General features: G+C 33.8%; 1 protein-coding gene, 1 long non-coding RNA gene and 2 pseudogenes across 4 annotated transcripts; 2 read left to right on the plus strand and 2 right to left on the minus strand.

Moving 5' to 3' along the window:
• Positions 1-6,971: 6,971 nt before the first annotated feature.
• LOC128159640 (uncharacterized) lies at positions 6,972-12,817 on the plus strand. Its single transcript, XR_008240166.1, has 2 exons — positions 6,972-7,466; positions 11,385-12,817. It is a non-coding gene; the product is annotated as an uncharacterized LOC128159640 (long non-coding RNA).
• A 3,513-nt stretch (positions 12,818-16,330) lies between these two features.
• Positions 16,331-33,441, minus strand: LOC128159638 (uncharacterized). 3 transcript variants are annotated; one of them, XM_052822789.1, is made up of 4 exons: positions 33,318-33,441; positions 17,964-18,155; positions 17,554-17,673; positions 16,331-16,508 (listed from the first exon to the last, which is right to left on the minus strand). In XM_052822789.1, the coding sequence occupies exons 2-4, from the start codon at positions 18,136-18,138 to the stop codon at positions 16,468-16,470; spliced, it is 336 nt and encodes a 111-aa protein (XP_052678749.1). In that variant the 5' UTR covers positions 18,139-18,155; positions 33,318-33,441; the 3' UTR covers positions 16,331-16,467. The 3 variants fall into 3 exon arrangements, with proteins under 3 accessions (XP_052678749.1, XP_052678747.1, XP_052678748.1); XM_052822787.1 differs by lacking the exon at positions 33,318-33,441 and adding an exon at positions 19,598-19,653; XM_052822788.1 differs by lacking the exon at positions 33,318-33,441 and adding an exon at positions 18,909-19,486 and having other exon boundaries at positions 17,964-18,456.
• A 316-nt stretch (positions 33,442-33,757) lies between these two features.
• LOC128159639 (uncharacterized) lies at positions 33,758-38,480 on the plus strand (annotated as a pseudogene).
• Positions 38,481-38,750: 270 nt separating this feature from the next.
• Positions 38,751-57,238, minus strand: LOC128158218 (uncharacterized; annotated as a pseudogene).
• Between the last annotated feature and the right edge of the window lie 3,710 nt (positions 57,239-60,948).

The following is a 60,948-nucleotide window of genomic DNA, read 5'->3' on the forward strand; positions in this document are numbered from 1 at the left end:
ATCCTGTTCTTTATGTAAAACCAAATCAAATGAAACTGAGATTTCCAGCGATTTCCTGAAATCCTTTTGACATGTATGCCAGATTTAAAAGCAATTGTAAAGAAGTTTCGAGAAACAATCGTGATCCTGATAATGAAAATCTTTCACTTTAATTGATTCCCATCGACAGTTTTTTGTAAAGGACAGTATCCACAATCAGAACCTATTAAAAAGGTTAATGTTTTCCACACCAGCAAAGAGTACTGAGGATATGATTCTCAGCAGTTTAAAATAGAGAAGAGAACTAACAGAAACGTAGCATCGTTTTTGAAAGTGGGGGGGGGGGGGGGGGGGGCAGACTCATCCAAAAAATCTTGACATCCCGTTTTTTTTTCTTTGGGGGGTTGGGGATGGGGGGCATCCCCATCCCCCACCCCCCAAAGAAAAAAAAAACGGGAGGAAAAAAGAATAAGACACCTTTCCATAATCATGAAAATCCTAATCCGTGGATTTTACTGTTCATCTCCTAATTTTCAATTCTATTCTTTGTCCAAATATTTTATTTTTTATATGTAAATTTAGGAAAAATCATTGATTCGACACCCCCCCCCCCCCCCGATAATACGTCCCTGCAATAAAACTAGATGATATCCCGTTTAAGCTCGGAGATAACATGTATCACTTACACATGTATATGATGAAATGCTTAATATCTTAATTTCTTGAGTATTTAGTTAATTTTGTTCATATCGAGTCCAATTTTTTAAAAATAACTTTCTTAACATATTCCTTAAAATTAAAATAGAATTAACACAACTGCAAAATGAAAAGTTATAGGAGAGGATAGGGTTGAAAAATCTAAACTGACGATTTATGTAATGTACGTGGCCATAATTCTTTTTATGCTGCTGACTGAAAAACATATTTTTTTTTTAAATATCAAACCAATAAGTGGGTATATTTTGTGCTTTGTATCTCTAAATTTTGTGATTTAGGTCCCTTTGATTTTTATCATGCATCCAAATAAGAATTTCAGATAAATAACTGTTTTGAAAAAAAAATTAGGGTATGGGGTCACCCCCTCCCCTTCATCTTTTATGTTTTATGCATAAATAATTTATACATATGCATAAAGACGTATCACACCATTTGTTTATTGTTTACAAATTATGCATAAGGTGGACAACCAATCTGTCGCGGTACATACTTTTTTACAAAGGGGAGGGGGGGGGGTACAGTCCCTGAAACGTTCTATTTTCCCACTTGAACGGTGAGCGCACTCTGAGCGTACGGTGAGCGCACTCTGATCGAACAGTAAGCGCACGCTGAACGGAATTTGGTGACCGCTAATGAACGCAGAGCGCAAAGTGAACGGTGGACGCACGGTGAACGATATGTGAACGCCTTGTGAACGCAAGGGGAACGATTTATTTGGAGTGCCTCGGAGATTATCTTTACATTGTATTTCGTCGGTAATCAGGACAAAATAGCTGATTAAGTAAATGTACAGTGCTGCTATCGTGAAAAAAAATTAGGGTATGGGGTCACCCCCTCCCCTTCATCTTTTATGTTTTATGCATAAATAATTTATACATATGCATAAAGACGTATCACACCATTTGTTTATTGTTTACAAATTATGCATAAGGTGGACAACCAATCTGTCGCGGTACATACTTTTTTACAAAGGGGAGGGGGGGGGTACAGTCCCTGAAACGTTCTATTTTCCCACTTGAACGGTGAGCGCACTCTGAGCGTACGGTGAGCGCACTCTGATCGAACAGTAAGCGCACGCTGAACGGAATTTGGTGACCGCTAATGAACGCAGAGCGCAAAGTGAACGGTGGACGCACGGTGAACGATATGTGAACGCCTTGTGAACGCAAGGGGAACGATTTATTTGGAGTGCCTCGGAGATTATCTTTACATTGTATTTCGTCGGTAATCAGGACAAAATAGCTGATTAAGTAAATGTACAGTGCTGCTATCGTGAATATTGACAAAACATGGCTATCCTATCCAATAATCTGCAAATAAAATTTATTCTATTCCATCTTATACCATACCATTCATAATTAGGAATAACATTTAAATTAAACCAAATTTAAGACTATAATGATTTTAACAACGAATAATCCAGTAATGTACTAACTGTCTAATTGTGGTAATTTATCGCTGTATGAAGTCATACAAAAACAACCAAAGTCGGACCTGCTTAAGAATGTGTATTTTAGATTCTGCGGATTAAAGTCTTATTTAAAGTGATGTTTTGTGTGTAATGTACATGTAAGTTTTCTTCCACCTTTACGCACGGGTTCTTTTCTCATTTTGCTGTGTCCCGCAAAGACCGATTCTTTCATTTTGGAGTTCCGAATAAAAACTGACTGAACGATAAGTGAACGCTGAACGAACAGTGAACGCTTTGTGAATGCACAATGAGCGCACGGTGAGAGCTTTGTGAACGATGAGCGCGAACGGAGCGGAGCGGAGAGCGCAAGTGAACCCACAGTGAGCGCACGGTGAGCGCTCGAAAAAATAAAAAATAGAACGTTTCAGGGTTTGTAACAAGGACAATTTTTTTATCTTATCTATATCTGCATGTCGGCAAAGGTGGGTGGGGGTTCCGAGCGCTAGTTTCAGTAACTTTACTATGTGATTTTATTCAGAATAAATTCATTCTCCCAAATCCACGCATGACTTGTGTTACATACATTGAGTACAAAATCCGTTTTCTAAATTTTAAGAAGATTACCCGTCTATTATTTTCAAGTAGATCTAAGTGAGCTTTTTGCAATTTCCATTTTATGAGAAAAAAAAACTAATGTGCGGCAAATCATATCTCACTTGAAAATAACATTTTTAGATCCAAATAATTTTATGGTGTGAGAAAACAATACACGCAATTTAAATTTGATGAAAACTTGATAAGTATTATGACATGTATTCATATATACATGTATATGCATGCACACACCATTGTCTACATTAACCTGGGTAAGAAATGCAAGAAACAAGTAGGATTTTAAAATATCAGATTCACTTGAAGAATTCAAAGTTTCCACTATGCAGAGACCATTCCTATTTTTCTGCTTTGAAAACCCCTGTCCCCTCCCATCCTCACGCTAGAGTTACATGAGATCGATTTTGTACCATTACCTTTTAGGGTGTTTGAATTTGATTCTAAGGAAGTTGAATATGGCTCACTGATATTTAAAATTGGCGATGATAAAAATATTTACTAAAAGTATATATATATACGGTGTAAACGTAATGTATGATCAAAAACCAAGCTGAACAAGTAAATAAAACCATTTCATTTTATCAAGGTCTTGGACTTTCAGTAGGACAAAACTATCTATTTCTTGCGTTAAAACAAGTTAAATCAAAGTACTGAAGTACTGACGGGAGTTGATTTTATCGATTATTATTAATTTTTAAATCAACGATATGTTATTTTGCATGGCAAGTAGTTTCTAATCTGGATTTGTATTTTTGAAATATGAATTCTCGAACTTTTCCGACAAGAATCATGTTTCGAAATATTTCTAAAAATTGTACACGTCTGGATCCAATTAATATTGAATATTTATTAGATAATATTATGAATATTAGATATTGATAATTATATAATATTGTCTCGTTCAATCAGACACTCGGCTGTCTCCGTTACTCTCCGACTACCAAGAGAGACTCTCTGTCGGAAATTTACGGATACAGCCGGTTGAACGAGACTAAATTGAACTCTGGCGTAGGAATGCATTCGACTACAAAAATATCTAAATTGTTTGTATTATTTAAAATCAGACTATTTTCAAGGTATTTATTAATATGTTTACTTGAACTTGAATATTAATGGTTCAGCATACAGTACACCGAATTTATCTGTTATTTTCAAGATGTAAGTCTTGTCAGCGGTGATGATTTGTGCTTAGGTCCAAACACTGTTTCACTTTCGGTTTGCCAGATCTAGAGTAACTGCATAGGATAGTTGATTAAAATCAACTCCCAAAAATGACACTGGTTTCAAGCAAAATACACACCGATCGCGTAGTCTAAGCTGAAAAGCCAGACAAATCTTGTCGATTTCAAAGAGCCCTACAATGAAATAAACAGGCCTACGTCACATTATCGTTTGACACAACTACCCAAAGTCCAAGCTGTTGTTAAAATGGTTCTAATAGTCATTGGTGAATAAAATAACACATAAGAAATCTTTGAAAATAAAATTTCTTAATATTCACTTAATAGGAAATTCGGTCAATCTAAGAATAATTAATTTAGTATACGTAAGACAGCTTCGGTTTACTTCTTATGATTCGTCTTAGAGTGGTCATAAGATATGTTTCAAGACATATCCAACATCTAGGCCATGTCGCAAGATAAGTTTTTGGGCTATTGGCAAAATGTCTTAATAAGTATAGATAAATGACCAGCACGTCATACAGTAGTTAACTAGCAGCGAAATTAACAAAATTATGTGAACTCTCTCTCTCTCTCTCTCTCTCTCTCTCTCTCTCTCTCTCTCTCTCTCTCTCTCAATATTCAGGCTCGAATGCAGGATTTTTTTGTTTTAAAAAGGGAAATACACATATACATGTATGTGAAAAATGTGCACGTATATAGATCTAAACATTTGGGGTGGCAACGGTATGAAAATGCGTTGTATATCATCCTGGTATATTCCTATATTCTCGAGGAGAGGGGGGGGGGGGGGTCTAATTCAATATTACATACTGTTCATGTATGTACTCCTTATATCTCTGCAAACTCGGATGAATTGGGAGGGGGAAGGGGACATACCACTATAACACCACTCTATATCAACCTATAAGACTATCTTTTGGAGGCAGACTACACTTTTAAATGCAATGTATTCTGTCTTATAAACGTATCAGTTGCATATTTCTTATTAGACATGAGGTGGGTCAGTCACGTTTTGTCCGCCGTCACATTATGTTCGTCGTTACAAAATGCCCGCCTTTTTTTCTAAAAAAACAAATCGATACGTTATGTCCACCGGCAGACATACATGTAACCCTGAAAAATACAGTGGCGGCGGACAGAATGTTCATGTGTGCGATTTTTTATTAAAAGCATCAGACAATTCTGGTTTTTCGCGCGGGAAACGGAGATTATGTATCTGCTTAATACATATCTTAAATAAACATCAATTTCATTAAATGAATAAAAATTTATCCAATGATTTATTCTCAAATTTGACATTTTACTTATCGCAGCGTGAATAAACTGTTGGATTTGATGCGACAGAGAATAAATTAAAAGGAAACAAGTACATCATTCATGTACATATGTATGAGAAGTTGTCCTAAGAATACACAAATATTCAGCAGCACATGGACCTTCATGTAAGATGCGTCATACCCGCCTCTCGAAAGTTTCTTATCTATAAGGTATATAGCTTCATTAACATTCATGTGGGTGCTCATTCTGTTCATCTCAATCGTATTATTGTAAGGTACATACTTTTTTCCGTAAAGCCTTTTTAATAATTGCTTCTAATTTTTGACAATTACATGTATTCAACTAAAAAGATATATATAAATATTCATTGAGTTATAAGTTACTTTCCAGGAGCATGTTTCATTAGAACATCAATCATTCAACGTATGAATTACGTAAAATTCAGCAATATCTGAGAATTTCAAAATAATTCCGTGCTAGAAGCTCAGCAAAGAGGGAGGTCTTTGATCAAATAATTACAAACACTTGTAAGAACACTTTCTTGGTCGGCACAGCGGGAGGCTACATTCTGTTGAATTCGCCGGGTCTTCACACCAGCGGGAGGATAAACGTTGCTGGACAAGCGGAACCGCGTTTTGTGTCTCCTTATCACGATTCAAAATATCCTCTATATCCTAGCGACCTTATCTTGTGTGTTTATATTATATGACCTAAATCCACCTTACAGTTTTTTTAATGATATTTGAAGAAAGTGCTAAGAATACTAAGTATACATGTATATTTTGGTTATATACATGCTTATGTTTTCTTAAGCGGCATTTTTCAGCAATGTGATATGAATGTCTCAACAAAAAGCAAATGAACGCTTAAATATTGCTAACTGATTACATTGTAATTCAAATACATACAAAAAAAATGTTGATTTAAACAATGCCCTTCTAGACATGTCTCTTTCTCATGATATTTTGTACTCAAAATAGATGAACAATCCGATTAATATGAAAGAACCCATTCCAGTTACCAGACACGTAATTCATGATAAGCTTTCAAAGCAACTTATGTACGCTATGATGACTTGTTCCCCAACCTCCTCATCATCAAACAATATACGCCATCCTCAGTTTTTTTTCTTTTTGATGCATTCACCACTTTCTATTTCACAAGTTTTCATTTGGACGGTAACGAAATGTATTTTAACAAAACGAAAACTATTCTAAAAATCGGGCCCGCCAGTGTGAAGCGGAGAAATCGAACTTTATTCGATGAAATTCTCCGCTTCAAAATCAGCACTCGGTGTCATAATCGGGGCGGTCGAACATTAGACAGAGTCTGTATGTAGGTCATGGTAAAAGTTAACCCTCCCCAGAGAGAGAGAGAGAGAGAGAGAGAGAGAGAGAGAGAGAGAGAGAGAGAGAGAGAGAGAGAGAGAGAGAGAGAATTCTTCACTGCTCTCGGATGTCCTAAAATTCCCACATTGACTCATGTCAAAGTCAGCAAGATCGGAGAGAGAGCTGAAGAAAGAAAAAGGTGTAAAGATACTTTGCACAGAGAGAGAGAGAGAGAGAGAGAGAGAGAGAGAGAGAGAGAGAGAGAGAGAGAGAGAGAGAGAGAGAGAGAGAGAGAGAGTATTGATCATATAAATTTTTCTGTTTATTCTAGGAGTAGAGTGTATATAAAATTTTATGACAATTAATTGCTTGTATCGATTTAATCTTAGATTAGGATTAACAAATTTACCTTTAAGGTTACATGTACATGTACTTTATGAATATAGATGTATTATGGACTAACGTGGTTGAAAAAAGTGGGTCGGAAAAACTTGTAAAACAGGAACAAAGTGATCGCATAATTGAAAAACATTGCGCTTAATTTTAGCACTATTCAACAAATAAATACAGTTAAATGTACCTAGATATAGTATTTTATTTATTTTGAATTTAAAATGGACGGCAGTCAACAAATAACGGTAACGGTTGTATAAAGACTTCCTGCTGTGCCTTCCTCTGAAACATTATACGATCAACCAATGGAAGGCTGGGTGAATGGGGCATGCACAGAACAGCTGTTTACAGTACGAATGATCAACATTCTAAAATAGGACATACGGATTAACAACAACGGAATTTTGAATTATCACGAAACATAATAATTCATCTGTTTGAATAATGACCGAAATATTGGATATTGTGTGTGAAAGAGAAGAAAAGAATTATATGGATGCCGATGGTTGAATAATTGAAGAAAGAAAAAAGAAATGAAGCCAACAAATGAAGTCGGCCTATATGGTAAGTCATACATTATACATCAACATGAATACTCGGAATTATTGTGAATATGTTACTTAACCGTGTTCACAATTAGCTGCAGAAAAAATGCGCAAAGTTATGACGATTGCTAAAGTTATGGTTATAAACATTACAAATGCAACAGATATATCAGCATCATTGACCTGTCCTTTCCTTTTTTTCTGTTTTCAAGCATAACTTGGCATTATATGCATACTAGTACATTGTACATGTTTCTAAGGAACGTAGCATCGGGCGTGGGATGGGGTAAGGGTGAGGGGGCAGCATCCCCCTGCTTTTTTGCGCATTAAATATTTTTTAAAAAATCTACATATAAAGAGGAAAATTGAAATTAAGCCCCCCTCCCCTTTTTTTGGAGAATGTAAATTATTGAGTTGAAAGGAAGTTGATGTTATATGAAGTTACAAATAGATATGCAATATTCGGACCCCCCCCCCCCCTTCCCACGGATTAGGATTTTTATGATTTTGAAAGTTCTTATTTTTCGCTTGTCAATTTTTTTTTGGATGAGTTTGCCCCCACACACTTTCTAAAACGATGCTACGTGCCTGTAACTGCTGTCATAATGGTTTTTAAATATTCAGTGTTTTTGGTTTAATTTGTTTATAATGTAAGTCTTTAACACGCGCGAAATAAATACTAGACCTATAGATGACATAATCATGTCTCAAAACCACCTTATTTCAAAAAGAAAGGAACGAGAAGGTGCAAATTCTTCAGAGACTGTGTAAAGGAAGGTGCACTAATCTATTCCTTCGCCTGACGTAATTAGTGGGTTGGGTTAGATATTTATGATATCAAAAAATAGATTCAGCGATATACTTTCCTTGATATATACCATTCTTACCTGGCTACCTAATTTCTTCAAACATAATTGAATAATTTCAGCATCTGGATGTCACTTGCGGGATCTAACACGTTATCAAAAAGGAGATAAAAGTTTTAATGAATATGAAGTTTAATTCTAAAAATAAGATTTATGTGCAATTTAAATTCAATCAGCATATGCAAAGAGGTGACCAATGAAAAAAATTTCATTGGAAACAATTGGTGATCACGAGTGTAAGTAGACATAGCTACATGTATTTTTTCTATAGTTTCAGTGCACTAAAATTTAAATATAAAATGCCTAAAAACATTTTCTCATTTACTATACTTTGAAACAAAAATAATCAGAAAAATGATGGGAAAATACTAAAGGAGACAGGAATCATTCAAACTAAATCATTATATTTTAACCACTATTTTCGATTAGCCAATATAACTTACATGTAAGTGAAGTATTGTAGTTTGTTAACAAGTATAAATGACGACACTTGATCAGCACGTGAATTAAGCTTACTTTTTTCAGAGGTCAGTTGACGGTTTTTAGAGATATTACGAGGCTTTTAAGGCAAAAACTTGTCTGGAGATATCGAAGGTACTAATCATATCCACAGACCTTGTGAAAGTAAGATTAATCAGTTCAAAAATTAGCTTTAGCTATTAAGACACGTAGATTGCAACGTTTTAGCACGTAAACAACTATAACTATTATAACTAATAAAGAAGACCCAGAGACGACAAAATAATTCAAAGACAACAATAAATAAGTAGGATTTTGCATGAATTGCATTGTGTTACTATATTTATACTCTCTCCCGAGTTTTTGCTTCCACCACTTTTCGCTTGATATTTCGATAATCATAAATACCTCTGATTCCAAACTACGTTCATCCACAAATATAAATAATGTCCAGATTATTTGTTTTGAAACGCCCCCTTTAAAGCTTCAAATTTCAATACACATCCCAAATTAGAAAGTCTACGGGGATTATACATTGCATCAACAAGCCCGGATGATAACGTTGAAAAATTGTGCGAGGTATCCCGAGTACTTCCGAATGGAGGAAAGATGTAAACATGTCCCATTATAAATCTCCGTAAGAAATTTGTTTTCGTTCGTGTGAACTTTTATGAGTGAAAAATGATAATTTGTCAATGAAGATATCTTGATATTTTTCCTTTTATCGATTTCAACAGCATTTCTTTCACAGATATGTGTTGTTGTTTTTTTTTAAATCATCAAAAAGTGATGGATGCAATAACTTGGGACAGACTATAGACCCATATTTTGATACAATCTTTGCATTACAAACATTTTCTACCCATTTCACGTTCAACAAAAACCAAATTACCGTTATAATTCGGAAAATGTGCAAAATTGATCGATGGAATTTTCATTCTCCGTGTGCGCCTAGATTCCCGCCGAATGTATATCTTAAGCGCCCACTTTCTTTAACAGATTTAAAATTAACATACGCGCAAATATGATTTTGTTTTGTCACCCGATACACTCAGTAGGCCAATATGGTCAATGACATACACTATTAATATACACGTAAAATTGAAACTCTTCTTATTTATCTCTACTGAAACTGAAAGAATTTTAAGAAAGACTGTAAAGTCGAAAATTATTAATTCAACAACAACAGGGTAGGGTTTCTTATTACAGGGTGTGGCCAGAATCCGCGTTTTCGGGTTATGTGAATTTTCTGCAATTTTCGCTACCTTCATTATCTGTATGAATCATCAAATAAAGCATACCCCCGTTTATGTTTACTATGTCTTTTAACAAATTGATAAAATGATTGTTAAAAATTATCTAAATTGCAATGCATATAAATCAGCAAGATGTATATGTCCATGATTATTTCGTGCAGTTTGTGATTTTTTATAGATCACTGTAGGTCTACATAGCTACATTGCATTAACGGATGACTGCACTTAGCGGCAGGATTTGGGCCCTTTTTGGTCGCTTCTCCTGCGTTTATTTCAATTTTTAAGAAGTCTAGTCAATTTCCAACATGAATTCTGATTTTAGACTGTGATACATTAAGCTCTAACTATGTTTTTTCCTTACAACTTTTGAAAAAAAGAGATTTGTTGCTTATCTGCCCTTGATCAAACATAGATCACTCTTTCACCATAATCCTATCTATTCTATAAAGTACAAGTATACTATTTAATATGGTTTCAACAATTAGACTACACCCATGTAAGTACAGAATACTTTAAAGGGACTTAGAGACGATTTCAGATGAAAGTTTTATTGTATGTATAAATTATTTTTGTTGTCTACTTTAAACGATTTAACCAGATTTGAATGTTAGAAGTCACGTTACAAGCGAGATACAGAGGAAAGAAATCGTTGTTATGTAAACAAAGTTCGAGTCTTATATTTGCTTACAAATAATGTAATTTTTGTAAAGTAAAGAAAGTACATTTTCTTTGACAAAATAACCTGTGGAAACAAGATAAACTCATGCAATGTGCTCATAAATAATTTTATCAACAACAAAAAGTAACGTTAAATTGAAGCTTATATCAATATAACAAACATGTAAACAATAACAAGGCTCGAGTTTTGTTTACAAATTTTTATTTCTATTTTTCATTTAATCCGGTATTATTGCTCTCCGGCCCCTGGATAATTGAGGGGTTGTTTAGTTAAAACATGTATTCTATAGCCATCTTCATGAAACAATACATATGAAAAACTATCTTGGCAACAAACAAATTAGGAAATATTATTTACAATCATGAGAGACTTGTACTTTTTCAACATTTATTGACAACATATTGATTATTGCGTCATTATTTAGATACTAAACTGAAACTGAGTACTTGGTTTTCTTTTTGCAACTTTGTTCGTGTTAACAACATTATATTGATTATTCTAAACTTCAACGCATGACCTCAACATGGACTTAATGTGACAATATTTTCTGTCATTTACTCTGTACTTGAACTGACAAAATCAAGTAAAATCATCTTTGTGAAAGTTTATCATATAAAAAAAAAGTTGATGATTTCTTTTCATTTTCATAATTATCCAGTTTTGCACTTCTTTTACAGATCGCTGTGTTGGTTTACACATAAAATCCCTGTGGCACCACCTCCATCTAGAAGCCTGAGGAGGATAGACAAATTATGCGTATGTCGATAATTCGTAAACTCTTTAAAATATGACCAGAGAGTAGTGTCGGTGATTTTCTACGAGAATATTCAACAAAATTATTGAAATGATAGTAGTGACGGTGACTAGTTTATTTACAACACATACCATCGGTGGAAATCCATATAAGTTGCTCCTAGGAGTTAGTGATGATAATTTTTGCTTTTATCTTTTATAATATCGTTCTGTTCTGCCATTGATAATCCCGTTAAAAAGGAAAACTTTTGACTCACAGGAAGAGCAGACTCCGACAAATCTATATTTTTATTTGACAGTGAAAAAAGTGCTTTTGGGGGATTTTATTTTTGTGTGTGTGTGCATGCAACAGGTTTGTAATCTATTTTGGTCAACAAGTCTTCGTAGATCCACAAAGTATATGTAAATTTAAAGTGAAAGTGCTTGTTTTTAGTGAGTCTAACAAGGTAAATTTATTCCATTAGTCTTCATCAGCGAAAACGAAAAATACGTTAATGTGATCTCTCTGGTGGATTCACCAACTTTCCTGTCTTGTATAAAAGCTAAAATTTTCCTGTTTGTGGGTTGCCCAGCCAATGCTATATTTAACACAGCGATTTATAAACCTTTTAAAATTCTTGGTGAGTCCACCAATTTGGAACTTTAGTTTCATTTCACATTTCGCACAATTTTATAATGGTGGATCCACCAAGTATTGAAATAGTGACAGCATTTTTCATTTTGGATAAGTTCTTAAAATTTGTTCAGTGTAGTAGTTATTGATATACTAGAAAATTTAACCTCTTTGACTATTGGTGGAACCACCAAACATTGTTTGCAGAATTGTTGATTTTAGGCATTCGAAAAGGTTTTGTTTTTGTCATCTGTTCTATTATTGCTTTGGTGGTGGGTTCACCAATTCTTTGAATGAAGTACAAAACTGTATACAGACAATTTCACACTTGATTTTTGGTGGAGCCACCATGGTCCTCTGTGCATGAAATATTTTATGCTGTTCAAAATAATAGAATCGCCAATATCTTATTATTGGTAGACCCACCAAGTTTATTCGTAAGTGAGATATTTGATGAATAAAATTGGTGGAACCACCAGGGTCCTCTGTGAGTGAGATATTTTATGCTGTTCAAAATAATAGAATCGCCAATATATTATTATTGGTAGACCAACCAAGTTTGTTCGTAAGTGAAATAATCGATGAATGAAATTGGTGGAATCACCAATATTTTGACTGTAATTGTGGAATATGAAGGTTTAAAGATACTGTAAAATGTGCTTTTGTGTAAAAAAGATGGTGGGTTCACCAATTTATGTTGTATTCATCGACCAAAATGAATAAAATTCATGTTCATTTCTGTTATTGCATTGCGTTCATTTTTCATTTTGCACTGAAAAAAAGAGGACACGAATAGAAAATCCTCTTTCTTAATAGAAACAGTTATACATGTTCATGTAATGTGAGTAAGTGAATGTCTGCGTACATGTGTACACCGCATGTTTTATGTGTCTAGCTTCACACATGTATAACTATATGTGTGCTGACTTCACAAAAAGGCATACATGTAATGTGTGTAAGTGAAAGTCTGTATAAATGTGTACACCGCATGTTTTATGTGTCATGCTTCACACATGTATAACTATGTGTGTGCTGACTTCACAAAAAGGCATACATGTTCATGTAATGTGAGTAAGTGAATGTCTGCGTACATGTGTACACCACATGTTTTATGTGTCATGCTTCACACATGTATAACTATGTGTGTGCTGACTTCACAAAAAGGCATACATATAATGTGTGTAAGTGAATGTCTGTGTGCATGTGTACACGGCATGTTTTATGTGTCACGCTTCACACATGTATAACTATGTGTGTGCCGATTTCTCAAAAAGGCATACATGTAATGTGTGTCAGTGAATGTCTGTGTACATGTGTACACCCCATGTTTTATGTGTCACGCTTCACACATGTATAATTATGTGTGTGCTGACTTCACAAAAAGGCATACATGTAATAGGTGTAGGTGAATCACAAACTCAAATGTACAACGTGTGTAACAAGTGTTGGATTTCATGTATACATACATTATAACTCATCAATTGATAATGCAAATTGGAAACACTTGAAATCATTTACTGATCCATGAAAGCTTGTCTCTGTTAATTAAAATTGCCTAAATTAACATAAAAATCTTTCCCTAGGCATTACTACTATTACATTATTGCCTCCAACTCTATCATATGCATATACAAATTTAGACTTAATCCTTTGTACAGGAATATAAGTAGATGGCCCTTCTACATCATACACATCTCTTAACCATGCCTCTACTGGCTTGCCATAGTACTTCAGTACATTTTCATTCGGCTTTGCAAACCATCTAACTTGAGCTAGTATATGAACACACGTTTTATCATCAATGAGTACATTGTGCAGTATAATGTTTTCAATCTGTCCTGGTCTTGGGCATAGTTCCATGTCTTCATATTTAATAATCTGTCCACCATCCCCATGCCAGTGGGCCATAATCATTGATGACCTACTGCTTCTGCCCATTTTGATACCCAATACTGAACCATAGATATCTATATATTTAGTTGATCTACATGTATTGCACACAGAAATTCTACTTTCTTCTACATTGAAATAGAGGTTTTTGTACATGCTTTTCAAAAAAACAACATTTCTTTCGTTCAGTGTACAGTTTTTCAATGTCGATATTTTTACACCATCAAAAGAATCAAAAATCCAACTCAGTGACTCAATTCTAACATTTTTGGATGACATTTGAACAAGGTCATAATTTGAATTCTTATGAATTAAACTTAGAGTTCCTCTTTGATTGTCTTCATACAAAACTTTAAGTTTTTGGAAATCAGGTCCAAACTGCTCCTCTACAACTTCATCAGAGAAAAGATCAACAGAATAGCTATTTTTCAAAAACTTTCTCATAAGCTGTTTTTCAATGTCTCTCTTGTTTGTAGGTACAGATCCCAAAATACCATTTTCCCTCTCAAAACTAAAGAGCCAAAAGGAATAAACTGGCCCAAAATCATACAAACATTTATCTAAATGAATATGCAGGTGCATGTTTGGGGTTACACATTCACTTCCAAAAGCTTGTTCAACTTTTTTACAAAATGATATTAACAACAGGTTGGCAACTCTAACATTACTTCTTGACAGAGTACGCGTACATAAAATTTTGCATGCCAAAACAAATTTTCTCCAATACTCCAAATGATCATCAGGTAATACACCTTTTAATGCATAAATAGAAAAAAGGATTGTCCAATTTTTATACTGATCTGCATTAAATGATCCTAAACTACTGGCCATCTTTTGAGGCAATTTTCCAACATCAGAGGGACAAAATATACCCTCAATACGGTTTTGTATGATTTCAAAATGTTCAGATTGTAAAAGTTTGTGATCTTTCCAGATTGAAAGCATGCGCTTGGCAGTCCCTAAAAATAGGTTATGCATTGGGTCTATTATAGTCATTTTAACTGGGTCGAAATAATCTAGCTCTAACAAAACAGAATATCTCACTCCATATTCCTTTTCCAATTGTTCTCTGCTTGTTTTAGTTTTGCTTCTAACAATTTTACCAACTATTTCTTTATGTTTCTCTAAATCCCTTAATTCACAACATGTATCAAAGCCACCATAATTTTTTTCCCCTACTCCACCATCAAAAGATTTCATACATTTATTGCAGCCTTTCGTTGCTGCATGTCCTAAAAATCCACATAATTTTCTACTAGCAGGGATGTCACAACCAACACAAATTAAGGCAAGTTTAAATGTGACAGGTTGTGATGGAGATTTAAAACTTTTCATACTAAATCCCTGCCAAGCTTCTTTTAGCTCATCAACCAAGGGCTCAATAAAAGTGTTCGTAGGAGGTTCAGTTTTCATATCTGGTATAAGTCCAATTAATATAATGTTCTTTTTTTTAAACCGTTCTGTCCTTGGCAAGTTCAAAATTGTTAAATAAATAGCACCAACAGAATAGTTGGTGTGTTTAAATGGCTGAAACCAGTCGACATTTAACATGACACCAAAGTTACGTTCAACAGTAAAAAAATCATATTTTTCTCCATTAAAACATTTCCATACATCACCATCATACACATCCATCAAAATATCATTTGGTACATTTCTGTACCGCCATGATTCACAGAGATCTTCAAAACCTTCTCTTTTAACCAAAATTTCTAAACTCTCTTCAATGCTTTTATAACAATAAGATTTTCTAGGTACTAGATTTGTTTTTCCTTGCATAGATACAGGTTTTAAAAGTACTTCACCACAAGGTCTACGAAAGTGTGCTAAAGCATGGTTTGGAAATACAACGTTGCTACACTTCTTGGAAGTTTCTACACCTTCCACTATGTTTTTACAATCAGAAAAATCATACAGGGTGAAACATTTTGGACAAACAACATGCCTTTGAAACTTATCTTTTACAAATAAAATACTTTTATGCAGCTGATATATATTTGATGGAAATCTTTTGTACAGTTCTTGAGTTAATTCAGATGATGCTGCTACCAAGTAAAGCAAAGATTTGATAAGTAAAAGTAAATATGAAAATGCTAAATCAGACACGTAAAAAAAGGACTGCCAACATAATAACATTTTCAAAAGAGATACAATTAATATATCAGTTCTATCCCTTGGATGGTCCTCAACAGCATCTTCCTCCTCAGAAAAAAAAATGAATTCCTCATCACACAATTCCTCTTCACTCTCAGAGGACTCTGATAAACAGACATCATCTTGAACTTCTTCCGTCTCTTCATTCCAAAATGTTGGGCTATTTGAATCATTGTTGCAGACTGGAGATGTACGCATCCGAGACCCAGAACATTCAATATTTGCACTACTTTCAAACACTTCTTTTCTTTGCTTTTCCACACATTTGTGTCTTTTCATGTGTCTTCCAGAATATTCCTCCCCACAGCCAAAACACAAGTGCATTCTTCTCTTTTTGCGTCCATCCATTCTTAATACTTGTATGGCTCTGTCAGGAAAATGTGTCTTTTAACTGCATAAAAGAATAACACATTTATAATTATGACCCTTTTCATTAAGTGTGTGCATACAATAGATTTTTGTACGTGTAACAATATATATATTACATATATTTATTTTTACTAAGTAAATCAGTAATAGAAATCAAAATACCTGCAAAATGATCGATCATAATAAACATGTCTAGTTTTAACATCTATATATCATGATTAAATTAATTGTAAATTCACAAATTTTCAGAAAAAAATATGCACCAAAATCCTTTTTCTTAAAACCCATCTATAAAAATTCATGCCTTCAAAAAGACAGATTGACTAATGGATAGACAGATGGTGATTCAAACAGTACCGATATACCTTAACAAAGAGTGTTTTAAAATTTCAAGCAATTGCAACTGATCATTGCGGAGAATTCTTCGACAAAATTTTGTTACAGACTTGGATGGATGGATGGACAAACAGACACCAAGGGTAAAACAGTAAACCACACTCTTCTTCAAAGCAGGGGTATAAAAATGAGCTGAACCAATATCAATCTGTTATTTGGGTTCTCTTTTAGTCACTGTCAAGGTTTAAAAAATGAATATCTTATCATATAAACCTAATCTTATATATAATATATAATATTTACATGTTCCAGTGTCTAGCCTGTGATAACACTACGTATCGATTTTGTACTATATAACCCATAACTTCAAATGACGCAAAGTTGAGGCGCCAGCGGGGTTTGCTTATTTATATTTCAATATTTAATTGTACGATTGCTTAAAATTATGTAAAAATAAGTAACAATGAATCATTCTTTGAATATTATGAGGTGATAATTTCGGTCAGGGCATGATCAAATCTATCATAAACCCCCGACCAAAATTATCACCTCAAAGAATGATTCCTTATTCCATAATAAAATATAACTTATAATCAATGAAGTATAGTTCTAGTACCATTTCTTCTGGCAGACAATCACATTACCATATAAAGCATCTGATAGTGTATCATATATACAGCATTGAAAATTTTAATAGTACATATTAAATTAAACATAAAAGAAATAATTACCTATTCCATCAACAGTGTTGATTACATGTCGACTGCTGTATTTCTCCACATCAGCTTTGGCTTTCAAATACTTCCTGAAGTCTTTATAAAGCTGATCATTCTTCAAGTCATCTTCATAATCTGTAACACAAATCAACAATAATTACTGCTAGAACATTGCACAATATTCTTTAAAATCAAGGAATATAAACTAGTAAATGCTGTCATTTATTGGTAAGTTGGGTTTATTCACCGAGATTTCAGACATAAACTTTGAATTGAAAAAGAAAAGTGTTTCAGTCCTGCTGTCCTAGGTAAATATGTACACAAGAAAACCAGAACAACATAATGACATGTGAAATATTATGCAATTTGTCCAGAATGAAGAGACATACTTTTTCTTATCAAAACTAAAATAATGTAAATATTGCCTGCTACATCTTCGCTGACTGCTGCTAAAGTTTCTTGATCGATATTGCTGGTGGAAGGAGATTCCTCTGTTGATGGTATGCTCCGATTTAATAGAAGGGTTTCTCGTTTCCTTATTTTTCTTCTTTTACTTTTCACTTTTACTGCCTCTCTGGACCTCTGGCGTCGTTTTCCCATGTACGTAGCTAATTGGTCTACAAAAAAAATCAAAACAAATTATTTCACAATTTTCAGTTTCTGTATAAAGGCTGAATAATCTCTGCATATAATATTTATTAGCGGTTACTTCCTGCTCTGTAATCTTACATATGTTTTGTATATTAATTTTCATTTAAGTTCAAGTTAATGTAACAAAAATATCTTTAAAATTCATCTATAATCTTATATTAAGATACTCCAAATAAACTTTTATTTGCACCAGGGTATTTAATCAAAGTGTTGAAAATTATGACATGTATCAATCATTACATTAAATTGAAAATACATCTTCCCTGACTTAAGGTCAGATGACACGTTCCTCAAAAATATTTTTTGTATCTCCTCGTAATAAAGAGTTCCAAAAAAAAATATTAATTTTATAATTACTTTAAAAATGATCAAAATTTACTTGACTTTGGTTATATGTCTAGATGGTCGAGTGGTTAGAATCGTGGCCGCTGTCTGCCAATAGCGTATAGGCTCTCGAGGTCGTGAGTTCAAAGCCCCGACCCAGCGGAGATTTTGTTCTATTATAGTGAATTTTGCTGTGTTGTAGATGTATTTATCTTTATATCAGCATTCCAAGTGTATTTTCAAGAAGATCAATAGGATATTGCATACTCTAGTATTTTGCAGAAATGCCTGGAAAGGTACCCTAATTTTTTGCAAGAAAGCTTATCAAAGTAATAGTAAACCAGTAACAAATTCCTGGAAAAAGTTATCTTAAATTGAGGAACGTGTCGTCTGACCTTAAATACTTAATTAACAAAAATTTAATATTTGACTGTATATTAGAAATTCAAGCTCACAAAATTTATGCATGTTAAATGTACTGTACTATCTGAAGCTTTCATAAAAACAACATGGGTCCATGGTTATCATAAAAGCTTTCCTTTCATCTTATTTACAACCACTGACCAGCTCCATGTATTTGCATTAAACATATAGGTTATCAGTAATGTCAAAACATGGTATCTGTTAAATCTGGTTACAAACAGGACTCCATACTGTGACCACATTGACTTACAGTGTTTACTTCTTTTAAGAAATCAGCATGTGTCTATATACACATGTGAACTGACAAGGAGATAGAGAATTGCTAATTGATAAAATGTTAATCCTTATCATAAAATTGATTGGTGAAAGGAATCCTTTGTGTCATGGGTTTGTTTGCATTTTTAATACAGGATCCTAGTCTCTTATATTACTTTAAAACAGTATTTGATGAGAAAAATGTTTACCGATATATTTCAAAATTCTCAAACCAAAATTCAACCTGTTTAGTTTAAAATGTACAGAAATATTAACATGAACTCGTGTAGCTAATTAACGTACACTTTAAAAAGTCAACATTTGTTGTTTAAGCCATTCTTTTTTTTCTGTTGAGTAATTTCGGTTTTTGTTTTACATGTAGACAAAGAAATGTAAAGATACTTACATGTACCTACAGGGTGACAAGGAATACATCTCTTTATTTGCATTATCATATATATATATATACACTTAAATCGTATTCCGGTCAGTTGATTTTCGATCCCGATTCAATTGTTTCTAGTTTAATTTTACAATCTAATATAATAAATTTGTTGTACTTAATTGTACAGGAGAAATTTAGTTTATTTACACATACTGATAGATTGGGCGCAGAGGGAATGCAACAAGTGCACCCCCCCCCCCCATTCTTAAACTATTATACTTAAGTTCTTATATCAAATCAATATTAATTCATGTGAAAATATTTCTTTTCTTGACAGCCAAAATTTGCTATATCTGAAATAAGAGTTGAATTGCGCGGAAACAGAAATATTTTCCCCAAAGAGTTTTGTTTTTACCAAAGGAGGCCGGGGGGGGGGGGGGTTACTTTTTTTGGGGGGGGGGGGTTCTAAACCTATTATTTCTGGCTGGTTCCGATTTTCATCTGATACTAATATTTTATTTTAGGGCAATTTATCGTGTGATAAGTTTCATTTTTCGGATTTTCCAAGCTGGGGGGGGGGGGGGTGTCGATGGATCTTCTCGAGTTGGGGGGGGGGGGGGGGGGGTGAAATTTTAACGAACTACGAATAACTACTGAATTTTCTTGTGCATTATGAATCTTTTTTTGTTTATATGATAAAAGAAAACAATTCGATTAGAAATATGGTAAAATAAACTATCATTCTGCCAACCGGTGTACCAGGGAATACTGTCGCTAGTGAATATGGTCGCTCTAAAAATAGAATTAGAAAACGGTAGCCATGCAATTCGACCCTTCCATAGTTCGACACCAATACATTTGATGTACTTCTGTACTAGATATAGCCATATCAGATTGTTAAAAAATAAATATCTTTAAAAAGGAAACGCAAAAAAACCCAATAGAATTTATAAAACGTTGGCTTAATTTAACATCGAGATCGGTATACACTCGGATGTCGTGATCGTAGAAAGAGTTAGTAAGTTTGATTTCTGAAACTTAATTGATTATTCTTAATGGATTTTGCCTTTATTAGATATCAAATGTTTATGAATATATTCGTGAAACAAATTTAAAAGCATAAACATACATTAAAACTCAATTCATAAGAGAAACCGTTCGAATTTTCTACTTTCAGTTTGTGTTTTACCATGTTTACATGGTAGATTAATCTCGATAACAGTTTTCACATACAAAAAAAATTTATAAACATTTCAATGGGTATGTTTGCGTTTTATTTCTGGTTATTTTGTTGTATTTACAGTTGTTAAAGATAATTTCGTTTCATGTTAATGATTCTAAAAAAAAAAAGCTCATTAGTTCGCAGTTCAAAATTTTTCGTGGATTACATTTTGTTAGATTTTTTAAATTGTTTTTCTTAACTTAGTACAGAATAATTATAATGTGTTTAAGGGGCATGGTCACGATTTGGTCAAATTCTATTTTTATAATTTTATTATTCACAATGCTGTAAGAATGCATTTCTAATGATCAAATGACATTTGAGAATCAGTTGTAGAGTTATAAGCAAGATAAGGTCTCATAAGTATTTCTCATGTAAACAGGCTCGAGTCCTGTTATTCTTTACATAGGTTCAATTTACCTGTGAAAAATTCTTTTTCAATCTGATTTGTCCATCTGCTTATTCATTTTAAGCTTTAATAAACAGTCCCAAACATTCAAGAATTTGTAATTATCTTGGTCACATTTTCCCCGATTATACATGTGTAGCAGGTCAGTGCCGTATAGGTTTTTTATCAGTACTTCGCGTTGTGTTTATTTTTGTTTTGTGACTGAATTTGACCTCTACATTACCAAACTTTACTAAATTATAAATAAGGTATGAAAACGACTTTACTCTCACTATAGATAAACCAGATATAATAAACCAAACCCAAAGTAAATGAAGACCAAGATTAACAACCCTTTATAAATTTATTATAACAAAATAAGAACACAAAGTCAATAGCATATACTTAAAATCCCCCAACCCTAAAACCTAACTTTAACAGGGACCTCAAGTAGACAGACGAGACGGGGACTCAGGAGAAAAGAAGCTAGCGAAACCAGCTGTCTCCCTCCCCCTCTCTGCTTCAGGAGAAAAGTAGCTAGCGAAACCAGCCGTCTCCTTCGTCAAATAAGGACTTACACGGCTTTATATATGGGACAGAACAATAGACAACTGTCAATAACGTTATTGGCTATCGTATAAAGTGGGCGTTACCAAAGTAATAGAATAAATCACACCGGGATCGGAATACTAATAATAATAAAATAGAAACAAAATCCCGATCTACCACATTCCTCCCCCCTTAATGACAAATGCTATGCATTTGATTAAAATCAAGTGGTGCATTTCAATCAAATTCTCTAAAAACATACATTATACAAAATATAAGCAAAACATAACACAATCAGGGGAATATGTCACATTGCTAAGTTCACCGTGGCTTCACAGTACCAGTCTTCATGGTCCTCAGCAATCACGAATTGGAACACATTCCGGAATATAATACTAAGGGAACAACACAACATTTATACACGATTATCACAAACTTCACGGATATCGCTGATTCCAGAATGAACACAGTGGATACCGGTATAACATCGGATATTATGAAGGCGATCAGACACTTGAAATATATGGAGTTGAATGTATCAGATTCCAGTCCATTTCCAAATCTCACATTGGTCAACCTGGTGTCTGGATAAACTGCAATAAAATTGGTGAATACATGGTCTGAAAAATCAAAAGAATTATTAATAAACATGTCATAAATATCATAACTGAATCCATATATCAAATCAGAACACAGAACACGGAACTTTACAGTACATTAAAGTATTATGTTTACACGGGTTATTAACAGGCATACTATCCCAGTTTTGTCAACAAGATCGACAGAGGACAGTTACTGTTAGACTAACCTACTAGATTTACGCGTGTTTAATAACCTATCAAATTTTACAAAAATCTAATTTAGTTTATAAGCCACAAAAATAAACAAATCAACGAACACGTAAATGCTACACCGCTCTAACTTTCAACTGGCATTGTTATATCAAAACACATTTAGCCAATTCCCTTCGGATGCTCGGGTCGGCAGTAAGGGTACAATACTGGGTCGACGGGCTTGTACATAGAAGTAGTACCCACGAACGACAACTGTAAGGGGATTTCACCGCTCATACAAGAATTGACTTTACCAGGGGGAACAGTTCTTCCATCGAGCTTCCATTCCAGGATGGAATTCGCCATGTGCTCGTTCTCTCTCTTTTCTGGTAAATATGAAAAAGTCTGAGAGTTTGGTATAAAAACATTTGCTTCGGGGTTCAAAGTTGACAACATTACGCCATTATCACTTAAATGGGAAACAGTCTGTAACTCAATATCAGAACACTCGGATTTATCCGTTACAGAATTACATGTAGAATTGGACTTAAAGTCAACAGGCACATGTACATCGTGTACTACAGTAACTTCCCCAAGACATGCATTTTCTTCGGAACATTGAACTTTATCCGGCGTTTTACCAGTTTCTGTTTGGTTCTGCGACTCTACCTCGAATGGTCAACTGTGTTCGGTAAGGTTTGAACGGCCTGAAACTAATGACCCGACCATGGCATTAGTCCCTGAAGGTTTTTCGAGAGTATGAGTTGTCTCTAACGAACTTGAATTTTCAGAACAATGACCAACCAGATGGCACGATTTACTGGTAATATTATGTGAAAAGATTTGGCAATCAGACATGTTTGAATTCTGTAAAGAATCAACTTCATCAACAAAATGTTCACAAAACGCTCTCTGAATTTCTTCCCTAATAAATGCTTTTAGATTATTAAAATCACTGTCACTCGTGTGAACTGAAACAGGCATTTGGTTTGCGACAAAATTACTTACGAAACTCTCATATTCTATTGCTAGACCTATCGCTTTCTCAATTGTGGAGGGATGTTTAAACTGAACATGCTTTTGCAAATCAATATCCCCTAAACCAAAGATAAACTGGTCAACAATATGAGGTTCTAAGTATTTATAGGGAATATGTGGATATGATTTTAAGGCTAACCTTTTCAAAGCATAACCAAAATCTTCAACTGCTTCCCCATTTTGTCTACACGCTGTTTTAAACTCAACTTGGTAAGCTTTCACGTTTTCTCCGGGATTGAAATAGTTTTTACAAATTTCTTTTAAAACATCATAATTGTCAGACTTTGTCACAGGAATTTCGGATAACACATGTCTTGCAGACCCCCGTAAACTCATAATAAGCTGACTTGCACATTCTATCTTACTCCACCCATTCCACTTAGCAACCTGTTCAAACTGAATAAAAAATTCATGAATGTCAAAACTACCATCAAATGTTGGCGACTTAATTTCTTTCCTATGCTTTGAATGACGTGAATGTGCCAAATAATTGTCAGATTGCACGTGCGTTCGATTCTCTCTAACCGTGTGACTAACATTTTCAAAAGCAAGACCATTTTTAAAATACTTCGTTTTAAGCTCTTTCTCTAAAAAATCACACTTTGCTGATAACTCTTCTATCCGTCTATCGATAGCATTTACTCTAATTTCGCTGGACTTACCCAAACTTTCACAACGGACACCATTTCCGGTCTGAACATGTGCTGGGGGATAATTTCTCTGACGCAAAAATTCTCTATCATCTCTAAACATAACTGCATGATGAAAAAATGCAGCGTAAAATTTCAAGTACAAAAATAATCTACTGAATATTTCAATTCACGAACAACATGAATTCTCAAACCCACAAATCCATTACACAGCTAAAGAAATAAAAAAAAAACCCACAATACAATAGAAACTGACAACAAAAGAATTCAGCCAAGTCCGAATCACTGAATAGGGCTCTCAAAGTGAGTAGCTCGTGCCACTGACCATTGTAGTAAAAACCCTATCCTGGTCACGGTTCACCAAATAATGTAGCAGGTCAGTGCCGTATAGGTTTTTTATCAGTACTTCGCGTTGTGTTTATTTTTGTTTTGTGACTGAATTTGACCTCTACATTACCAAACTTTACTAAATTATAAATAAGGTATGAAAACGACTTTACTCTCACTATAGATAAACCAGATATAATAAACCAAACCCAAAGTAAATGAAGACCAAGATTAACAACCCTTTATAAATTTATTATAACAAAATAAGAACACAAAGTCAATAGCATATACTTAAAATCCCCCAACCCTAAAACCTAACTTTAACAGGGACCTCAAGTAGACAGACGAGACGGGGACTCAGGAGAAAAGAAGCTAGCGAAACCAGCTGTCTCCCTCCCCCTCTCTGCTTCAGGAGAAAAGTAGCTAGCGAAACCAGCCGTCTCCTTCGTCAAATAAGGACTTACACGGCTTTATATATGGGACAGAACAATAGACAACTGTCAATAACGTTATTGGCTATCGTATAAAGTGGGCGTTACCAAAGTAATAGAATAAATCACACCGGGATCGGAATACTAATAATAATAAAATAGAAACAAAATCCCGATCTACCACATTTGTAATTCATTTAGCTCTGTGAACGAGCTATAAATAGAGAAATAAAAATATCCCATCCAAATATTCTCTGGCCTAAAACATGAAACATGTACTGTATATGTACTGAACTAGTACATAAAATTTAGTTAAATTAAATAAAAAGAATTCATCCATTCGGGGGGAGGGGGATAATTAGTTTCTCATTATGATACGTTTCTTGTAAGATTTTGTAAAAGTTTTCTTTACTTTTTTGCCCCCTGCTTCAAAAGAATCCTGGGGTTCAGTTCTTTCCGTTCAAATTTTCTTTTTCTATATTTGAATTTAAATAAATGTATCGCCTTCCAATATAAGTTGGGACCCAGCACCACCTCCCTTGTTGCTACATGCCTTGATAATTGTAAGTTAATAGAAACAAAGTGATATTATTTTCTACAGAAGTTATCTCTCATATCAGAGGGACATTCCACCTTAAGGTACATTATATACACAGTTCTTAAGGATGTTAGCCACAAAGAAATAATGAATTTACAGAATAGTTATAATAATTCATTTTTTCTCTGTGTTTCCAGCTCTAGCCACGTGGAGGCCTCCTTAACATAGAGCCATTTTTTTTTAATTTAGTTATAGATTTTAATAGATGACCTTAGAATTCTCTATTTAGTGTTAGATCAAATATGGTGTCATAATTGATTTGCTACACCTTTACCTGATACTTTATTGCTTTAAAGAAGTAAATATTAAACAATTTCTTGACATTTAATATAAAATCATGAAATAAGCAATGTAAATACACTGTACCTGTATTCTTTTAATTGCATTTTAAATATTCATTTGTCATTGTCAAAAACAGTCATAACAGAGATTTGTTACTTATTGCCTTCACATTTCATTAAATGACAGTTAAGACCAGAATTTAAATAGAAACAGGCCCTGGTACACTATGTCAAACTATTGTTGTATTGAAGCACCACTGAATTATTTTAGATCTTAAATTTCATATACCTTTGTAAACTTTTCAGTTGCTAGAACTGGACTTTGAAACAAACAATCCAAATTTTTATTTATTTTGAGGCATATTTAATAATAAGATTTAAAAAAAAAATTGTCTGATTTGTTATTATTTTCTTCATAAATAGTATATGAACGATTTTTCATTTAACTTACTAAAAGTGAAGCTCCAGGGCCTATAAAACAAAGCCATTGTCCTTTTTCTTAAATTTCATAAACTTGTGGAGACATTTCATTTGCCAGATCTTGACCTCACAGATATAAAGAATAATAGATTTATTTCATTGGTGGCATATTAAATTTTGATTTAAAAAGCCTGTTTCCAAATACCTGAAGAGGATATGCGTGCATGAGAGGAGTGAGAAGAAAAAGTTTGAGCAATGAAGATGCGATGAGGGGATGTTGAAGCAGTCAAGATGCGTGGAGAGGCAGTTGGTGTTGTTGAGATGCGTGCAGCAGAGGAGTGTGAAGAGGAAGTCAGTGCAGTTGAGATGCGTGCAGCAGAGGAGCGTGGAGAGGAAGTCAGTGCAGTAGAGATGTGTGCAGCAGAGGAGTGTGAAGAGGAAGTCAGTGCAGTTGAGATGCGTGCAGCAGAGGAGCGTGGAGAGGAAGTCAGTGCAGTGGAGATGCGTGAAGCAGAGGAGCATGGAGAGGAAGTCAGTGTAGTGGAGATGCGTGAAGCAGAGAAGCGTGGAGAGGAAGTCAGTGTAGTGGAAATGCGTGTAGCAGAGGAGAGTCGAGAGGAAGTTGTTGCAATGGAGATGTGTGCAGCAGAGGAGCGTGGAGAGGAAGTCAGTGCAGTAGAGATGCGTGCAGCAGAGGAGCGTGAAGAGGAAGTCGGTGAAGTAGAGATGTGTGCAGCAGAGGAGCGTGGAGAGGAAGTCGGTGAAGTAGAGATGTGTGCAGCAGAAGAGGATTGAGGGAAAGATGGTGCAGTGGAAGAGCATGGAGATGAAGTTGGTGATGTTGAGATGTGTGAAGAGGAAGTGCAAAGTGAGGATGAAAGTGCAGGAGAAAAAGGGAAACCAGATAGCATAGAACTTGATGGCAGAGCTGGCCATTCGTCGCTGATGGTCTGGGGAGTAGGGGTTCTTCTTGGGGGTGACAGAAGAGCGGTTCTGTATGGTCCCCTTAAACAAGTCTACAATAGGCCCCGTCAGGAACTCTTAACTAGGGAGCGACCGAAAACACTGACCGTTATACTTTAAATACCCCCGTTCGTATTTGATTTTATGAATTAGACTCTATTACTATAAGTTATTATGTACAATTGACAAAGAAAACCGGCTTGAATTTGGCACTCCCTAAGCGACACAGCCCCCTTAAACAAGTCTACAATAGGCCCCGTCAGGAACTCTTAACTAGGGAGCGACCGAAAACACTGACCGTTATACTTTAAATACCCCCGTTCGTATTTGATTTTATGAATTAGACTCTATTACTATAAGTTATTATGTACAATTGACAAAGAAAACCGGCTTGAATTTGGCACTCCCTAAGCGACACAGCCCCCTTAAACAAATTTACAATAGGCCCCGTCAGGAACTCTTAAATAGGGAGCGACCGAAAACACTGACCGTTGTACTTTAAATACCCCCGTTCGTATTTGATTTTATGAATTAGACTCTATTACTATAAGTTATTATGTACAATTGACAAAGAAAACCGGCTTGAATTTGGCACTTCCTAAGCGACACAACCCCCTTAAACAAGTCTACAATAGGCCCTGTCAGGAACTCTTAACTGGGGAGCGACCGAAAACACTGACCGTTATACTTTAAATACCCCCGTTCGTATTTGATTTTATGAATTAGACACTATTACTATAAGTTATTATGTACAATTGACAAAGAAAACCGGCTTGAATTTGGCACTCCCTAAGCGACACAGCCCCCTTAAACAAGTCTACAATAGGCCCCGTCAGGAACTCTTAACTAGGGAGCGACCGAAAACACTGACCGTTGTACTTTAAATACCCCCGTTCGTATTTGATTTTATGAATTAGACTCTATTACTATAAGTTATTATGTACAATTGACAAAGAAAACCGGCTTGAATTTGGCACTCCCTAAGCGACACAACCCCCTTAAACAAGTCTACAATAGGCCCTGTCAGGAACTCTTAACTGGGGAGCGACCGAAAACACTGACCGTTATACTTTAAATACCCCCGTTCGTATTTGATTTTATGAATTAGACACTATTACTATAAGTTATTATGTACAATTGACAAAGAAAACCGGCTTGAATTTGGCACTCCCTAAGCGACACAGCCCCCTTAAACAAGTCTACAATAGGCCCCGTCAGGAACTCTTAACTAGGGAGCGACCGAAAACACTGACCGTTGTACTTTAAATACCCCCGTTCGTATTTGATTTTATGAATTAGACTCTATTACTATAAGTTATTATGTACAATTGACAAAGAAAACCGGCTTGAATTTGGCACTCCCTAAGCGACACAGCCCCCTTAAACAAATTTACAATAGGCCCCGTCAGGAACTCTTAAATAGGGAGCGACCGAAAACACTGACCGTTGTACTTTAAATACCCCCGTTCGTATTTGATTTTATGAATTAGACTCTATTACTATAAGTTATTATGTACAATTGACAAAGAAAACCGGCTTGAATTTGGCACTCCCTAAGCGACACAACCCCCTTAAACAAGTCTACAATAGGCCCTGTCAGGAACTCTTAACTGGGGAGCGACCGAAAACACTGACCGTTATACTTTAAATACCCCCGTTCGTATTTGATTTTATGAATTAGACACTATTACTATAAGTTATTATGTACAATTGACAAAGAAAACCGGCTTGAATTTGGCACTCCCTTAGCGACACAGCCCCCTTAAACAAATCTACAATAGGCCCCGTCAGGAACTCTTAAATAGGGAGCGACCGAAAACACTGACCGTTATACTTTAAATACCCCCGTTCGTATTTGATTTTATGAATTAGACTCTATTACTATAAGTTATTATGTACAATTGACAAAGAAAACCGGCTTGAATTTGGCACTCCCTAAGCGACACAACCCCCTTAAACAAGTCTACAATAGGCCCTGTCAGGAACTCTTAACTGGGGAGCGACCGAAAACACTGACCGTTATACTTTAAATACCCCCGTTCGTATTTGATTTTATGAATTAGACACTATTACTATAAGTTATTATGTACAATTGACAAAGAAAACCGGCTTGAATTTGGCACTCCCTAAGCGACACAGCCCCCTTAAACAAATCTACAATAGGCCCCGTCAGGAACTCTTAAATAGGGAGCGACCGAAAACACTGACCGTTGTACTTTAAATACCCCCGTTCGTATTTGATTTTATGAATTAGACTCTATTACTATAAGTTATTATGTACAATTGACAAAGAAAACCGGCTTGAATTTGGCACTCCCTAAGCGACACAGCCCCCTTAAACAAATTTACAATAGGCCCCGTCAGGAACTCTTAAATAGGGAGCGACCGAAAACACTGACCGTTATACTTTAAATACCCCCGTTCGTATTTGATTTTATGAATTAGACTCTATTACTATAAGTTATTATGTACAATTGACAAAGAAAACCGGCTTGAATTTGGCACTCCCTAGGCGACACAGCCCCCTTAAACAAATTTACAATAGGCCCCGTCAGGAACTCTTAAATAGGGAGCGACCGAAAACACTGACCGCTATACTTCAAATACCCCCGTTCGTATTTGATTTTATGAATTAGACTCTATTACTATAAGTTATTATGTACAATTGACAAAGAAAACCGGCTTGAATTTGGCACTCCCTAAGCGACACAACCCCCTTAAACAAGTCTACAATAGGCCCTGTCAGGAACTCTTAACTGGGGAGCGACCGAAAACACTGACCGTTATACTTTAAATACCCCCGTTCGTATTTGATTTTATGAATTAGACTCTATTACTATAAGTTATTATGTACAATTGACAAAGAAAACCGGCTTGAATTTGGCACTCCCTAAGCGTCACAGCCCCCTTAAACAAGTCTACAATAGGCCCAGTTAGGAACTCTTAACTGGGGAGCGACCGAAAACACTGACCGCTATACTTTAAATACTCTCATTTTTTTTCAGATATTTTCTGAGAAATCCGGCTAAAATTGTACTTTTTCAATATCTCATACAGCCCTCTAAAACAAGTCTACCATAAGCTCTTAAATGAAGGTTTCGTCAACGTTTTATGAAATGACTATAAAAATATATTTCAGCCCTCGGTTTAATGGGTTTATTCTTTATCTTGATATTGGATTTATATTTAGAAGTGAAAAAAAGAATATCTTACCCTTTCAGCAAGGTAGGTGTACATCGTTGGCCAGTAATAGCGATCGCGTGCGCGACTGATAGTCCTATCCCTGCCTAGATGCGCGCCAGTTGTACTTGAATGACACTCTTCGAAAACCCTAATATAATGATCGGGGTCGCGAACTACTATTAGCTCTTTACCTTTAGCAAGATAATATAGAGTGTCATCCTCACCTAACTTAAACTTTTTGCTACGTCTACGTATCGCGTCCTTTTGGTTTTTCGTGCTATCGGAGGGAAATCGCTTTGATTTCCAGAAATTAAATACTGCGTCGAGCAAGTTTGCGTCGGGTTGAAGGGTCATTTTTGAAATATTAAATAATCAAATAAAACGATTATGAGAGAAAATGTTCAATTGTTTTACGATATCTACAGAAATTCTAATAAATTCTAATAAAACTAACTGCTTTTAAACTAAAAATTTCCCTTTAACACGTAAAAAATAAAATTGCGAACTCGATACGAACTACTTTCCTTATCACCGACGGTGTCAAAATGATTGTCATTAAACACTAAAACAATATAAAGCTATTTTAGCGCATGCGTCAAAAATGGCTTCGATTTCATATGACACGATGTCCAATCCTTTTTAACACAGAGGAACTCATTTGCATATTCCAAGAAATTATACTATGAAATTTTCCATGCAAAAACCATTTTGTTATTTTTTAAACCGTTAAAAAATTGAAGAATATTGAATTATCACCAAAAAAACAAAAACAAAAATAGTATACCCTTTTGGAAATTTTTTCATTCATATATGGTTCTAAAAAACGCAAACACATTAGAGGAAAGTGAATAATTACATCGAGTTTTATTATTACTTCTATAGGATTGAGTAATAGGAACTGAAAAAAAATTACATGGATTGTGTGAATGGTCTAGAACTTGATAACTGAAACCTACAATATGATTACACATAATAAACATGTAATTGATTTATCCCCTAGTTAGGTGTCATCATTGATGCATGTGCGAGGTATACTCTGCATTGAAAAAGTGAAATCATCAATAGAAAATCTCTAAATCTTTAATGGATTGTTTGCTTAAATATTTCATAAGTAGCAAAGAAAAACACAGGTTTTTTTTAGTTTTATTTTTGGGGGGTGCTGAACTTGAGCCTTTAAGATATTGCTTTCACGAAATGTCTTTTTGATCATTTTATACATACATGTAAATGACAGCTGTTAAAATGTATATGTTTCTTAAATACTACAATGTACATGGCTTAAAAAATAACTTTTTTTCAATAATGCTTTGAAAAATGAAAATCCGTTTAAGACATTTGGCCCTTTTTAAGTACACAAGATTCATGTACTATTAATTTCTAAAAAGGGCATTACTTTACCCCCAAAATTGGCGTGTATGGACTCATCGTACACTCAAGTATAAGCGCAATTAACTATGATTGACTTATTTACCTTCAATAATTGTTTTATTTCAGAAAAAGTATAAACGAAAAAACAAATTACATCAGAAGAATAGTTATTTAATGATATTTTGAGAGCTCACACACTTCAATGTTTACACCCAATATATTTTCAGGGGTTTCACACCTGCCATTTCCTGTGTATGGGTACCGAATTTTAATTGTTGTAAAAACAAGGGGGTAACACATTGAAGCCTTGAATTTAAAAACAGGGGTTTTTCTAGATCGTTTCAAGGTGTCACCATTGTGAACTACACGTGCACCTTGTGTTATAGGACAATTAAGACGCAATCTGCAGATTATCTTATAGGTGTGAATCTCCGGCTTGTAACTGATAGTAAAAATTAAATTATGAAACAGTAATTATATCTAAAATGTTGAGAAATCTAAACGATGCACAAACACAAGAAATTCTTAATAAAAACTTTGATTTCATTTTAAGATACTATCTTAATATATCTCAATTTGATACCTTTGATAAATTAATAAAATGAGGTAAAATAAAATGCCATAATAAATCTTCCGAAACAAAAATATGCACCCATTAATCTCTTAGCGAATGTACATTATATATGCCGGTGTGATTTATTACATACACCTGGGAAGCGAATGTTCGTGGGATACTGGATGTGAATAAAGAACATATAGAGGTGTTACACCTGTGGACCTCTGATCTGGTACCTAAGTTATTGCTAAACAAGTCTATACCTACACAGTTGTTACGGTAAATTGTTATTTTCTAACATTACGGGTTTAGATTTTAAATTTCGGGGGCGTGTGTGTGTGTGTGTGTGTGTGTGTGTGTATATATAATAAAAAAAAATAACAGAAAGCCGATTCAAAACTCTACCGGTTTCATTATAATCTTCAGGAGTTTTTCCTATGACGAAATGAAGATTATAATGAAACCGGTAGAGTTTTGAATCGGCTTTCTGTTATTTTTTTTATTATTTATTACTTGTGTGGATTAACTTTACTCATTATGGATTTTATATATATATATATATATATATATATATATATATATATATATATATATATATATATATATATATATATATATATATGCCCAAAAAATTATAATACCGACATTTATCAGATTATAACATAATTCAAAGAATCCATTTTGACTCTACACTTTGCCTACTTGATGTTTTTGCCTGACAGGACTCAAATATATTGGGTTTAAAATCAACTGGAGCCCGTCACATATTCACGCGACAATATTCCCTACGCATGCGCATAAGCCAGGGAATACGGTCGCTCTTTTCACTATATGTTTTATTGTAGAGCGACCGATTTCACTGAGCGACAGTTTTCACGGTTACAGCGGCCAACTTGCTCCGACGACATTTTTCTATCATAAATTCTCATTATTGCACCTCGTTAAAAAATGAATTAAACAAAATATAGTAAATCCTTATAAAATCGCTACTTACAATTAACAAATAAAAGGGATCCAAGCGTTGGGCAATAACTTATATCTGTCTTTGAAATTCCTTTGTCTCTCGCAAACTCTTGAAAGGCGCCAATATTTGCGTGCAGAATAGTGTGGTTGGATAGTTGATACAGGGAATTGGATGTGCGGTCATAATAATCTTAAATGAATTTACTTTGATTTGGTTTTATCGGCGTATTTAACATTTTTAAAATCTATTTTATTTAAATAACCAACAAATTAACTTATATTCGAACTTGTAGCTAAATATCAATATCATAGTGGTAAATAAAATACGAATTATTCGATGTTCGCTTACCTTGGTACATCCAAATATGGCAAGATGATGACACTGATGCTGCGAACCAATCAGAGCAAAGAGCGCACAAGCCATTTCTCATAAAGTTTGAAAATTTCCCCAAGACTTCGACAGATGAAATTATGTCGGAGTTAGATTTTAGTGCGACGGACGATGAAAGTCTTCATCTACAAATTGACGAGACAATGGAAACAGAGACGGACGAAAGCCTGGAAACAGGAAAAAGGGACGCCTTTCGTTCGATGACTTCCGATTCAGACTCCGAGTCTATCTTGACAAAGGTAGGGTTCTTTAAATTTCGATGTACAAAGAAATTCTATACATAGGCCGCAAATGCCGCTGCATGTACTGAATTCACTTCGGCATTTCAATCACCGGTCTTTGAAACCGTTCAAAGGTTTTCAATTTCCATATATAAATATTCAGTTTCTCTCCAATGCCCGTGGACAGGACTGTGCTCCTTTTTTTCGTTAAAAAATAATTTTTCATTGCATGTCTGTCTCCTTTAGCTAAATTCAGTTATACAACTCTTCCCTATTGTATGTGTGTTTATTGTGCATATTGTTTATTTACATGATTGTACAACCGAATCCTGGGGCCTATTATCCCTTGAAGGCCCATATTTATTTTGTAACTATTAAAGTTTATTTTATTTCACCCCCTTTCAGTGACAGAAGAAATATTATAATTATGAGATTAACAAAATATTCTTCTGAATTTCAGAAACCCTCTGCAAGCTTAAGGCGGTCACCCAGAAAGAAATCACAAAAAGCAACCCAGAGAAGTGTTCTCATGCCAAATTCAGAAACTGATAATGATACCACAAAGGTTAATAAATACTAAATTTAATTTCATTAATCTTCAAGGAAAAAGTATCTGCATGTGTACTAGGCGAAAACGTCTGTATTTCTTTATAGTTATATAGAATTATAGCATAAAAAAGATATTGTTATTCATGTAAACATAAGTCCTTGCTGTAATTTAACTAGGGACCTGTGGTTCAGTAGACTTGAGCTTTATCTGTTTCACTACGGAGATAGACATCCAAGTTTTGCAATATAGACAGTTTCACAATTGGTTAAAAAGTAAATGTTGCAGGGTGTCTTGGACTCTTAAAAACTTTTAAGTTTTAAATTTATATGAAAGTCCAATTATTTCAACTATAAGCCATAAAAAAGGTCCGTGAAAGACAAGTGAATTAATTAGGGAGCCTTTCCATTTTTGATATAAAAAATATTAATACATAGTACTTGATGTCTGTTTAGGAAATTACAACAAGCACTCCTTTGAGGCGGTCACCTAGGAAACGAAGGCAAGAAACAAGAAGACTTGCAATTGCATGTGCTCAAGAAGACACAGAATCAGAAGATGAAACATACTTATCTGCTGCAACTAATATGCAAAAAGAGGTGAGATTGTATTCATTTACTGATTTTGATGATGAAATTATATTATATTATATTACATATAGTTAACGTACAGTCACAAAGCATAGACAACTTTGGTAGTTTGTCCTGGCCCCAGCCTCACCAACTTTCCTCAAGTCAATAATCAGCCTCAAGTATGAATATTAACCTCAAATTTATGCACTTTTCTATTAAGAATTTGAGTTGAGGACTGAGTTGAGTGATTTGAAAATTTTGGTGACGGTGGGGCCCGATTAACAATAAAATACTCATTTATACAACTTCTTTTTTATTGTTAACTGTTTATGATATTATTTAATGTAATATATTCTTTCTTTCAGAAAACTGTGAAATCAAAGAAATCAAAGACCCAGTCTGGACAATCTGAAAGACTTTCCTCTTTGAATAGCTCAAAATCTAGTGGTATGTGTGACAGAAGTAAGATTGAGATGAAATCAATTTAGGTCATAGTTTAACCTAACAGTTTTTTTTATGATAAAAGGTAGATAATTTTGACCGAATGAGTAATGCTTAATGATAATTGCCAGACTGATTTCATGGCTGTCATGGTACAATATTTATTTACTCTATTACATTTAAAACAATTTGATTATGGTTATATTCACATTATTCCATTTTCTTCAAAGGAAAAAACCAAGGTCTACATGGGCATATTAAAGAAATACTGCAAAACCAAAGAGAAATTCTTAGTCATTTAGGAGTTTTGACGAAGGAGTTAAAGGGACTTCGAACAGACATTGATAACAAAAGAGATGAAGTTAAGGAACCAGTATCTGTTCCAAATCGAATAAGGGTTGGTATCTGCCTTTTATTTTGATAGAGCTTTAAGCATCTATAATTTTAAACAATTTTTTAAAATATTAATTGCAGACAGCATAATACACAGTTATTGAATATGACTAGGTATAATGGCAACATGATTTGCTGCACCTGGAGACAATATTTATTGCCCGAGGCCAATAATAGTGTCTGAAGGTCCAAAAATCATATGTTACCTGAACCACAGTCAACTATCAAGCAAGTCATTCATGTCGCTCAGCTGTTTCTCCATTTTGATTAACAACTAGACAAATATTGATTAATAAGCAATATCATAGAAGTCAATGGCCAAGATTTCTGTTGTTGGGTCTGCAGACTGGTCAGCATCAAAATTGTTAGAGCAGTTAAATTACCATTCTGTTAGTAAGAACTACATTAAATAACATTTTTAATGGTCTAACATCAAAAATGCTAGTACCCATTCATGATCATTCATGATGTTTAAGTTTTTATTCTTTATTTTTATCTCAAGAATGCTGTGAAAGAATATTTTTCAAATGGAGAGGAGATAGAGCTGAAATGGGATTATAAAAATAGGTTTGTCAACTCGTCAACTTTTTCCCATTTAAATAGATATATTTTGGGGATAATTGTATGTACGTTACATTATTTAGTATACTCTTTATTTAATTGTTATCTCAAATTGATGGATAATAATAAAAGTTGGTATTTAAAAACTTTTAGGAAAACATAAGAAGTCAAGGAAAGTACATATATATACTGCTTAAATGATTTTATAAAATTTATATTTTATTTCAGATTCTATGATGAAGTCAACTCTGAATTCACAGATTATATAAAAAGAAGTGTGAAGGGTGTTGCTCCTGATGTCACAAATGAAGTTTTGGATAGTAAGTTTTCTTTATTATTATAAAATAATTCATTGCTAGATGTAAATGTACAAAGTAAATGCATTTTGGGGTGTTTCATTCAGACTATGAAGTGAACATTGTGGACAAAATACATGTAATACATGATAATTTAAAAAGTATGTTAACTATTTATGTTTTGTTTTAGTTTTCTATTCTGGGGTCAAAACTGATTGTCAAGCTTTTCATAATGCACAACAGCATATGGCATATGTACAATAGTTATCCCCTATAGTTAGATATTAATGCTTCTTGTTATTGTGCTGTAGAATAAATATTGATTGCTTTTAAATTATCTGACTTTATATATTAATGATGGCTGGTTATTTCAATATTTGTATGTCTTTTTTCTTGTTTTTCCATAGCTGCTGTAAAACGATACTTTACATAAAAAAAAGAAGCTGCTAACAGGAAATCAAGAAATAAAGAAACACTACATAAGCAGAGGCAGGCCACATACGAGAGGAAGAAAGAGGCAAGTTGTTTTAAAATACTTTTCAAGCACCCCATCATTGCTATAAGGCAGATTATTACTCCCTACATTGGTCATTGTTTATAAAATTGAGTGTTAATTTCTATTTTTATGAAAAACCTACCAGTTATATTCTATAGTTTAATAATAATTGGTCTAAAAAACTCAAAGGCTACCTTACTATTTGAGCATGAACTTGGTTGCAATGATTTTTACTTTCAAATGAAAAAGCATGGCTTTGTTTTCTGCAGAGAAAACAACCCAAAACCGGTTTCAACCCAGTTTATATTTACTTTCATAGAGGAACATAATAAATCATTGGTGTAATAAAATTTTCTACTGTTTATCGTATAAGTGTTTGATGTTTAACCTTGAAAAATAGTATGATTGTACAAAATACAAATGAATCATGAAGTTGATTGATAGATTTTGACAAGTTTCTTACTGTGATGCAGGCAACACTCTATACATAATATCTACATATATTAGTTCACAAATTCTTCGATCAGTTTAATAGTGCATTACAACCAGCATGGAGCCTATTCTTCAATCTTGTATTTCTAATTCAATTATAAAATTCAATGTAAAGAATATCTTTTAGTTTTAATTATTGGGACATTCATCATTATCATATCATTTCATTGTGCAGAAGGTACGACGCAGAATTCAGGCTGCTGAGAAAAAGAACTGGACAACGGAAAAGAAGAACATGGTTTTAGGGGTACTGAAGTCCAAAGACTCGCACAAACTGATGTCCAGTGACGAGGAGGCAGATGAAGGTTTCATCTCGCATCCATACTCTTGGGAGAGTGATGCTTGGAGGAACATTAAGCAGAGCCTGGACAAGAAATACCAGGAAACATGCTCTTCGAGGAGCAGGCGCCTTCTCCAGAAGAGACAAATTGGCTCAGTTCGAGAGCAAGAGAAACCAAAGCTAAAGGAGGAATTTTCGTGGATGTTTAATTAAAAAACATTTTGAATTAATGACTGTTCCCGCTACGATTGTAAATACTTTTTCTGTGACAGTATTTTTTTGTACATGTACATTCTGAAATTATGAAATAAAAATAAAATATATGACTTACAGTTATTGGCCATGATTTAGTTTATTCAACATGCTGAAAGAGGAGTGAAACCTTTTGTTTAGTTGATATTTAATGGCATTTAATTCGAGTAAAGTTAACTTTACCATAACAGAAAGATGAACTTTAGAGAGCATTAATGAGCTAGTTTTAGTACGAAAATGTCGCTTTTAATGAAGCTTAAAGGTGTTGAAAATCTCTAATTTAATTTTTGTAAATATCTACTTTTAAAGAAATTAAAGTTTTATAAATTTGATATTTACATTGCAGTAAAGTTGATGTAATGTGGGACATTACATAGCCTTTAAGTTAAAGTAAAGTTAGTGTAAATATCATATTTACCAACTTTGCCGTAAATAAGTAAATTTGATTAAAGACAATGTAAATATTAAATTTACAATTGCTTTACTTATTTTGTAAAGCTGTTTTTTCAAGCAGTGATACTGTTAAATTTGAAGGTACACTTATCCTTTAACGTTAGCTCAATTCTGAATAATCGGTTTCCTTAATATGAGATAAGTTGAATTTTCCATAAGAATTGTCTCCAGCTTCTGCACGATCGTAAGTACTGTCTTCCTTATTTATATGTTTACGATTAGCTACATCATAATCAGATAAATCTGATTTGAATTTTCCATACGAATCGTCTCTTACACCTGTAAGATCGTAAGTAGTGCCTTCACTGCTCTCATTTTTACGATTGGCTACGTCATAATCAGACAAGTCCGATAATCTTCCAGATGACACTTGGTTATATATGTCGTCAGCCGGTTTTTTTCTTGCATCTTTGTATTCAAGGTGATCATAAGTACCATCTTCTGCCTCGTTATAGGGACTTTCAGATTCGGTTTTAGAGTTGTCCGCTAACTCATATGTAGGGTTTGACTGCTGAAGGACAAAGTAGTTTTTGTCGTTTTCAATTTCTGTGTTTGAATAAGATCCTGCATTCTTTGTAGTCGGAACACTTCCACCTTTTCTATCATTGGTTTGGGAATCTTATTTTCTCCTTCAAGGATAAAAACGTATTTTTTTCACAGAAAGAGAGATATGATAGAAGAGAGAATTACAGGGCATCTTTAAAACTATCTGAGGTTTTGTTGAGGTTTATGTTTTGTTTTTGTTTTGTTTTGTTTTTGTTTTTTGTTTTTTTGTTTTTGTTTTTGTTTTTTTTTTTGTTTTTTGGGGGGGGGGGTATTAATTCTACCTTCTTTTTGGGAAGGGGTGTGTTGCAGTCATTTAAACAATAAAATGCCTTTATTGGTGATTCATTCGGGATATGAAGGTAGCGACATTGCAGAAAAAATACATAACCCGCGTTAGCGGGTTATGTAAATGTTTTCTGCAATGATCGCTACCTTCATTACCCGAATGAATCATCAAAGAAAGCATTTTATTGTTTATATTAACATCTTTCTTTTAGCCAATTGATGAATTCATTATAAAAAGTAAGTAAAATTCACAAATGACTGTTAATGTACGTAAGTATGTTAACTAAAAGAAACAGCCAAATCGTCTCCTGTGAGACTTTGAGTCTGACGTCGTCATGATTATTTCGTGCAATCCGTGATTTTTCCTAGGTAGTTGTAGGTCTCGACCAATCGATAATCTTGGCGTGTCAAGTTTGGTCCTGTCACTTTCTTGTCAGTTTCAGCCGCTGTAGATGTCGACCAATCAATAAACGGGGCATGTAGATTTCAATCTGGCTGTTTCTATAGAGCTATGAATTAGCTATAAGTTTCCGTAAGAAATATAGGGAATAATACTTGGTAGATGTAAATATTTCCCTATGATCGAATTATTCTCAAAGTTGACAATCGTGTTCTTCCAATTTCTATACTATCCTTTGATATTTACATGTCTTTTGTTGCGCACTGATAGCATGCATGACAAGGTACATGAATATTAATGTATTTATAGAGTGTTCTCTCTTTAAAGGGGCACGGTCACGATTTTGGTCAAGTTTATTTGTATGTTTTTGATATTTAAAATGCTTTATGAAAGCATTTCTAATTATCAAATAAAATTTGAGAGTATATCTTAGAGTTAAGAGCAAGATACAGAGTTCACGGTTCTTTGTCTTATAAACAAGGCTCGTGCCCTGTTTTTGTTTACATAGGTTCAATATACCGGTAAAAATCTGTTTGAAGCTGATTTGTCTGTCTTTTTATTCATTTTAAGCATAAATAAACAGTTCCTATCGTTTAAAACATTCACTTAAATTCTAAAACTGGAATGTTCACATCAACATTAAAAATGTAAACAAAAGCTTTGTTTACATAGCAAAGAATTGCAAGCTCTGCAACTCGATTATAGCTCATCAAATGACAGTAAAATTTTGGTTGCTTATTAAAAATGTCTTACTAAAGCATTTTTAATATTAAAATAAAATAATCTGAAAATAATTTTTGACCAAAATCGTGACCATTAAGAATAAGGGTTAAATACTATTCAAATAACAGGTCACATGGAAGTTTGAACATGTAAAGAGATGGCGAATCTTTTTTTTTTTTTTTTTTTTTGATGCTCAAATACCTGATATATATGAAGACCACCACCGCAATAACACACAAGATTACTAATAAAGCAATCACAATGGGAACTACAACTTGAATACTTGAGTTATCTGCAATGAAAAAAGCAAAATTAAACCGTTCATTAAATGGAATCTACAAAAAACAAACTATCGTTCAGGTATTTAAGTGCACAATTTGAGATTATTAACAAAACACATCTACATTTTGTTCTTAGTTCTAAAAGTAATCATTGTGAAAAGGTTTTAAAGAATTTTAATATTATATCACATTATGGGTAATAGTCATATAACTAGTACCGTTCTGAAGAGTATTGATGATGCTTTTTGTGGTAGTTTCAGTACTACTTAAAAGATCTGATGTTTCTGTTTGCGGGATTGCAACACTCTACAACCAATTATAAAAAAAATATGAACATTTTAGCAGAACAATCTTAAACTTTTATCATAACTAAATGTACTCTGTAAAGAACCATTCATACAGACGCGGAGTTTAATGATATGTAACATGAATGTAATGTAAAAAAAAATAATTCTGATGTTAATAGAGAGTGTACTTTTGTGGCTTATGGAGGTTTTGAAAATAACGTTATTCGAGTACTTGTCAATGTTATATTTACTAAACCACGTACACGTTCCTGATCACAACAATTGTGATGAAAATATGTCATGTCTTTTAATGGATGCAATTATTTAAACTAAGTTAATTTTCGATAAGATTTTAAAATCAACAACAGTATGGATTCAAACATAACATAAATTTTATTCAACTGGTGCGATATCGTTTGCCAGTGACATAAGACTAACATTTTAACAGTTGAAAGTATCGCATCTAGTGTGTGTATCGGGATTAACCATGTTTTTGAGACAAAGTTTTACAATTTATTGACAGTGGTCAGTAAATAACCTTTCTTAGTTATAAAGTTTATTATCGAAGACTTTAATGAAAAGGGAAACACTTTTATGTTTAAAACATTAACTACATTTTCTTGAAATTAACTTTATGCGGAGGAGAATTTTAACTCCCATTGGTCGCATCACTGTTGTAAAAATATTGATTATTCCAAAACTTAACCACCTGTTTATTTCACGTCCAAATCCAATACAAGATGTCATTCTATCTCATAGTAAGAGCCTGTTCGAATTCATTTGGAATTCAAAGTGTGATAAAGTTAAGAGAGAAATTGTTACTCTCGATTACCTAAAGGGTGGTTTAAAAATGGTTAACATTTCTAATTTCATGGCATCTCTTAAATGTTCATGGATTAAGAAATTAACTCAAGGCTACAAACCATGGATGGACTATTTTTATCAATAAATGGTAATGATTTTGCAAAAAAACTTATTGATTTTGGTGATGATTTTCTATCATGCATGGTTGTTCAAAGAAACAATATTTTTTGGCAAGATGTTTTTGATTCTTGGCTCTGCTATACTAAGAAAATGATTAAAATGAGCTTTCTATCATGCATGGTTGTTCAAAGAAACAATATTTTTTGGCAAGATGTTTTTGATTCTTGGCTCTGCTATACTAAGAAAATGATTAAAAGCTCATTTAATTCCAAGGATGTTTTCAATATTCCTGTGTGGTACAACCCAAATATAAAAATTGCATGTAAATATGTATTTATCAAAGAAGGTATATGAAAGGGGTTAAAATCATTGGAGATTTTTTGAATGAAAATGGAAACATATTGTCAAGAATAGATTTTACTGAAAGATTCCATTTTTCATATATACCTCCAATGTTATATAATAGTGTTATATGTGCAAAATCAAAATACTTGACATATTTGTCTATTGATAAGTCTACTTTGAAGAGAGACTGCACTACATTTATGCCATTTTATTATGAGTCTATTTTTTTGAAAGAAAAAGTAATAAAGCATATATACATATGTTTAACCTTAAATGATTGTGTACCTACAACTATCAACAAATGGAATGCTGAGCTATGCGATATTTTGCCAAATGATCTCTGTGAACATGATGTGTTTAAAATATGTTTTAGAACTACCAATGATTCAATTATAAATTGGTTACAATATAGAATTCTCCATAGAATTCTCCATAGAATTCTTCCTGTTAAATATCTTTAGAAAATCAGAATTACTACCTCTGATTGCTTTACTTTCTGTAATGATATGCCTGAAACTATAAAACATGTTTTTGCAACTTGCAACAAAATCCAGCCTCGATGGAATGCACTTAGTATACTTATATATGAGAAATGCAACACAAATGTTAATTTTGATGTTTGTAATGTATTATTTGGTGTTTATCCCCTTGTTTGGGAGAACAGAATTCTAAACTTTGTAATCCTATATACAAAACAATATATATTTTTATGTTTAAAACAAAGTAAGACGCCACATTTTTTAGGGCTTTTACACTATTTAAATCAAAGATACAAGACTGAAAAGTATATTTATATTCAGAAATCAGAAATTGATGAATTTGAAAAAGCATGGTCTCCTTGGATTGATTTTATTAATCATTTGGCAGTTTAGAATTAACATGTGTACAATAATGCATCAATTTAATATTTTTATGTTTTTTGTTTTTTTGTATTCTGTTGTTTTTTCTTTCTTTGGTTTGTTTGTCTGGTTTTTTTTTCACATGGATTGCAGTTTTACTGCATAGGCATAACTATCACAAGCAACTACCCTACTCTTTATTTTATATTACAATATGGGATGAACATGTGAGTATGTGAGAAGTGAGAGATTAAATGTTTCATAAAATGATTTATATAGTTAACCTTTGCTTACAATAAAAAATAAAAAAAAAACAACTTTATGTTAATACTATAGGTTAATGGTAGTTAAATGCAGTAGATAACATTTTGCAAATAACAAAACTAATGGCGAGTAAACAAAGTTAGGGGGAAACAATTCGTGAATAACTACACTTTGCAATGATGTAGAAACATTCAACCATTATAACAATTCTCTTTGCACAAGCTTGTTTTAATAATTCTTTTTTTTTCGGGGGGGGGGGGGGGGGAGGGGAGGGGGGGGGGAGGAGGCACATGTTAGGCAATACACAATTTATTATCGACCGCCAGATGGCGATCAGAAATATGCAATCAGAGTTGTTTTAGCTTCTACGGATCTTGAATGAACAAGTTGCACCAAGCAGACTCTTTGAAATCGTAGAATCTCTGTGTAAAGAGAGAGCGTCTGGTTAAATGAAACTAACATTGATGATGTTTTTTTAAAAAAATAATAAAAACCAATAAAAGTAAAATAGATGAATTTAATTTCTTTGAGGGGATTTTCCGTATTATGCAATAACTCTATGTTTCTATGTTTTTTAGTTGCTATCCACGTATCTTAAGCATATTATTTGTTTAAAATATAAAATAAATTGCGACAATTTTTATGACACTTGCGTTGATTTGTTTCTTGTTTATGTGTTATGAATATATTTATACCTCGATCATATGTATAAACAACGCCTGTTTTCGGGTGTATCATACAATTAACAATGGCAAATTTGGTTAATTTTGTTAGCACTCTAAACGTATTTCCATTTTAGATAGATTGCATGCTACACGAGCTTAAGACGTGAAAAGTAAGATATCTAAGGTACAAAGGATAATAAAAAAAACTTTGAGAAATTTATCGGAAATTAACTTTGTTCATTTGTTCATAGTTAGTTGGTCCAGTTATATATATATATATATATATATATATATATATATATATATATATATATATATATATATATATATATATATATATACACTAGGGATATGTATTGGGGATGAATAAACACAAAGACTGAGTTCAATGCTCAAACAACTTAATCTATAGCACTCGCCCTACTGGGCTCTTCCGTAGATTCAAACAAATTAAACAATAACATTATGACGTTATAATGTTCTTGTTTACTTTGTTTGAATCTACTGAAGAGCCAGGTAGGGCGAAAGTTCTAAAGATAAAGTTGTTTGAGCATTGGACCTATTCTTTCTGTTGATGTATATACTAGACTTTGAACCGTACGTGCACGGGTTAACATTGCATATGATATTGGACATTACGAAATAGATACATCGACAAAATGTATAGTGTTGACATTTGCATAACCAAGCTTTAAGCCTACAATAATGCTAATTTTACTACACTCTGCTGAGTTGGAATAATGTAACTGTTTCTCGGGAAAGGCCTTTACCACAGTTAAAATGCCTCCCATATACCCGTAATGTAGCAGAAAATTGCAGAATCGCTCAAAGACGATTTTGGAGAAAATCATTAAAGTTGCATTGTAAATAACAGTCTAATTGTTCATAACAAACCATTTTGAAGCTGTACCTTTCTTCAAAAAGTTTAATTCTATAATTGCAGAATTCAACATTTTAAACAACATTTTTTACACACCATGTTGACATTCGAAACTCTCTTGATTTCTTTTAGTAAATGCACTGTGTCAGAATTATCACCCGTATTTTCTTTGATGATCAGAAAAAATGCCATAGAAAATATACATGCATTTGTTTATTCGTTCCGAGTTTTTCCATGCAAATATTGTAGAAAAATGAAATAGAGAGCCTCCTGTTATTTAGTGTGAATGTAATTCGCATGCGCAAGATTGTAAAATCCAAACATTTCAGATAATTTCCTAAATATTTTGAGGAATTTTCGTTAATCTTCAAGTACCAATGATGTCTAAAATATATTAAACAAAAGACAGTACTCTTCCGATTTATCGGTTTGAAAGCCAAAAAATTCGAGACTATTTTTTTAATATAGTAGTATAGGTGTGTGTGTGTGTGTGTGTGTGTGTGTGTGTGTGTGTGTGTGTTTTACTGTTCTATACTATGCAAACAGATATAGAATTCATAAAGGATATTACCTCTGTGCAGATACCCTTTCTCAATTGGTCTGTACATGAAACGTATTGGCACACAATATTTCCACCTTCATTATTTTTACATTTCTGGCATGTGTTGAAAAGAATATAATCACTGCTCGTAATGACTTCACCTAAATAATAAGAAAACTGACGTTAATTGAGTTGTATTGTTAACAATTTGTGTACTAGTTGAATCTAATCTTGCAGACCTAAAACAGATTAAGAAAGGCAGAAACTCAATGCAAATAGGCGATGTATGAGTTATATGTACTTAAGGAATAAGGAATCATTTTTTGATAATTTTGGTGAAGGTGTGATATAATCCATTAAATCCTACAGAGCTTTGAAGAATGATTTCTTATAACTTATAATAATTTGATATAATTTTCAGCAATGGTACGAAAAAATATTAAATTTCTGACATTCAAATTAAGTCATTTCTATTTTGTTTAATTAAGCAAACCTGATTATGCAACCCGAACTACGTCATTTGCGATATAGAAGAACTGTATCGGGCTACACATTACAAATTTAATTCGTAGTGTTATCACAGACAAAAACAATTGAAAATGCAAATACAAAACGATAAAATAAAAATAAATACAAAACGTATTTTTGTAAATTCTATAAATAAAAGTGATTATGCATTCTTAATTGTAGAGAGAAAAGGAAGATGTAAAAGAAATTTGTAAACAATTTTGTATGAGGAATAAACATTTAGTAAAAAAAAAGTGTTATAGCTTGACAACAATGTTCACTTAAATACATTTCTGGAAATATACTAATGATTGGATGCATATGTTGCACACGTGACTCGTGTGGATATATGATAAGGTTTTACATTTGTTTCACAAGCATCGGTCACGATTGTAATTGTAACCCTGCAGTGTCGTTTAAAATGCATTTAAATAAAAAAAAAGAAGCGAGCTCTAAGAACCAGTGTGCGCGGGAAAAAGAACGAGCTAAACCTACAGATTCATCATACAAATTTTTTGTCTACCTCCCATAATGCTCTCTAATGTTTTCACCATTGGTGCTATGGCCGACTTTTATCTCGTAATTTACGGTGTCTTGAGGTTTAAAGACATGTTTAGAGTACCGCATATGCTATGGCGAGACTCAAGAGATTTGTTACTTGCTTCCATACCTTCGTTTTGAGTCGAAATACGTAAACAAAGACGAACAAATTCATGGATGACGTCACAGTGGTCTCGCGCTTTATTTCCCGCGATAAATTTAGAGGTGGGTCAAACATCTGTAATGAGTGTACTAGCTATTTCAGTATAGACTGCGATACCTGCCTCATTGACATATGATTTGTTTTTATTTTTTTTTAATATAGAGATTATATAAATATATACTAGCAAGAGCCATACTTCTGTCATATCGATCCATTTTTAAGCTTATTATGCAGGCAGGTAAATATATGAGTATATGAGTAGGGAGGAAATTATAAACAATAGGACATTTTGAACTAAATAAAAAGGAATAAAGAGAAAAAATAAAAAAGTTTTAAAAAATTATGTAGATATTGCATATAGTCAAACCATTAAATTTAAAAGTGGGAAATTACACACCTACAAATAGGGACCGGACACTCTCTCTCTCTCTCTCTCTCTCTCTATATATATATATATATCTCTCTCTCTCTCTCTCTCTCTCTCTCTCTCTCTCTCTCTCTGGGGAGAGGGGTAGGGGGTTGCGTTGTATGTATAACCATTTAAATTAGTACCTTTGGCATACTTATTGAAGAGTAATACTCTCTCAAAAATTCTTTGACGTTCATTGATACCTAAATAACACTAGGCTGACAATGATGCAAGGTATGTGTAATTCTTGCTGCGCTCGCCAGAACGGTAGCACCATAAAACATATAATTAGCCACTGAGGGACGAAATATTGCCCGACGCAAAGCGGAGGACAATATTTTTGTTCCAATTGGGCTAATATAATCAATGTTGCCCGAAAACACAATCAACAATTGTTTTGTTATATGAAGAAACAAACCAAAATTTAAGAAAGTAATTGAAAACAGACCGCCGTAATTTTCTCAGCTCAACAAAGAATTCACGAATTCAAGTTTGTACAAAGTTCATTTCCAAAATATCATCAGCATCAGACGGTCACTGGTGATGTTCTGCCGCCCGTAAGAATTAATATACAGATGTTCTATCTGGTTTTACTTCACAGTAATTCACGAATCTTTATATCCGTTATGATAGCAAACCGTCGCATTGCGCGTCCTTTGTTTATCTGCCTTGACAGACTGTCTATTATGACGTCACCTTGTTTTGGAGTCGCAAAGAGTTATTTACGTCATCGTTTACGAATCAAAAACTCAAAAGCGATTAATTGAAATAGAAGGAATATTCTCTAGATATTATTCCTGGCCGGTCAATTTAAAAAATATATTGACCAGTCAATATTTTTCGGACGAGCTAATATTATAATTATTGACGAATCGTCTATATAGAGTTATATAGTGAGAATATACTACTGAATATAAAAATCCAATTTTTTTTTGAAACAGTATAAATAAGCCCCTCCAGTATAATTAGAAACAAAAGGCCTATGGGCCACATCGATCAACAACAGTTCCTTGTCACATTCTTTTTCGTAGCAAATGCTATTTCTATTTTAAACTTGGAACCCCTTTCTGGGGCCCCAGTATTGGTCCTTATATTATGGTTGGCTTTAACAATTTCGAATCTACACTATCTTAGGATGCTTGCATGTTAATCTCACAAACTGTGTCTTTGTAGTTCTTGAATTTAAAAAAAAAACATTTTCCATTATATATATATATATATATATATATATATATATATATATATATATATATATAAAGCACAAAGAAATTCACCTTGTTGGAGCTCCACCTCTGCCCCGGCCGGGGCTTGAACTCACGACCTCTGGAACCCATTCTCCTAGCAGTGAGCGGCCACCGCGCTAACCACTGGGCCATCTAGGCAAGACAAAAATCTTGCTTTCGATGACGAAGGGAACCTAGCGCGCTGGTCGCTCACTACACGGTCGTTTTGAGATACAGGTGGAATGCAGTTAAACGACAATTTGAGAGGATCGGGACGATACACATTGCATAGATATATACATATAATAAGCACAAACATTGCAATAACTCTCAAATTGACATATACCTGCCCATAGTGAATGATAAAGATATACATAAAGCACAAAGAAATTCACCTTGTTGGAGCTCCACCTCTGCCCCGGCCGGGGCTTGAACTCACGACCTCTGGAACCCATTCTCCTAGCAGTGAGCGGCCACCGCGCTAACCACTGGGCCATCTAGGCAAGACAAAAATCTTGCTTTCGATGACGAAGGGAACCTAGCGCGCTGGTCGCTCACTACACGGTCGTTTTGAGATACAGGTGGAATGCAGTTAAACGACAATTTGAGAGGATCGGGACGATACACATTGCATAGATATATACATATAATAAGCACAAACATTGCAATAACTCTCAAATTGACATATACCTGCCCATAGTGAATGATAAAGATATACATAAAGCACAAAGAAATTCACCTTGTTGGAGCTCCACCTCTGCCCCGGCCGGGGCTTGAACTCACGACCTCTGGAACCCATTCTCCTAGCAGTGAGCGGCCACCGCGCTAACCACTGGGCCATCTAGGCAAGACAAAAATCTTGCTTTCGATGACGAAGGGAACCTAGCGCGCTGGTCGCTCACTACACGGTCGTTTTGAGATACAGGTGGAATGCAGTTAAACGACAATTTGAGAGGATCGGGACGATACACATTGCATAGATATATACATATAATAAGCACAAACATTGCAATAACTCTCAAATTGACATATACCTGCCCATAGTGAATGATAAAGATATACATAAAGCACAAAGAAATTCACCTTGTTGGAGCTCCACCTCTGCCCCGGCCGGGGCTTGAACTCACGACCTCTGGAACCCATTCTCCTAGCAGTGAGCGGCCACCGCGCTAACCACTGGGCCATCTAGGCAAGACAAAAATCTTGCTTTCGATGACGAAGGGAACCTAGCGCGCTGGTCGCTCACTACACGGTCGTTTTGAGATACAGGTGGAATGCAGTTAAACGACAATTTGAGAGGATCGGGACGATACACATTGCATAGATATATACATATATATATATATATATATATATATACCTATGTTAAACTTTGAACCCCTCTTGGGGCCTCAGTATTAGTCCAGTGGTCACAGCTTTATTGATTTATAATCCACATTATTTAATGATGCTTACATAGTAATCTCACAAATTGAAGCATTGTATTTCTTAAGAAAATGAATTTTAAACATTTTTTCTATATATTTTTAACTTGTAAACTTCATCTTGGACCCAAATTTTGTTCGGGGGCACCATTATATTTACTAGCTTTAGGTGTAAATATTAGCATTTCTGGTGCAGTGGTTCTCAAGAAGAAGATTTTAAACATTTTTCCTACGTATTTCTATGTTAAATTTTGAAAAATTTGACTAACACACAAATGTAAATTAACAATAAACGTTCTGGGATGATAAAAACTAGACATGTAAAATATCTCTTATAAGCAAATATTTCCTTAATAAACTAAAAGATAAGAAATAGAATTATGATCAATTATGAAGCATCCCTTAATACACCCTATTCCAAAACATTTCCCTCCAAAACAAAGCGCGGTTCAACGACCATCTCATAATGAAATGGAGGAAAATAAGGAAGCAAGTGTTCTATCATTGCGAGTCAATTCTGAGCAAAAAGAAGCTATTATTCAATTTTTTTTAATTTCAATGACTGGGATTTAAATGAAGTGAATCAGGAAGACGCAGACAGTAACATTGAAGAAACTGAGTTTGAAAGAACATTCCGTATTTCACAGAATGAAAACTGCGAAGAATGTCAGCATGGTTTATGTAGACCATGTATCACAGATGAAAATAATAAACAGATGTATTGGTTATCAGAGCCAGTTAGGGCAACCGAACGAAATAGGGTCATGAGAAAAGAAAAATACAAGGTTTTCTGGACATTGCTATTTCACAGGGGAGTGTTTATGGACACAAGATACAAATCTCAGAAAATAGAGTCATTGCAGGCAGATCCCAGACTAAAAGATGTTGTATGCCATCGCAGACATATTTTGCCTCAGTGTGTTTAAAACTTGTGCGATTTTGTTACCCAAATCCGAAAAATATTCCATACATGGGACATCGCTGGAAGTGAAATCATTAATTGCTGAATTATTAGATTTTACTTTATTATTATTATTTTGATTTATTTATATATTTACAAAAGAATTAGCATACAGAAGTAAAGTTATCGTGCTGTGGCCACTGTCATGTGGGGACTGGTATCATCTTCGACCATACAACTCGCTGATTTCGATAAACTATCTAATGATAAACATCAAAACGGACTGCTGCTGAGACAGTTTTTTACACCATATGTGTTCTTATCATGGAATGTGTTTATATGAAAGAGATATGGTGAAAATAAAAAATTACAGGAATACTGAGGGTTTTATTTTACGGTAAGATTGTCAGCCATTTGCATGCGTCCTCCATGGTGATGTGTATTTCTGGTAAAAATGTAAACACAGAATTTTAGTCCTTTAATTTATCAATTTGGAATCCCTTTCCCATAAGGATGCTTTGTACCAAGTTTTGTTAAATTTGGCGTTGTGGTTTTAGAGAAGTAAAAAATGTGAAAAGTTTACAGACGGACAACAGGTGATCTGAAAAGCTTACTTTAACCTTCGGTTGAGGTGAGCTAAAAAAATCCTTTAACAAATTGAAGCATACAAAACTTGTAAAATAGTCTTTTTAATCCAAGATTTGAATAAAAATCAATTACCATTATCTTTCGATGAGAAAAGGTCTTTCACCACCCCAATCCAACGTTGATCCACATGTATAACACTCTTACATGCTGATGTAGATAAATACCACCGTGATGACGCTTACACTGTTCAAAGCCAAATTTCCAGTCTCCATTTTCATCTTTTTTGGAAGAATATCAGATTTTAAAACATGATATAATATATAAACTATAGAATTGACTGTTACTCTTTATTTTACGTGCTATTGTAAAATCGGTCCATATAACGACTATCGGGATTATTTTTTGGCAGAATTTAAAATAGAATTTCCTGACGTTTTGTGAATTACATTTTTATACCAAAGATCATTGCTATACTTTTTTATGTTTTGGAAACTGTTAACATATTTTAAATAATTTAATACAATACAATGAACCAGATGTATGATTTTACCGATACTGTTGTTGGTGCATCTTGTTTTAAGATAGGCATTGCAGTCAAAGTCACCATATAACTTGGAGTCGTTTCCGCATTCAATAGAAAGACAACTGCTGTTTATTCCTAACTTCGAGGTATCTATAGGTAAAAGACATAAAATAGCTAAAGCAAGCTCTTCTGTTAAGGATTCAGAGACCGGCGAATGCCAATTTGTCTTTAAAGACGTAATATAAGAGTTATGCACGATTTTAATAGACAGAAGGCTTGTTAATGGACTTAGTCAATTCATTATCACAGATAAATTTTTCATCGATTGCTGTTTTATGCCCTAACATGTACAAATTAAATGATCTAAATGCAATAATAAGGGCTCAAGTGGTTAAATAACGAATCAATCCCCACATATTTTCTTGTTACGATTTAACAGTTAAAGCCACCAAGTGATATAAAAAAAAACATTCTCATTCAGATATGTGAAATATTTACTAAAACCTACATCCTCGATTAAACTATTGGCCAAAATGAACTCTATTTCAGTGAATCGGAAATTGTGAATGGAGTGTTTTCTCCTTAAAGACCGAGAAAATAAGCACCGCCTTCAAATTTACCTGGTGAGTGTGCCCCTGTCAATCAACTGAATCGAGGCCCCAGATTGGATGTAAGAAAACGATTGACATTCGTTTACTCGTCCTGTGTATACCATATCTAGCGCTCGCGACGATCGTGACGATAAAACGCTATGTCTTTATAAAAAAAAAAACTACTGTTGACAGCGATTAAATTAAATTTTCTGCTCTTGGAAATTGTGAAAGATATGAACTTTCTTTTATTTATAAAGATGATTGTAAATAATTGAGAATACAGTATTAAATCAAATCAAATATTGCGTCCACGATTTATAACTTTAGTTACATGTAATATGTTTGTTTGAGAATTTTGACGAGCCGAAACCGGAAAAGAAACAAGGAAAGAAAGTACAGACAACTCTGGAACATTTGAAGCAGGTAGAATCATGTGCAGTTGAGCAGCTGATCGGAGAAGTAATACAAACGTATATTGTATAAAAGTTGCATTAGTATTTGAGTACGGTACGATGATAACATATTGCATAAAAAATTGCGATAAACTCCCACTTAAGGTCCTTTTCATGCTTTTATATTCATCTCAACAATCGACAATTTGCTTTTCCAAATACATATATAAATACGTGATTTTTCTAGATCATCGTTAAACTCTGTACACCCCGTGTATATAGACATGTATACACAAGCGAGTGTGATTCCCTCAGGGCTTCACACCTTATCGATTAGGCTCCACCACCACCTGAAATTACCTGAAGTAAACCACCCGGTCAAAAAGTCGGCCTTTAGGAGTAAAATGATTTGAGATCAATCGAGGATTTTGTTGTTATGTTGATCCAGGAAATAAATGCTTATCGAAGTCCAGATCGTTTTTGCCGATGCAGCGATATATTGTAAACAAATCACGAGCTCAGAGGAAACGTTGAAACTTTAAACTGATGGCCCACGTACATGCCATAATCTTATCACTGTTGTAGAAGAAGTACGCTGATCGAACGACAAAACCAGGATAAAAGTCTAAAGCAAATATTCAAACAAAATGAATGAATAGATAAAAAAAACTGAACAACTGTACAAAAAATCACTCTTATTTTTCTGAAACAAGCTGTTTTATATTTGATACACTATTACACAGTATATCAGTCCATTAAAATCACATGTAGTATATTAAATATGTCAGTAAATGACCCATGTTTATCAATCATTGATATAATGTAATCTAAAAATGTTAATAGGATGTTATAATATCTTTTTTTGGAAATTCACTATTATCCGAAAATGTTCAAAAACTGTTTCAGGATTGTATTTTGTTTATTTTTTGTTGGTACATTATCAGCATGGGTAACATTTGCGACTAAATTGTGTACAATTTTCTGTACGTCTTTTAAATATTATGACATTTTGTTTTGCAAACTGTTAACATTACACAAGCTGTGTAGGTTTTTGGTAGGATTTCTTAAAAACAGTGAACATTTGGCAAAAAACCATAGATCGATGATGTATGGATCATTGAACACTGCATAATGATACAGAGGTCTAAATGCAAATTAATTGCTTTAAGTTTCAATAACATTCCATTTAAATGAATCTACTATATCCGCGCGATATGTATACACATGTACTGAACTATCTTTGCACTAAGGTCGGTCTCGGTTACATGCAAATATAGTGCAGTTTATGACATGGCATATACACAAACAATATACGGTCATATTATCTATTTTTTAAGCTCGATTAAAAGAATTTGTAATTACCACATACTTCATATTTTTTTAATACCTCCACGGCTGCTGCCTTTCATCGGAGGTAAACTTTAAACTGTACTTTACATGTAATTCATGCTACATCGAAGAAAATATTACGTAAAGCCATAATAAAAACTAGACACGATCTCATACGAGTAACGAGTACGTCTTCTATCCCATTTTTTTAAACGACGCGATTCAAATATCAATAAAATAAGTTGAATCGATTAGAATCAGGAATGCAAACATTAACTTTTCTACAATAGTAATCTACAAGTAATGTATCTCCTTCTCTAGATATATTGCGTCCAAGTTTTAGGACTTTGAACCCCTAGAAATTCCTTATTACGTAATAAATGGACATGACAATAAGTTTTTCATACAGATAATGTTATGATAAACACATTTTCTTCTATAATGCATCACAAAATATTGATCGTTTTTAAGTTATTTGTTGTAGACTTTTTGAGTCTCTTGCCCCCAAAATTAAGATACAAGTTCCTTTTTCTAATTACATACGAAAGGCTCTTTAATGGTTAAACGTTCTTGTTTTTTCTCTTATCTTAAACTGTTGTTCATTTTTTATTTTAGGGGCCATCCCTGTAGATCCTTAAAATGGACAAACATTGGTGTTTTATTTGTGGAATTGACTAGAATCATAAATGCAATCATTTTCTTTTCTACAATGCTTAACAAAATATGTCTCCCTCTATAGATATACTGCGCCAGAATCAGTACAAAGTACAAACAGAAGACCTTAAAAATTTTCAGAGAAACACTACAATTAGCTTAATAAATATAATAATTATATGATTAATTAATTCCGAGCTCTCTGATTGGTTGATATCCAACAACCTAGAACATATAAAACGTTTTTATTCACCTACATTTGACATAGAGGGTCAATTTAACATTTTTTTTCTACATTGGATTAGAAATAGATCAAGAATTATTTTTTATTTGCTAGCTAACACTCAATTTGATATATTGTACTTCTCGGGTAGCTGAACGAGCCTACTGACCACAAAAAACACAAATATTTTATAAAATTCAATGAAATCAAATAAACCTTCTAAAAATTTTAACATTTTAAAACAAAACAATTTCAACAAACCCTACTATGTTTAGCCTATTTTTTTGGAAATCGTTATTATAAACGCAAAAGTATAAAAAAAATAATTAAAAATACTTTTAACTTCAAGGAAATTAAAATTAACAACAACAAAAGTAATTTGACATCATTCCAACCTGTACGAAATACACTGTACGCTGATTCTCCTCCACATTCTGTTGACAAAAGTGTTGTATCGTTGCATGTGTACGTGCACTCCGATGGATTCAAGTGATTTGTATCGTCTCGAAAATCACTTATCGATAGGCAAAGGCATCTGTAGCTCTATTTGAGAAAACATTTTTTAAAGAAAAAAAATAACAATGAAACCAAGTATATAATAAGTTGTCAGAATAATGCAGGATTTACATACCTGAACAGCAAAGAAGTAAAAACTTCTTTGAAGACAGTATTCCTGACATAATGGTGGCGAAAGTTTTGATAAATTAGTAGAGATGTTATACTTGAGTGTCGAGGAATTGTAGTAACCTGCAACAATGACTAATTTTACCAGTATTTCAAAGATCGTGTCATTTAAATACGCTGCGAACTATCAATGTATAACATTACACGGACATTTCATCAAAATATAAAAGTATCTTTTTATTCTAAAATATGATTTCATGGTTTAATGACAAATTTAAGCACTCATAATTGAAGTATCAACTTTTTTTTTTATACTAGAAATCAAAATAAGTTAGCAATATTCATGAAAAAATAGTCTTGAAAATTGTTTAGTATATCTAATGAACCAATATATATCTGATTTTTTAAATTTTAATCACGTCTATCCACTCTTTTATGACATTATTCTTCGAGTGTGTAAATGTATATGCAAAAAGTCAAACATGTTTCTACTCTGCTTCAGATGAGAGGATATGTAAGTTAAATCGTTTTATTAAAAGACGACATTTACAAATTAAATACCATTGAACATAAAATACTTAATATTCTTTGTCATGCGTTATTATATTTAGATATTGTATCATATAAAAAAAATATCTGATTTTAGATAAGTCATTTCCATTTTGAAACATAACAATATTCAACACTTCTCGCCAGTAGCTAATCCTATGCAATGATAAATTATGGCACAAAATATATACTTTTATATCATCAACTATCTATTACTTATTTTTTACCCTAAAATGCAATGTCGGTAAAATGCATTGTCGGTAAATTTCAAGCAGACATAAAAATATAATGATATATTGAGTTATTCATCAAAACGTGTTTCTATTATCTTTAATCATATCAAATAAAGATTGCAAATACATTATTGAATGTTAAACCTATTTATGCCAATATTTACCAATGATCTTGATCCAATGAGATAATCTCTTGTAAAATCCAGTCCAATAAAAGTCAGTTGATTCATTCGACTTTAACGTTAATGTCTGGTTCATTTCTCTGCAGATTGATTGTGCCCCAAACCAGGTCAATGTATTTGGAATTGAATTTGTATACCAACAAAACGCTAAAGGAAACCAACATTTAAACTTATCAATAAATTTGTATTTAAAATCAAGTATTTAGTACATGGTTCACTCTAATAAGTGCACTTCTTTCTTACCTGTTAGGACGCCGAAATGAAGTATTATCCTGTAATTCATTTTCATTGGGAATGATTGGTTCTTAAAATTTAAAATATCTTTTTCAATATATTAGACTAGAGTTGCCCAAAAATGGCTCATACTCAAACATGAACAATTTGAGAGATCTGTCTTGTGTATGCAGTAATGACTTTGACCTTTGTCAAATGAACTTAAATGACGACCATGAGCAATTCTGTGCCGATCATGAGCTCCCGAGGTTTCTTCTTGGAGAATATATTGAGTGGACATAAAAGTGTCACATTCAACCTATCAGAGAGAAAGCAAATGGCAATTTGATTATACACCTTTTGACACTTCTATTCTTGAGAGAACACAAACGTTGTTAACATATTAAAAATAAAACTACTTGGTCCATTAAATTTTAGTCTAAGGGCACTCTAAAATTGGGCATTCAGAAGTTGGAGTTCTATTCGCTTTTCGCTATTCACTATTCGAATAGTGAATAGAATTCTGTGGTCGGTTCACTATTCAAATTACCGTTAACATGCTAATAAACGTAAATTCAAAATTTCATAAAAACTTCGCTTTTTAATTGAAAAAAATAGTTTTATAGTAAAAATTATTACTTGCTCAACTAACCTGAACATTGACATTATGAACACGGCCAGTAAGAGGCTTAGCTAGCCTGGCGAAAATTGGAAATTTCGTATAATACAATTATAATGGGATATCTTTAGAGGGGCTGGCTAACACCCTGTATCCCATATTTGGGCCTTCATATTTGGTGGGGATGGGGCCCCGGGGCAGCCCAGTTGACCCTCAAAAGGAATTTGGTTTACATGGCCTTTAACAGGCCTAGCTAGCCTGGCGAAAATTGGAAATTTCGTATAATACAATTATAATGGGATATCTTTAGAGGGGCTGGCTAACACCCTGTATCCCATATTTGGGCCTTCATATTTGGTGGGGATGGGGCCCCGGGGCAGCCCAGTTGACCCTCAAAAGGAATTTGGTTTACACGGCCTTTAACAGGCCTAGCTAGCCTGGCGAAAATTGGAAATTTCGTATAATACAATTATAATGGGATATCTTTCGAGGGGCTGGCTAACACCCTGTATCCCATATCTGGGCTTTCATATTTGGTGGTAAACGGGCTCCGGGGAAGCCCAGTCGACCCTTTAAAAGGAATTGGGTTTACACGGTCTTTAACAGGCCTAGCTAGCCTGGCGAAAATTGGAAATTTCGTATAATACAATTATAATGGGATATCTTTCGAGGGGCTGGCTAACACCCTGTATCCCCTATTTGGGCCTTCATATTTGGTGGGTATGGGGCCCCGGGGAAGCCCTGTCTCTTGTGTTTGTGGGGATTAATAATGAATCGAAAATAAATCATATACACCTTATTTTACTCGTTGCTTTGTATTTCATTTATATGTCTTTTTATTTCTTTTTTCTTTGCTAAAATTCGAGATGTTCATTCATTTTAAACTTTAGGTTGAAAAAGAAGAGTTTTTTTTCTTTGTGGAGGAAATGTTAAGCAGATACTGGTTGTATTTCTGTTTTATTTTTCAGCGGATTTTTAAATTTGTTTAAACTAGTTTAAATGTAGGGGAGACAAGGTCTGAAGGTCAGGACTCATTTGAGATATTGCAGAATAAATTATGTACAACTTTTATAAAACATTTCCTTAAATAGCCAGAGTCGATCTCAAAAGTTTTTGAAGATTTGTCCCTTATTCGCTGTTTTTGATATACGTATACTCTCCAATCCCCGGCGATTCCCACGACAGGATTTGCAGCTATAGCCATGTAAATATTCAACAATTGATTTGAAATCATACACGTTCCCTCCGAGTGAGATTTCATGTTCTGACACCCCCCCCTTTCCATTATAAAATCGAAAGTGAAAATTAAGGTCACAGTTTCGCATCTAAAGTGTCGCATGTCAATAAGATAGACATAAGCTCTTCTATCCGCAGAATAAATGAAATAGATATTCTAGGAATTTATACCTCTCAAATACCAAACCAAACCTCCCATATACCCTTTTTTCTAAAATTTGACCGGGTCTTTCCTGCGAAACCGTCCCATGCCACCTAATATGCTATCCTAATAAACAAAATATCCGTTTGTTGACATGACAGTCGAGCTCGGTTTCAATATTTATAAAAAAAACCGCACAAGACACAAAATTGCTTAATCTTGTTTATTTCTTAATCTCACTATGCATCAGATCCAAAAAGTTTATAAGCAGCAATGGCCACCATCCCCCACCCCACCCAACACCTGAAATATGCCTTTCCTTCGACCAGTTATTCACTGATTTACATTATTTTATGTAAAGAAGGCGGTGTGTATATGACATTAAGTCAATTAACATCATATATAATTTTTTATAGATACCAGAGAAAAACTAACTGTACCTAGAATTGGCAACTATATGCGTATATCTAGAGTGAATCCGCATCCATGTAGATGATAGAAATTTCGCGCTACGCCAGAACAAATGTTCCCACTCTTTATCGACATGCAAAATTGTGATAGTTTCAGAGAACTGAACCTGTATTCCGGCAGCAAAATTAAAATTTCTTTGGTGATTCATTCGGGATATGAAGGTAGCGACATTGCATGAAAAATACATAACCCGCGTTAGCGGGTTATGTAAATTTTTCCTGCAATGATCCTATTTAACATGAAAGTATAATGATATGCATTACTACGTGGCGCAGCCAATACCGTTTTTCGGTTATGCTATAAGACACGCCCATTTTGTGTCATTCATGTTTTATGAGGTTATTGGTTTTTAGGGTTCAAAATTGATTCGTTATGTTATCACAGACAGACAGATGAAAATGTAAATATGTTAAAATACATACAAAATTGAAATAATTCATAAAGTGTTGAAAAATGTATCATTGTCTCTGAAATACAAACTGATCATGAAGCAATGTCCATCAAATACATTCTATGTGAAGGGAAAGCTTTCGTCTCGGCAACAACCAGGTTTAATTTCACACTCGTACCAATTTCTTTTTGAAGCCTTACTTATTTGATTGGTAGATAGTAAGTTTCGATTTGGAAAGAAATATATTAGAAAGTTTCCCGCGATTCAGCGGTATAAGAGCACAAACGAAGCATTTAATGTTCTGTAAAGAGGGGAACAAGCTTGTTAGAAGTATTTGAATTATTGATAGTATTTCCATTCTTTCTCCTACCAATGAGGGTGACCGTCGTTATTTTAATCCTGGTTATCGTGGTGCTTATCGGATGAAAATCATAGACTCCCTTTGGATGGGACAGCAGTCCATCGTAGATCAACTTCCAGCCTGAACCGGGACCCAATTTTATCTTTGTGCACTAATACAAATGTAGATAAAGTGTCTTGTCCAAGGACACAACACACAGCAAGTGGCCACACCGGGGCTTGAACCGTCGACCTTTTTATATTTTCATATAATACTCACTAAATATATAATAAATCATATGGCACATGAATCGTTATGAAAAAACACACAATATGTATTGAGAGATAGACCAAGTCGAACAAAGACCCGTATTGATTTAAATATTCGTTGACCTTTGTTCACGGGATTAAAGAACATATTACATAAAATTTTATTTCGTTATTGATTTTATACACTATAAAAATCAAAAACCTGCTACATGCATGTAAATTTTATTACATGTAATACCTATGATTATTAACGTCTCATCCTTTAAGAGAAATAGCGCTGACTTTTACTATCTAATTTTAAAAAGTGTTAAGATGACTGTTGTAATAATTATATGGTATGAATGTCCTTATACATGTATACATTCATAACAATAACTCCTTCTGAAATGTCCATTGATTTCACCAAGTACTACATTGTGACAAATGAAGATATGGATATGTAGGTCACTTCCTATAATAGTTTTCCCATATAGCTATTTACATGATATTTGCGACATCAAGTAGCTATCAACAAATATGTCTGTAAGTCATGTAAACCAAATCCCAGTT

Source organism: Crassostrea angulata, chromosome 8 (genome assembly GCF_025612915.1).
Source record: "Crassostrea angulata isolate pt1a10 chromosome 8, ASM2561291v2, whole genome shotgun sequence".
Classification (NCBI taxonomy): domain Eukaryota; kingdom Metazoa; phylum Mollusca; class Bivalvia; order Ostreida; family Ostreidae; genus Magallana; species Magallana angulata.

Bases quoted from the DNA above. Each gene is read 5' to 3' on its own strand.
- LOC128159638 (XM_052822787.1), bottom strand. From the start codon at position 19,646: ATGATAATGCAAATAAAGAGATGTATTCCTTGTCACCCTGTAGGTACA. The intron at 18,156-19,597 runs GTAAGTATCTTT...TTTTTTTTGTAG, and splicing joins TTGTCACCCTGTAGGTACAT to ACCAATTAGCTACGTACATG. The intron at 16,509-17,553 runs GTAATTATTTCT...TCTTTTATGCAG, and splicing joins CAACACTGTTGATGGAATAG to TTAAAAGACACATTTTCCTG.